We start from the raw sequence: 72,089 nt of genomic DNA on the forward strand, positions 1-72,089 counted from the left end.
AAAATGTCATAATATAATAAGGCATTAAAAGTCATAAAAATGTCATAGTATAGTAAGGCATGAGAACAACATAGTATAGTAAGGCTTAAAAATGACATAGTATAGTAAGTCATAAAAACAACATGGTATATTTAGGCATAAAAACGACATAGTATAGTAAGGCATAAAATGTCATTAAACAACATAGTATAGTAAGGCATAAAAACGACATTGTATAGTATGGCATAAAAAGTCAAAAAAATGTCATGGTATAAATGGCATAAAAAGTCATAAAAATGTCATAGTATAGTAAGGCATAAAAACGATATCGTATAATAAGGCATAAAATGTCATTAAACAACATAGTATAGTAAGGCATAAAAACGACATAGTATAGCATGGCACTAAAAGTCCAAAAAATGTCATAATATAATAAGGCATAAAAAGTCATAAAAATGTCATAGTATAGTAAGGCATGAGAACAACGTAGTATAGTAAAATGACGCATAACAAAGTCATAGTATAGTAAGGCATAAAATGTCATAGTATAGTAAGGCATAAAAAGTCATAAAAATGTGACAGTATTCTAAAGCATAAAAAGTCATAGTATAGTAATGCATAAAAACATCATAGTACTAATATATTAGGCAAAGAAAATCAAAGACAATATATCATAAACTGTGCGTATTTGTCATTACCATTTAATTTTTTTCTTTGTATTATGTTGAAATATGGCTCTCCTCATTGAAAAAGTGAGTATAGTTAGAATATGGGCGTGAGATAATCACAGAATGAGCTATAACCCACAATGTGCCAAAACTCCAGGGAGCGTAAAGTGATGCCAAAACATCACACATTTCTATAGTTCCAAGTCATCACAGAAATCATAAATACCTGTTGTGTGATGCCAAGTCAACACAGAAATGTATAGTGTCAATTTAGAAAGACAAATAGTTGTTGCATTAAAAAGAAACATTGAAATACATGTCGAAGTACAATAGAATAGAATAAAAATTCTACACCAGAAAGGTACAGTACAGTATGGTCAGATATATCCTATATATAGGACTCAAGTGTTACAATACATGTTGCTGTTTGGATCAGCAATGGGAAAAAACATTTTTTAACATGCCCTAGCATCTCATTGCTTTGTTCCTGCAACCAGACAAGCAGAACAAAGATGCAATGTGGTGGGTGGGCTGAGTCTGAAGTGATTGTTCTGACTTTGTGTATGACTATTCTGATGCATGAATACATTTATGTGAGATGTGGATGGGGCAAAAGGTTGGGTTCAGTTATATTCCACCATACAGTAGGTGGTGGTGAGATTGCACTCGTGTGTTAGCAGCTTAAGGAGAGTTCCATTAGACAAGCCTATGCAAGTCTACGTTATATAACAATGTCCAACAAGATATCTCTTCCACATATTTAGCAGCAACCTCACTACAGGTCATCAGGGGAAGTAAAGGCTGGTAGACCTTGAAATGGAGTGGACACAAAATCCCTTGCTTTTAATGTTAAGTTTTACCTTTCCTTACACCAGTAAGTTAAATGGGAAGTTGTTTAGGGTCTGCAGAAATGGGCTTCAGATGTCACTCTGTGTGGCCCTGGTGTTGGTGGTGACACTGTTGATGTGTCAGTCAATTGGTGAGGAAGTCATGAATCCTGTGAATGAGGTCAGACTGCACATTCAGGCTGTGGACTTTGGTGATCATTTACTGCTACAGGGCTGTGTTGAAGGCTGAGCTGAGATTGATGAAAGGTATGCTATAATTGTCCTGATGGTTCCATGTTTTGTAACACAGTGTGAAGGACACATTACTGCCCCTATGTGCCTTGGAGGCACGCTGTAAGGCATTTAATCTAGGAGCAGTTCCTTAAGGGGAGTTTGTGTCAAAGTCAGCACCCTGGGTTTTGAGCACAGGGTCTGTTATGGAGGTCCTCTATTGTGTAGTAACCTTTGCTCATTGTACAGATTTTATGAACAGATGATGTAAAATAGGCTGAACTTGAGTTGTCTGGGCCCTCTGTGTCTTGTTTGGCTTGCACCTACTGAGCATCAGACAAAAGTCATGTGGCAACGTTGAAATCTCAGAGATATGTATGAAAAGTAAAAAGTCTGTAGTATCAAAATGGATTCATCAAGTTTTGAGACACTCTATGAAAGTAACAGCTAGTTCTGTTTTAATCAATTGTACCATGCAAATCATACTAACAGTCTAATTATTTTACAGGAAGTCTTATGCCAATCACAATTTAAAAATTTGGCCAATGTCTTTTGCATATGTTTACTGAATAGTTTACAAAAGCACTTGCTTAACAAATCAAATGAAGGTACAATAAACTATGTGTAGGGATGACACAAGAATTAGTAACAAGGTAGAATTTTCTATATCAAACTCGACAGTACAGCCTTTACCCTCCAAAAAACATAGTTCTTCAACTGAGGAGGGAAAAGGGAAGGAGAGAGTTAAAACATGAGTCATTTGATCAAGATCCAATCTTGCCAATGCATTAGCCTACGACTACGGAGGTTTTAGTAGAAGCATGAAATGATACAAGCAAGGAAGTGGAGACAGGACTAAAGGATGCAATATAGACAGGGGGTTGTGGTATGGGTGAAGCACACAGCCTGTGTCCGACTCAGAGACCCTCTTGAGTAAGGCTGACTCAGCCTTACTGTTCTGGGTGCATATGTGTTTGTGCGTGCCATATGTGTTTGTGCGTGCATGTGACAGCAGTTATCGCCCCCCCACCCCCCACCCCATTCCATTCTATCTCCTCCTCTCACTCACTCTCCTCATCTCTACCTCTGCAGTACCTCTCTTGCTCATTCTTCCCTGTGCCGGCTGGGGAGACACGCGTTTTCTGCTTTTCTGCCTGGCTGCTGGCTCTCCTCCAGCAGCCCTGTGTGCCTCTTGTGTGCTCTCCTCCCCCCTCCAGCCTATGTCTCCCCCTGAGGGGTTTGTTGGCCAGCCTGCTTCCCTGGCTGTTGCTGCTGCTGCTGCTGCTGCTTCTGGAGCAGTGGAGCTGTCTGACACTACGCCGCTACGCCGCTCCTGCTCTGCCTCGCTTCTCCTCTCTGCCTTTCGCCTCACACTCTGCTTTGCTGGATAATCAGCCACTGAGTCTGCCAAAGACAGCGACAGAGGACAGGAAGGGAGGGAGGCAGAAAGACAGAGAGCCTGTACTCTTCATTCAGCTGCTGCATTCTTCTGTCTTTTCCTTCGTTTTCCTTGGCTGCCAGAGTGCAGTGCAGGGAACGACTGAACGGGAGAGGGCTCCCTGAAGGAATCTATCCTCCCCTCTTTGCACTTCCTCCCGCTGTTCATTCCTGGGACAGAGTGCAGAAGAGAAGAGGGAGGGACTGGGAGCGGGACTTCAGACTCTGCCTTCAGCTGCACAGCTCAGTGTCCCACCTTGCTCCAGAGACACATGAGACAAACACACAGAGACACACGCACATTCACATTAGATTAGACACGGCTCAAGCTGACCAGACTAGCAGAAAGGGGGACAGATTGACAAAGACACACAATATATAAATACAGAGACACAGACAAGACCACAGACAGACAGACAGACAGGGGGTGTCATGGCGTCAGTGGACAGCACCGGTTCGAGTGTCTCTGGTCGGCTGAGATCAGGGGATCTACTACATGCTGGTCTGGCAGTTGCACTGCTGCTCGGTGAGTTATACTTCTCTCTATAGCTTAAGCTGCCCTGTCATTCCTCACTCTTCCACTATATGTCTACATTACACCAGAATATTGTTCTTCTATGCCTCTGTTAAATGCTTTCATGTCAGCTCGTGGTTGGGTGAATCCTTTTAATTGTCTTCACATTTAAACTAGTTTCTGTGTCCTCTACACCTTCCTATTTTGCTCCCTTTATTTCAGTGTTTTTTTATGCCCATCTCAGTGGGTGGCTCATTGCTGTCATGGTAAATCCATAGCTTTATATTTTTTTATTGCTCCATACAAACATCTGCTGTTCTCTGCTTCAACTCTCCTGCCTCATCATTCGCTTTCCACACCTGAAGGCTAAAATGTGTGGTGATGTCACAGCTGATGTTTACTTGTTGCTGTACTGAGGGCATCAAGGTCAATAACATCCAACCCTCAGCCGATCTGAACTTGGACATGTTAGATATCTGGTTGCTGAGCTGGATTTCTCTTTATGGATGCACTTAATGAGGTGCCTCTTTCAAGGGGAAGACGAATAAAACTGAGAGAATATAATGCAGAAAAACTTTTGGTTTGAATGTACATAAAAATATATTTGTTGGAGCTACATTCCGCGTACATGTGTGTGCGTGCGTATGTGTGGTGGTACTATTACTGCTAGTGACGTAGTGGTGCAGTGGTGATCTGTGCTTTTGCTCATACACTCCCTGATTTTGTTGTAGTGCCCAATAGTGCCCCCACATCACAAAATTTCTTCCTTGAGCCCAGTTGTTTTAAAACTCAGCACAGTTCACAGTTGAGCTTTATGGCACAAAAACAAGATCAACGGGAGTATGTGAGGTACTTCATTTCAGTGCCACCCTTAGGTGAATTACATCATATTATGATATTTCAGTGATAGAATTAACCTCAAATGAAACAAAATAGCTTCTTTTTGAATTGTTCACTGCCACATTTTTCCACAAATATTTAGCCACAGCTACCAGTAAAATTCCCATTGTTTATGTTGTCCAAACAGGACATTAAGAAACCAGTTATGCCCCACATCAAAGCAATTAAGATGGATAAAAGTCCTTAGGGTTACACATTGGTCAAAGGAAGGTCTAGATAACAGATCACTGAGCATTTTCAGGAGTAACTCCCACCAAAGCAGCATTTGTCACAATGGCCTCCGGTAAGACCCGTCTGTCTGCAGCTTATCACACACTAAATGCTTGTACAACCCTCACATGAGGAAAAATCTGCTTGCTTTTTAAGGATTAAACATTAATGATGGGCATGTAAAATAAGACAAATGTTTACCATGAAATATTTATTCAGCAAAGACAGAAAAATACATAGGATGTGGGCACCAGGTCGTACACAGAGAAAAGTGCAGGAAAAGTGCAAAATCCAACACCATCTTGTCATTTTCTGTGCCATTTTGACATTATGCTTTATTTAGGATGGGTAAAACCATTATGTTGAAATGTCAGTAGCACTTATCTTGAAATGTCAGTTAATAAAATATCATACATACAAGAATATGAGGCATTATTTTTTAAACTATGAGAAAAATAGCTTTTCAGTCGATCGTGTTTTGCGATTGGCTGCAGAGCACGACTTTAGACTATGCTGACCTCATATTATAAGCAGTATGAGCGGTGTTTATTCAAAAGCTATTAAAAAGATGTGCATGACAGTACTTTTAAACCCTAATGTAAAATGCAACTTTAGTTCCTGTCAGTGTTTTTCTTCCCAAAGCATCTTACTACAGTTGCATGTTGAAAAAAATAGGCATTGATATTTATATTATTTATATATATTCCATTCCCAACAGCTATTAAAAAGTACAAAAATAATAAAAGTGATGATAAAAATTTACAATTACTGATGGATAAACGCAGCATGCACTCAAGGTGAGAAAAATGTAATGTAAGTCATACCAAGGGTCAGTTTTATGAAGCTTGTAATCCTGAGCAGGTCAATCTACATTGGTCCATGTTCCAGATTTTAGGGTTTACTGGATATTATTCAGCAAATTCTGCCACACCAAAATTTGTTTTTTGAAAATTATGTGTTAGTATACTGTCTAGTTGTCAATCTGTGTCTTTAGTTGTGTTGTTTGCCCCTTGGGATAGTTGCTGTTGTAATTAGTAGGTCACCATTTATTTTCGACTTAATTGCAGCAAGGTCTGGTAAATTCTGATGCATTCGATCCAGCTGAGGCAAGTTAATAAAATCTCATTTCAAAGGTAAAAAAACAAACACAAATCCAGAAAGTTAAAAGATGTCACAGTCCTGTATAGTAACAGGGGTTTATTTTAAGCTGGTCAAAGAAGGTATAACAAAGCTAAATTAATAAATAAGAGTTTAGTCACTGGTGTGAAAGTTACCAGTCTCCGGTGTCCTGATTGTGTTTTACAGGAACACACTCAGCACCAGATCCAAAAACAATCCAGGTCCCAGTGGCAGCACCTGTGGTGCCTTCCTTACTGTCAATCAGTTATCATCATTCCCTTGTTTTTGTGTTGATCTTCTTAAGACGGTTGACCAAACTAATACTGAACACCATCAAATATGCTATGGCAGCCATCTTGGGGCATCAATCAAATAACTATTCATTATCTCTGATTTGTTTTATGTACTGTCATTCCAGTCTTTGCAGTTCTTTTTTTGCAGTTTGTTACTTAATTATCATGTCCACTATGTTATGCTGTCATGATGAATTCCAATCACTATTCAAGACCTCCAGTTTATCACTGCTGTGGCACTCTCCAGTATTATAGCACTTAACATCACTCTCTGTTCTTCATATCCTATTCTGCAATGTCCTATATTCTATTTTAGACAGCATATGGTTATTTATCTGTATATACACATTACACATCTGTTGACATTTCATGCCTGCATAGAAATGCACAACTGATTCTCTTCTTGAATTATTTTCCTAGACTTCTATAATCTTTGCCAGAAACACTGCAGCAATCTCTCTCAACAGACCCTTTGGCAACAGAAATGAAGCCAGGAAAAAACACGAGTGAAACAAAGTCCCATTTAAAGCTAGATGTGGAATAAAAGGAAAATACACTGAAAATCGGCAATTTTTCATTTATTACTGAAAGTTCTGCCTTTTAAACTACTTAACAATAAACCCTTTCATTGCAGTAATTTACAGCTGCCACAACAATTAGAGATATGATACATGTATGTGAAAAATAACCATAACTTGCCACATCCAAAGACCAAGATTATGACCTTGGAACTATTGTTCATCCTCAAAGTATCACTCCTTATTTGCATTAGACATGTAGAGATGTCGATGACGTCACAAACCCTCATTATAACAGATCCCCCTCAGAAAACAAAGATCTGCAATCCAAAAAGATCTGAGACATGCAAACGCACAGAAAAACTGTCACTTCAACCCTGACATAAAACTACTGTAATATTCTCCACCTTCCCTAGCCTCACTCCTTGTTGCCATATGTTAATATAATGGCTTGTGCAGCAGAGAATAAACAACAAACAACAGATAAAGTAGGAGCTGTGGTACAAAGAGCAATGAGGCAAACAGTTGTAGAGCAGTCCAGGTTGTAACTCAGCAAATGCCAGTAATATTTTGCCAGTAGCTGGCATGTAGATGTGGTCATCATGTTGTTACCTGTTTATGTGGGGATCATATTACGTAAGTGTGTATCCGTATGTGTATGCGCAGTGTGAACGTGACCCCCACCCTCTCCACCAACACCCGCAGCTCTGTCGATTGAGTTACTCAGCTGCTGTTGTAATTCTCTGCCCTGCTGTCACTCATTCACCTTGGAGAGGACATCTCACTTCCTCTACCTCTCCCTATCCATCCCTGTGTTCTTCCCTAGTGACCCCCCTCCATCACTTCCTACACATTCTGCCTCCTCCGTTACACTTGCCCCCCCATTCATCTCTCTTCTATTCTCCTCCTCCCTTCTCCCCCAACCCTCCCATCACTTCTCCCTCCCTCTCTCTCTCTCTCTCTCTCTCTCTCTCTCTCTCTGCCTCCCTTTCTTCTCTCATAGAGGTAATAGTGTCCTCGTCAGTTCTCTATGGGTTCAACTCAGAAATACATTAACCCCTCAATCTCTGGCCTACTTATCAAAAAAAAAAGAAACACCTCACCTTGACAGTCAGCCAAGGACAAACAGGCACACACACACACACAGTCAGTTGCCTTTTCGCCCATCAGTGATTCAGATATTGATGTTTCCCAAATGGGACAAAGAGATATTTGATAGTTGAGCTAAAAATATCAGACATTCCAACCTATTCCTCATGTTAGACATACACAAACACACACACACACACACACACACACACACACACACACACACACACACACACACACACACACACACACACAAACACACACACACACACACAAGTACATGCACACACATACAAAGACAACCATGCATACACATTACTGGAGCATGTGAATCTGTGGGTTTTGTCAGGATAAACTGTAAAGATAGAAGAAGAGCAGAGAAGAGGAAGAGGAAGGGGGCGGAGAGAAAAGGGATAGTAGAGAGAAGAGGTGTGAAACGAGGGAGGTGTGAAATCTATTTCTAGGCATGGGGGGGGGTTCCTCTCAGATATGTAAAAGATCATCATGCACTTGGTCACTAACCTTGCTCACTGGCATTGTTCCACTAATTATGGACAGAGGGCAAAACATTCATTACTTTACTTTGCTCAGAGTTTAGAAGGCACTGAAAGGATTCCAGCAAGCAGCCAGCTACAGGAAACATCTCAACCCTCTGAGCTGTCACTGAAACAACCACTGTCCCACAGAAAATAAATAAATAAACACAAACATGCACAGTGGCTCCTCACATCTCTCCTCTTCTTATTTAGTTGTAGCGTCCCAGAGGAACAAGTTCTCAGAGCAAGAGAGACAGAAAAATTGAGTAGAAGGAGAGAGAGAGAGAGTGCCCAGTGCTGCGAAAAAAAAAAAAAAAGCATAGTAAGAGCCCATTAAAAGAGAGCAGAACCAGAAACAGAAAAGAACAAGCAGAACCCAAGTGGCCTCGGTTGATGCTGAAAGTAGAGGAGACAAGTCTAGATGACAACATAGGAGAGGTAAAAATATCAGATTTTAGAAGATGAGAGGAAGGGGTGAGACTGAGGAGACGCAGGAGACGCAGGACCAAATTCAGGAAAATGATGAAAAAGAAAAAGTACAGCCAAACACACTGATAGCCTTTTTACCATGTACTTTTAATAGAACATTTAGAGATTTAACACTTAAGTGCCACATCAAATTGTATTTACTGGAAAACTGTAAAATATCTACCAGGGATAAACAATGTACTGTATATACTCAGCATTTGGGCATTATAAAGTTGAGTGAGAATGAAAGTTACCGTAAATTGTTTTTGAGGCTGTATGTACAGTACAGGTAATCTCTGAGATCTGGTTGTCTTCGACCATTTCTCTGTTAATCACCAAATCCTCAAGGATTGATTTAGCAATGAACTTGATGACCAAGTCAGGGATGGCTGCACACACAAATTTGAATTTACAGATTTGCATGTGTGTGTGTGTTTGTGTATGTGTGTATTTGAAACATACCTGGTACTGTTATAACCTGAGATTATACAAAATTATAACAGCTGTGTTATAATGATACAATTTCTCTACCATTTGCTTGCTTCTAAGTGGTCAAACCATATTCATCACCCTTACCATAAGACATTTATTTTGATAGAACAACACCCCGAGTCTGCTACACACTGCAGTAAATTATAAATAACTACTTTTTGAGCTAGCTCAGTTAGCCCAGTTTTTGCTCCAACATACTGGTTCCTTGGTTTAGGTCCCAACTCGCAACCATCTTGACATTGGAAATGTTTTTTCAATTTTATATATATGCTTGAATGGGAAAGTGGTCTCAGACTTTTGGACCCCACTGTATATATATTTTAGTATCCACAGTTGCACTTGGCAATATGCCACATAATCACAGTAACTTCAATTTACCTATTTTAGAATGTCAAAAAAAAGGCTGAAAATGTCAATTTATCCCACTTTTAAAGTGAGTGACCCCAGCTGATTAGTGTGTCCAGAGCATTTAACACCTAACCTGCAACAGTAAACAGTGATTTCACCCAAAATGACCAGAGGGATTACACTGTTGTCTTCACACGCAGGTGGTGCGAAATTCTTATATAGTTGTAAGTCCTTCAGAAACACATAGGCATACATGTCCTCTAATGCTGTTTGCACCATGTCCAAGTGCAATGCGATCCTGAGCAGGTCAGTGTGGAGGAGAGCATTTATAAATAGGCCCCAAGTGTGTGAGCGACACCAGAGCAACAATCTGGGAATTACACCAGCTGGCATTGCAAAACCAACATAACCCGCCCAGCAAGACCCAAATACCAATACAAGACATGCTGTCACTCTTTTGGAAATTAAACACTTTCTATGTGTTTTCTGCTTTGCGTAACAATATCGCAGGAAACCGGTAATAGAAAGTGATAAACTTGATTTATGTTTTTGTTTTTTTGTTTTGATTTGGGGACATTTCTGTCTGGTTGTTTAAGGGTAACATTGCTTTAAAATAGATCAGTCAGTACTGGCTTGTTCGTCATGTTAGTCATTCTCAGTCATTCTCAGTCATTCTCAGTCGGTCAGCTGGTCAGTCGGTCAGTTATCTAAGTGTTACACACAGTCTGGTCACCTTGCTTGGTGTGCATACAGGAGCTGGATGCACTGAGATATATGAGGAATTCATGTGAAATCAAGTCAAATGGATTATAAAGACCAGTGTGAGGGCAGGTGCTCATGTTTCTAGTATTGAGTGTTTTAAATTTGTAGTTCGTGACTTATGAGTTATTGAATGCTGTAAATACTTACAAAGTTTATAAGTATATTGTAGCACATTTGTATCGTATCATATTTTAAAAGAAGTTTGAATCCCTCCCAAAATCCAGTGACATTTTCTCCTCAGTAACATGTTTTCCACATCTTCCCTCTTCTTGACTCAATCACTGCATTGTGTGATTATTTTTTATGGAACTGTGCAAAATGTCATGAGGAGACAGGAGGAAGTCAACTAGTCAAATAGAACTACTGTTTGGCTCTGAAGGAGTTTCCAGTTTTCTTGGAAACAGCATAAAAAATGAGGACATTATATTTTGCACAGAACTGCCATTTTGACGTAAAGCCTGAAAGACTTGATACCATAGTAGTCTCAAACAGAAGAAGCAGAGAGTAGAAGAGACGTAGCTGGTGCCAGCAGAGTCAGAGTCAGAGAGTGGGTTAAAGTGGGCATCGCAATAACAATTTCAGAAGAAGACAGAAGAATGAGACATTTCGACCAGTTTTTTTTTTTATATTTATAATTATAATGCCGCAGATATACCATAGTCATTGATCAGATGAATGTGTTTCATTATACAAACTTCATAACAAATTGCACAATTGTGTATCTAGCCAAAAAAACATAGTCTGGCATGAAATACATTTTTGTTTTTTTCTAATTTTGGACCCCACGGTTCATGCTTTGGAGAAGACTCCAAAGAGTTTCTTTCAAAAGCCTGCAACAGTGACAGTGAAAAAAATCCTCTGTTAAACTGGCCAAACAGTTAATGGCAATGTACCAAGACTTCTGTCTCTCTAAATGGATACAAATCTGGTAATGATGGCTGCATCATCAGTCATACACTGAATTTGAGTTTCAACTCAACTCAGAAAATCCAAAAAACTGATAACAGCATCTTTTATTTAGTTGATATCATAATTTAAAATGAAAATGAAGTAGTGGAGGAAAGAAAGTTGTCATTTCATGAGCTGCACTTCGAGCAACATAAGCTAACTTTGTAATTCCAACTCAGTTGCACTCATCTTTTACAGCAACCCTAGCTGGACAATAACCCAGAGTCCCAGCATAAAAACATTAATTTATCTTTTGTCATTTTTGTCCTAAAATGGTTTGAAATCAGTGTAGCCCGAACCATAATTGCTGACTTCTGTTTAGAGCGTGTTGTTTTGGGTCAGTGCTGTACTGTGATTTTTACTTTCTGTTTATTACTGTTCTGTTTATTTTCTTCACCGTTTACATTCTCTCTTGGTTCAGGTGTGTGGAGTGTTGGTGGGCTGGAGGTGTCAACAGGTAAAGTGTCTACAGTTGAAGCAATGAATGGCTCCACAGTTCTGCTGCCCTGCACCTACTCCTCCTGTATTGGCATCAAAAACCTCTACTTCAACTGGCACTATAATGACAATGGAACCATGCTCAAGGTACAATGCACATACACATGCATACACACACACACATACCTGTAATAGCAACATAGAGATGCTTTGGATACATTTAAGCATAGATAACTTATCTGTTTATATCTACGTATGTACAAACGTGTGTGTGTGTAGTTATGTGAAGCAGAGATCCCTATGGAGGGTGTGGAGCCCAAGGTCTTTGTGTTCCGTGAACGTGTGGAGTTTGTCGGCTCCTCAAAGAGCAACAACATCTCCATCCTGCTGTGGAACATCACCTTTGAAGACCAAGGAGAGTACATCTGTTTCGCCAGAAACCCAAAAGAGAAGAACCGCAACCACAGTGCTGTCTTCACTCTTATAGTGGTGGACCAAAGTATGTGACAGATACACACACTTGCATACACTTGGCACACAAAAATACAACTTTATATGACAGTGCTTATGCTCTTAGACAGATACAGAACCTAGGTCTTCTCAATCTTGTTAACTCTTTCTCCACATTGTTTACATCATCTCCCTCTCCTTGTCTTTCTCTCTCACAATGTGTTTCCCTTCTCTTTTCAGTGAAGGAGGTTGACAACACTTTGACAGTCATCATTGTCTCAGTGCTGGGTGGAGTCATTGGCTTAGTTATCATTGTCATGGTGATAAAGGCCTTGGTTGTTCACTTCCTGCTGAAAGATGATGAGAAGAAGTGAGTAAATTCCTGACTATGGTCATAAGGACAGTAATAGGCTAGTTACCAAATATATTCCTGCTGATACTTGCTACCTGTACATAGTAATCTTTGCTCTTTTACTTTTTCATTTCAAATATTGTGATAATTTTATGTCCTTGGCTGTGTTTCTATGTAAATTATCGGGGTTGACCAACTGAACTGATGACAGTAATAATGTTATAGTGACAAATGACAGTGTGAACTGCAGTAATGTGACTATTAATCTATAAAATGACTATTAATATTATTAGTAAAAAAGGTTTTTAACGCTGTTTACAAACAAGTCCACTCATTCCCAATTATGATCTACAGATCATTGCTGAAATAATGACAAAAATAGCACTTTTCACAATTTGTTACAACATCGGCTCCCTTCATTTATTCAACCTCAGCGTCTTCTTTCTGTCACATTGTGACAGTGGCTATTAACATACTCTTCAGAAACTTACTTTATACGAATGTGAGTGTAAACTCAGACAGCAGAGCTTGCATCATCACGCTGTGAAAACTCACAACGAGAGACACAGATCAGTAAGGAGTACAAAATGATCTTCAGTAATGTGACTAAAAATAGAATCATCCAAATGTCTTAATTTGATAATGCCTACTATGATTGCATTTGGATTGAAAAAAAAGTTTCATGGCCATTTCTAAATTAAAATGGCATCTTAATTTGGTTAATATGAGACTATTGTTGGCCATGTTGAAAAGGGACATTTGCTATAAATGTGAAAATTTTTAACTCACATAGCTGCAAATCCATCATAAAAATAATGTTTGACTACTCAGTGAAGATTGCAGCTAATAAAACAACAGCCAGAAAAAACAAGACTGTTTATACTGTTTATTTGTCTTTTCAAATCAATCACAGTTGTTATGTCAATAGTGAGCTGCAAATCATTCAGTACATCTATTAATGAAATATCATACATATCTATGATCCATATACAGTATACAAAATGTTATTAATAATGTGAGAATGGTAAGGCTTTCAATTAACTTCTTTGACATGTGTTGAAGTAAAATCTTAATTACATATTCCCAATTTGTGTCCAACACAAGATTATTATTTGAGGCTATGAGGGTCAGGCTATGCAAAATCCCTGCAGTATATATATAGAGCCCTTATCACTCTTTAGTTCCTCCCACTACAGGTGTACATCTTAACCTCTGGTTTCTCTGTGCCCTGCAGTAAAGAGTGCCTGGTGAGCTCCTCAGGGAATGACAACACAGAAAATGGACTTTCAGGAGCCAAAGCGGACAACAAAGGGACACCAAAGGCATGAGCAAAATGCAAAGTATGTCTGTATGTTTGTATATATGTTAGACAAATGTACACGCTCAGAGAAAATGCTGTTAACAGTGGACTGTTTTATCTTACTAGTGGCTAACTAATACAACATGTAAATGTCTCTTTTAAATCATGCTTGAGATTTGGGAAGTGTGAGATGTGCATAGGCCTGGATCACTCCCTCACTTACATAGCAGCCCATTTGTTACAGTGTACAGCCTCTGTTATCAAATTTTGCTTTTCATCTTACAGAAATTCACTTACTCTACAGATCAGCCTCATGTATTACATATATATATATATATATATATATATATATATATATATGTATGTATAAGGCTTAATTTGGAATGTATAGGGCTGGTGTTATTCACAACTTCAATTCAAACTTGAACCCAAACAATCCTGACCAGTGGCAACACGCACACTTTGATATCATGATGAATTGCCATAATCTATAAACTGCCATGTCAACTGGAAAACAGCACACAACTGCTGAAATGCTTTTTTGTAACCCTCAAATGACACTGACAAATGAAAACTAACAGATATACATTTACTTGCTCACTATTCTTGTGAGTAACTAGCTAAACTGCTGGCTTTCTGGAGGTCTTTAAAGCTATGTTTTCCGGATCTTTTTGATCTGATCTAACCATTGACCTTGATCTCTGCCATGCCAGCCTGAACTTTAACTTCATCAAGTTTACTGCTGGTTCCAGGTTTGACACACTGTCAGGATGTGCTTGGTTCATTAACGGCTAACAGCAGATTTTGATCAACTACTGGCAAGCTAAGGCTGACAACTGGGCTGCCTTCTTAGGTGACTAATAGTATCCAGTTCTGCACAGGATTTATTGTTTTGCTTTAGATGAAACACAGGTGCCTGTTCTGCTTCTGCTCCCTCTGCTGGTGGGAGGATAAAAACACAAAAAAATTATAAAAATATTACCAACCCTCACCCTCATCAAAGACAATCCCCAGACTACCCAGCTCCCTATAGAAAGGAATGAACTTAATCATGCTGCTTCTTACTAATAACCAATGCATTTTTAGCATGTGCCGCATTTTATATAATGTCATATAAGTATATGTTGTCAAGTACCACAGTACAGGAACCTTTATGTGTGTCTCTGTATGGCCCCATTTAACCCTTCACATCCACCTCAACTGACTGAAGCTCTGTCAATGCCGATAAGCACCTCCCAACACTGCTATAACTTTTCTTACCCCTTTAACCAGGTCAGGGTGATTGAAAGGTGACTCCTCTTTTAGAGTAATGGCCTGCAGGTGTTTGTGGGAAAAGAAGGGTGACATTTTACACTTACTAAACCGGAAGAACTTTTAAGTATCTTTAAATTTTAATCATCCAGTTGAAAAACTCTGCCAGAGAAGTTTATGAGGTTGGCACTTTGTTCGCATCAGCAGGATATACTGTAAGTGGGGAGAGCAACACACATATGCGGTTCTCCGGATAGCAATTCACTTTTACATTTCCACATTTGTATGCAGATTCTAACTGGCTCTGATAACCGAAAACTTTAACAATACAGTACACATACATGCATTTTTAATTATGTTAAAGAGTCCAAATACGTCCGCTGATACAGCCTCTGTAATACAGGTAGCACAGCATTGGGACAGATCACTGCAAAAGAATGTAAAGACTCTGTCAGGGAATATATGTTAAATATTGTCCAAAAAGTATATTTTAATTCATTACAAAAATAATAAACAATGTGTTAGTGTTATTATAAAATGAATGTGTGAATATCTTAATAGGCCAGTAGGTAATTTTTCTTTGCCAACAGTCTTGGTCTCTGCACCTCTACAACCAGCCAATACTTTCAGTGTTTCACTCAGTTCAGAGTTCAGATCAACCAACAACTACTTCCTGTGACTGTATTTAAAAACATAAGGCGCTGAAGATTATAAGATGTTTATTGTGAGTTTCTAAATAGTACTAGTGTCTTAGCACTAAAAACTTAACTATTCAAGAGTTTGGTGGGAGCTGAGAGTTGTTGGGAGTAAATTGACAAATATATATAGTATTATAGTATAGTACTATATATACTATATATAGAGTAAATTTAAACAGTAATCACATTTTGTTCAAGAAAAGAAAAAGTCAACAAAGTCTTTATAATATCACGTCTGTACTTAATCCTGTGATAAATCAACAGGGATGAACTTAGTGCTAAAATATCCACTGGAGACTAGAACCTTTCTATGTGACTCTCAGTATTAGAGGTCACTTCTGTGAAGCTGGCAGACATGATCTGCCACACCCGTATACATAGCTTGAATAGCTATGACAGCTGAAAGCTACTCACAAACATACGCACACACATATATGCCTACACGTGTAACTCAGATACCAAGAGTCACTTTGATACCAGAGAGTAGTATACTGGCCTTGCATACAAACAATACAGCACTTTACCACTGTTCAGAGTGGCTGCACAAAACAGCAAATCATGGGAAAGATTTCACAGTCATCGTTCTTTTATAATATATTACGAGAGTTAACAAAAAACAACATTTTCAAATTGTGTTTGTCATGTTCGACTGAGCACCTGACAAAAGCATTATGTCAAAATGGTTTTAGCATTGTCTGACTACATGTTATCTCACTGGAATAGAGCTCTATGGGAAGATTTTATCTTATTTTTCTAACTGTTCACTTCTGTCAGCCTGCTGCCCTCTAGTACTGGAGTGCATTTCCCTTCTTGCTTTCAATGGAAGCAATATGACAGACATCAGATTATGCAATAAACTGTTATAAGGCACTTTAGATGTGTCTGGACTGGCTGTGATGGCAACTCTGTCTGTCCAAGGCACTGTTCATTGTACGGTTGTATTTATCTACACTGGAGTAATGTATCTCAGTTGGATCGACATTAGGTTCATATATCTACATTAGACAGATTTAACGGCATTGGATCAATCTATATCAGATCCCATTTACACTTGGCATAAAATTCCCTGAGCAGATGGAAGATACATCAAGACGAGCTAGAGCTTCAGGCTACATTATAAAACACCTCTGACTCCCTTGTATTGACCGAGGACAACTCTACAGTCAATTTCTGATAACCTATGTCTGTAATGGAATGTTCATATTCATCCTAATACGAAAAAACCTAAATTATGTGACCAAATACACAAAAATCAAGTAGGCTAAAAGACCACTGACAAAACTCAAAACAGCTGCTCATGGGAAATTTATGAAAATAGTCCTAATGTTCTTGTGTCTATATTGGCCCATGTGCACCTAGTTGTTTCATGAAACTTATATCCAGAGTACATTCTGATATAGTATGTAACCATACTACATCACAGCACAGTAAATACAGTATGACTGCCACCTAGTGGTAAATGCATCAAATAATAATCTCTAGCAGAAGCTGATGAGACACCATGTGCTTATTGAATTTTTATAAAGACTATAAAGGGTTGCATAATGGAAAACAGTGTCAATTACAACTAAAATTATAATCTTATGCAACTGAGTGACAAAAATATTGCAACCCTTTTCACGTCTAAATTTCTGCTGGGTTCCAAAGAACCTGACTGAAATCTGACTGCTGTTTGCCACCTATAAAATGCCATTCAAGACAAACAATGTCCTGTGTCCCTCTCGGCACTTGTGATTTACAATTTCATGGTTTGCATTCTTATTTGATGGACTGATAGGACTTTTAGTTGCCATGAATGGCTTGGAGAGACATATGGATTTACTTGAAAACAATTTGAATAAAATGTGTCTCAGACAACATCCTGAATTGGTTCAGGTAATTAGATTTCATCAAGTATAGAGATAGAATGCAGATGCTTAAGAAGCATGAAACAACACAGGTTAAAATGGGCCACATGTTGGTGTCAAATGTTGCCCATTGGACAATTTAAGTGTATTTCAATTGGAATTTTATTGGTAGGTATAAATGGGATCAAGGCTGATCAATGTTCATAGAACTGAGGTAATATCTGATATGTGATGTACTACTGTGAGTGAAACCTGTAATAGCTACTAACATTGTAACTGTGCAGGGTTAGAAGTGATACAGTATCCTTGTTGTGTTGTAAAACTGTGAATGTTATGAATATGGAAGGAAGCACTACACACACACACACACACACACACACACACACACACACACACACACACACACACACACACATACACTTGCTTCCTCGTCTAACCAGTCATGTGCAAATCCCTCTGTAAAGAGGGTATATATGTACATCCAAAGTCTTCCTGTAGGGAAAAGCAATACTGTGGAGTTGATCTGTCTGTTACTGTACTTTTCTTCCTCCATACCTTTAACCCTGATATAGCATAGCAAATAGGTGGTTTCATGTAGGGATTGTGATGCATAACATGTATATTTGTGAGTTCCCATTCATTGGTCCCCATTTTTGTCTGTAATCCCTAACCAGATTTTTCTGTTTTTCTGGAGTGAGGCCCATTAACCCTGCCTTACAGTTTCAGGAGATTCTTTCTGATCTATGACTTGCTCTTACTGTATGGATTTATTTCCCTTAAGTAAAACTATTGACAAAGTGACAAAAAAAACACCATATCAAAAGGCATGTGAGGAGGGCATAAGAGTGATGTTCTGTTTTAATGAAGGCCAGGTACAGTATCTATGTGACAAATAGGATAATTTTACCTGAGTTCATGTATGAATGCAGTCTAGATCCAGTTGTGGAAGGGCTGCCTTCTTAACCCCATCAAATTGTACTGGGTTATGAAACCACCAAAAGCAATGGCTGTTTTAACTTTTAAAATATGATTTTTGTTTTCTCCCCACTACATTCTGACCTGCATGTCTTTCTCCAAGAAATCTTTGCCCTGAACCGAACATGAGTTTTGATGTCAGCCAACTGCTTGCAGTGATTGCTGCAGTACTGAGTCTGCCCTGAACAGTGTCGAATTTTCCTCTGCAGGGATGCAGTACAGCACAGTAATACAGAATGACTGCCACCCAGTGGTGAATGACAAACACATCAAATAATCTTACATCTAGCAGAAGCTGATGAGACATACAACATGTGCTTATTGCAGTTTAATTCAGACTTTAAGGGTTGCATAATGAAAAAAACAGTGTCAGTTACAACTAAAGCTAAAACTATAATTTTATGTAACTGAGTGATAAAATCATTGCAACAGTTTTCACACATCAATGTATGACTATAAATAGTATTGAAACTGATGCTGATCGCTTTACATATAACTACTAGTTTATAAATATGCATAATTTAATCCTTGTGCCCATTTGGTGTTTTAACTACATTTAATACGGGGTGAACCACAATGCATAAGTTTACACAGAATCTATTAGGAAAAGGATACATGAAACAATTTGTAGAAACATGGATTCTTCAAGAAATGGCTCCTAGTTGACAGCTATAGTGAGCTTAAAGAGTCACAGATAGTCGCATTTTTCACAAAAATAACAAAGTGTTGAGAGTTCTGACTGACCACTATGATTCCTTAGAGTTAGTATTGCTCTTACTGCCAGAGCGGCTGAAACTCATACTGCCAGTCCAAGAGTCTCATGTCTGCTGTTGTTATGACACTATTACAATGACACTCAACTCACTTTGTACACTTACACTATTAAAACATATTGTATTACGGTCTTCAGCTGTATTGATGGCATTTCAGTACTAAATTGTATATGATATTGCTCTATACTACTTATGTATTTCTAGCAGCTGAAACTCACACTGCCAAGCCAAGAGTCTGACGTCTGCTCTCTGCTTCCCACATTCCACACAGATCAAAAGATCAAACCACTGATCTAATGTTGGTTTAGTTGAGCAAAAAGGTTAATTTTACTACAATCCTGATGCAAGACAGTTATACATAAATGAGATTAAATAGGAGCAATATGTTCTTATTTTGGCTCAAATGCAATTGTTTCCATTGTGAGAATTTTGAGATAGCTAACAAAATGGTGAAAACAAATTATTGTTAGCAATGCCAAACTATGATGCATATTGTGACATATTGTGTGTCAATATTACATCACAAGCCTAGCAAACTGCCTCCTCTAACTCTTAAAAGAGATTATTTTACAGACCAAGGCTAGCTAGCTACAGATTTGAATTATAAGCACAGACTGACACTGACCTCTCCACCTTTTCTCACTGCAGTCCTGCATTTGAACAATTTCAACAATATTTTTTACGCATCTAGCATCTGAAAATGTAATTATATCTTAACCCAAATAACAAATTCATATCTACACATCTTATCTTACGCTATATAACTCCACTAATGGTACACAAATAATAGTACTTTATAGTAGGTTGAAATCTTGCAGCAAATTCCTATACTTTGCTTTCATCAGTACAGTCCATTCAACACACTCACACACACAAAACAAATCTGCAACCCCAGGTTTCCTGGATCAACTTTTCTCTGAATGTTCAGCTGTTTGTCTGTGTTGTGACCATGTTGCTCATGCTCCCTTCATGACTATGCACCTCAAACTTTTGACTTGTTAAAAAAATACATACTGAAAATAAAATGTTGATTCCCAGAGCGTTGCTGAGTCTCATTTGTTTCTTTATCCAACTTTAGAGAATGTTCCTTCATTCAGTCTCTTCAAGATAGATAGATAGATCGATAGATGGATATTTTATTTATCCCCTAGGGGAAATTCATGTGTCCATTAGCTCATTGTTGATAATAATAAAAACAGTTAATAATAGATAAACAATAATAATTAGATTAGTCCACTTCCTTTGGCTGAGGTGTTGTATAGCCTGATAGCAGTGGGAACAAAGGATCTCCAGAACCGCTCTGTTCTGCAGCGCAGTGAGATGAGATGTTTGTTGCACCTGTAGCTGCTTCTCTGTACGACCAGAATGTTGTGGAGAGGATGGTTGGTATTGTCTAAGATGGCCTCTATCTTACATTGCATGCATCTCTCCACAACAGTCCTGAGTGAGTCCAGACTCCTGCCAAGCACAGACCCAGCCTTTTTGACCAGCTTGTCCAGTCTCCTTGTGTTCATGTTGGACATGCTGCTGCCCCAGCAGACTGCAGCATAAAAAAGTACAATGGCCACCACTGACTGATAAAACATGTGCAGCATTTCACTGCAGACGTCAAAGGACCTGAGCTTCCTGAGGAAAAAGAGCTGACTCTGCCCTTTCCGGTAGATGATCCAGTTTACTGTACAGGTGAACACCTAGGTATTTATAAGTGCGCACCACCTTAATGTCCTTCTCTTAAATGTTGACTAGCTGAAGGGCGGGCCTAGACCTCCGAAAGTCGACGACCATCTCCTTGGCCTTGGAGGTGTTAAGAAGGAGGCAGTTCTTGTTGCTCCATTCACTGAAGGCTATCGTCAGATTCCTGTACTCCTCTTCCTGCCCGTTCCTGATACGCACCACAATAGCTGTGTCATCTGAGTATTTCTGGATGTGGCAAGACTCAGAGTTGTATTTAAAGTCCACCATACACAGAGTGAGCAGGAGTGCTAATCAATACTTGCACCATAATGATTCCTACAAAGACAATAAATCAAAAAATTTGAGTGAAATTCACAGATAGCTTTTAAAGTCTAGACTAAAGTTGGCTGGCATATTAATTGAATGGGAAATAAGATAGTGTTCTTTGATTCCTGAAAAAAAATTCACTGTGGTAGATTGGTGCAAATATCAAAATTAAAAACTATTTTACTACGGTTTGCAGTAGTTATGCTAGTTCCAACATCGTACTCACTCATCACTTACACCAAGCAAGATTCTCTCCACCTGCAGTTGTTCAGCCACATCTGTTCGTTTGGGATGGAGAAAAACAGCCATTCTCAATTCTCTCCAAATATCTCAATTTAATGCCAAAGAAGAAGTTACAACTGCACAACTGCACAACTGTTTTTGTTGCAAAGCATCTGCCCTGTTAGCCTTGGCTGTGTCTTATTCAAAAACACAATATGATAAGTAAGTGGGGTGACATAAAAAGCCAAACTTCCAACGCCAAAAATAACAAATTTTGTGCTCCTATTCACATATGTTATGTTGGTAATGGTCACATAAAATGTCCCAAATGCCATTTTCTGTGAGGCAGTCAGACATGTCGGGAAAAAAACAAAAAAATAACCGCAAACTGATTCTCATGTGCTATGGCAATAGCTAATTCATGCCTCTTTCCTGCTTAACCCGTTTAGAAAAGAAAGCCAAAGCCTGCTCATTAATTTTATCCTCTTAAGTTCTCACATCCCCATCTGTCATATTGTGTCATGTCACGCATGACGGATGGCATAAATGTGTATAATCAGATGGTATGTTAGATCTACTGAATTTGTATTAATGCGACTTGTAAAATAAAAAAATAAAAAACTAAAACAATGGAAGACCTAATCACTATCACTAACTGTCACCAATGCCCACTGCGGAACTTAATGACAGGTCAAAACATCATTTAACATAAACACAGGGCTTCCATATATGTTCACCTAACTTCTGGCACATTGTGTATTTGATAAGACAATTTGACCAGTTTCCATGATTGTCAGTGAATAGATGAGATAATATAAAATAAAAAGGATGTCCGGGTGGTTATTTTGGCAAATGATAAATCAACATCACCATTCCCTTAAATTGAGGAACATGTGATTATCAGCTAGCTCGATACAGCCACCTTGTGGAGGTTTCGTAGAAGTGCGCAATGTTAGTTCCTGCCATTGGAATCTGCTGCAGTCAACATAATTTCGGTCGACACATGTATTACAGTTTGCTTGGTATTTTTGTGATCATACTCTGAATTTCCTTCCTCAAATCTAATGAAACAGAGCTAGCTGATATTGCCATGAACAAACATAGGCAATCACGGAGAAAAAACGACCATACTTTTACAAAGGTGGCAAGCGATAACTGCGGCGTCAGTATGACGACATTTGAACCTTTTCAACCGAAAAAGAAAGAAAGAAAGAAAGGAAGGTATTAGTTGTTCCCGCCCGGTTTCGAACCGAGGACCTTTCGCGTGTTAGGCGAACGTGATAACCACTACACTACGGGAACTAGCTGCCACATTGTCGTGGTAGGCCCAATCAGCAGGATATTAACTGATGAATTTATAGGTTTATTTGACCTGAAAATTGTTAGTACGGCAAATTGTTTTAATTTAGAACCAGAAGTAAAGGTATCCTGCATTTAAATATGTTCTTTGTTAACAGGATAAGCAGAACTCTGGTGATTGTAAAAAGACGGTAAAGAGACTGCTCTTTAACATAACTGGACCATAGAGCCTCTGACTAGTGTGCACATTAAACACATGGATCCAAGAGCTGTTTAACCATTTATTTTGTTCAGGAAATTCAGCAAAGAACTGACGGTAGGACAATGGGTGGATGATTTCTTCTGTACAACAAACAAAAGTAAATACCTTGCATACCACAAAAATAATAAAGAAAGGGTAACTAAAACATCTTACATTCTTAATGCATCCAAAGGAAAAAACAAATCTCTCTGAAACATTCACCAGGGTCCTGCCTATCCTGTTGACAAAGGACATATTTAAATACAGGATACAACTTATCTACTTCTGGTTCTAAATTAAAACAATTTGCCTTACTAGCATTGTTAATTAAAATTAATTGAAGGTAAACACAATTTGAAAGAAATTAACAATGAATAATATCAAAAAAAGGATATTAGTTTCCAGCATCTTACTGGTGTGGGAGCATGGTCTCTAACAGATGGATTTCAATTGTACACACCCAGTGCTTTTTTAAACTCCCCTATGCAATCTCCACCCACCCAGTTTGACATGTCAGCTTGAGATTTTGGAACAATAATAGAGTACAACACAATATAATAGAATATATATACTTTTTCAGCTGTAGCATCTGTTTTCAGAGAAATAGCTGTAAAAAGCCACTGTCTACTATGTCCTCAGAAGCAAGCAGCAGACAGACAGTCAGAGAGTTGGTGAACGTAGTGGAGCATTTAGAAGCTTAAGAGACAGATTTCCCTCAGGGGGGACCACCAAGTCCTCATGGTCCCTCTGGACCACGTAGCCACTGGGTGAAGACAGCAGAGCTGGTTGCAAATGGCCTCCAACAGGCGGCTGGCACTGGGCCAGTTTGCTGGATGCGGAGAGAATCCAGCAACGGGACGTCCAGGGTGACATGGTGATCCAGACAAGGAGGGCCATCTCCTCTGCCCCATGTATCCTCCTCTGACAGTGGAGCCGCCACTCCTCCTACGAGATCCGCTGGATCACCTCAGAGTCAGTCAGGCCAAACATCCTGTGCTTCCCATACAGCTGGGACCGCTAGGCACCTCCAGGGTCCACCTTAAAGATGCGGCCTCATCAATCCAGCCACCATCCTGGAAAGGCCCTCAGAGCCCTTGGAGCAGGTGAGGACGCTGATAAACACCTGGCCCGTACTCGATACCAACATTGGTAAGCCAGGCAGCCGTGTCAGAAGCAGCACCAGCGAGATTCTTTTTTCACCTGGACAGAAAAAGTTTCAAATGTTAATATTTGTGTGTGAATTTAATACACACACAGCTGTGTTGTAAAAGCAGCTGTAACAACATAATAAACTCTGATAAACTTTACTTGCCTTCTTAACGCTTATGCTAATGCGCAAGCTAGCTGCCAAGGGAAGCGGCTAGCTTGCCCCCAGTGGGCCATGCACCCAGCCAGCAAGCTGCAGCTGGGGAGGTGGCTAACCATGCGCCCACTTAAACAAAGACACAGGGAAAGAAATGCTTTTGTGGATGTCTGTATTAGTGACAAGTATGAATTTTGATCCTTGTAACTTCAGTGTCACATACTGTGGTAACTTTTGACAAGAGTTTTACAGTTTTCTGCTCTGTATCAGGACAGATGTTAACAAAACCATTTCCTCTTTTTCAGTGTCTCAGTTTAACTTAAACACTGATCATTTGTTCAGTTTTGATTCAGACAAATACAAATCTCTTTGCCACAAGCACAATTTTTTCATGTGCACAAACTTGAATTTCGCATGCAGATTTATTTTACAGGTTTACAAAGGTTGATTTACAACTACAAACATTGGAATCATTTGTGAACATCACTTTACAAGCTCAAAATCATTTTGACCCTAATTTGAGCCTATATATGTATGGGTTGGAGTCATGCGCATGACTTACCATTTCTTGCTGGTTGTGGGAGACCATGAGGTGCAGTACCAGCCTAAGTTGGATTCTGGCATCCCATTGAAAACACAATGATAATCGTATTAAAATAAAATGACTTTCGGTTCCAAGGTGAACAAAGACATTTTAAGGAGCTCTTCTTTTGACTATGTTATGGTTTTGAAGAAATGTAAGGACATAAAAAATTTATCAATCATTCATTTAAACCTCATTTAGCATATACTACAAGTAGAAAAGTATGAAAATTTACTAGTATAAAATGTACTTATCAGTAGCTACAGCTAACAACAGCTTTTAAAAAGATCTGCTGCTAAACTAACATACATATGTTGACACCACATTTCTCAGCATAAACAGGTTATATTTAACCTTACATTACTTGGTTGTGGTTTAAATGGTAGTTTACAGTTTGTAGAGCTTTGGTCGGTGAAGTGTTAAACAGAGTTGTTACTGAGTAGTCTTCTGAGTCATCACTATATCACAAAAAGGTGCTTAACAACAAATCAAAGACAGCAAGTTTCCAAACAAGTATTTTAACCATAGTATTCAAACCACATATACATTTTTTTTAAGTAATATTCACATCCATGTTGTTTTCTGATGCATTAGTGATGATGATGATGATGATGATGACTTACAAAAATAAATGTAACAAACAGAATATCATTTTAACTCATTTTAAATATTAAACTATGATCTGTGTGAAAATGCAATTACACAAATTACATACTGCTTTTATTTTAGTAGATTTTCAAGATGGACAACAGCGTAGGCTTGAAAATCTACTACACCTTTCAGGATATGCTGTGGATATGAAGGCAACAGAACCACCTGCCTGCTGATTGGATTCTGCCTTGTGATTGGACTGTCATTGTCCAGTTAAATTCAGGTGTCACATACTGTGTGGGAACTTTGACCACGGAGTTTTACACAAAACACTGTCTGTGTGTTACCTCACCACTGGTCATTTGTTCGTCTTATTCACAAAGCCTGTTTTTCTTTTTATAAATGCAAAACTTGTTCGCAGTGTTTCATTGACAGTAATTTGCAACACATTACAGCAGAACTCTGATGTATCACTTTACTGACCGAAGCTATACAACTGTAAAAACAACCACAATATGCTGATGGATTTCACTCTAGTTTACAATACAGTTCTGTTGTAATGTGTTGCAAATTACTCTCAACGACCATAAAATACTGTGAACGAGTTTTGCATTTATAAGAAAAACAAGAGTTATAGAATAAATGACCAGTGGTGAGGTAACACGCAGACACTGTGAAAGACAAAGTGCTTTGTGTAAAACGTTGTGCTCAAAGTTCCGACACAGTGTGTGACATTGAAGTTACAAGTATAATTTTTTACACCTAAATCTAACTCGACAATGACAGACCAATCACAAAACAGACTCCAATTAGAGGGCAAGTGCTTTTTTTGCCTTCTACCGATGAAGGCACCTGCCCTCTGCTTGTACTTTCCTCATTGATTCTAATTTAGCTTCAATGTCACACTGTGTGGGACCTTTGAGCACTGGGTTTTCTGCTCTATATCTGTACGCAGATGTTGACAAAAGCACTTCTTTCACACTCAGTGTGTTACCTCACCACTGATATCATTCAACAAAAATATCACTTCAATGATTCAGCAACAACAAAAATTCAGTTAAATTTATTCAGCGTAGCGCTCTTCTCGAACAATCAATGTTTCACTTCTTTTCAATTCATTGTTTTTACCCTATGCTTTTACCATGCAAGTGAGCCATCTTCCCAATCAAAATAGATCTCTGTTTAGTCTAAAACTCCGACCTGTCGGACTTACCTGCGGTACCAGGTAGTTGATTTCTTCTTACAGGTTGAGAGGGTTCCTGGAGACTGGCGTGATGAAGAGGAGGAGATCCGAGTATATTCCTTATTAACCACGGCTTGTACACAGAGCCAGAGCCACGAGTTTGTCGTCCATATTTAAATCTGAAATGGCTGCCCAATCACCACCTGAGGGGAATGTATAGTGTTGCTCCCCGGTGCTCGGTTTCTTCCCCACCCTTTCCTGCTCTTTACAGGTGTTCGTTTGTTCCCCACCATGGATATATTACTTGAGCCTAATATGTCTTATAATAGGCCTACATCCATCCCACATCGATGGTTCCACAGTTTATTTTTTTATGCTGTTATTCATATGACTCGGCTGAGTCTTAGCTCAGAAATCCGGAGTTGTAACGATTTTTACCGCTTTGTCTCATTGATACGAAAGGAAAGAGTGAACCAGCAAACATGAAGTCCATCTGCAAGTGACATAAAATCCATAACGGAACGTTCAAAATTCATAAACTGCAGCTAAAATCCATGAACTGCAGAGGGAAAATTTATTCCCGACCAGTTGTGGGCTAGCAGAAAAAAACTAACAGCTATGAATAATGATCATTATTTAAACAGTTTGTTTCCGTTTGCTCAAAACGCGCACTTTGAAGACGAGCTATCTCTGTTTCCGGTTCTCGACTTCCTTGTTCAATTTTCATTGTACAACATGGATAATGGATTAAGCTAACGCTTTGGCGCGCTGAATTGAATTGCACGATTTCATTCATTGAGACAATAACACACGTAAAGCGCTAACGGCGTTTAGGCATCATTGGCTAATGACGAAGGAGCTCACACACTTCAACATATATTTGCACTAACACAAGTATGACGATGAAATTAGGCAATACCTCCTAAGCTGGCATTTTGATTATACAACGTAAACAACTGCAGAAGAATTATACACTCAGACCCTTTCAGTGGTTCCAGTTAACTTGAGTTACGAAATGGTTGCTAGCTAATAGCCTACGAATTAAGCTAACTCGTTATGCTATTTCACATAGACCTACTGTCACAAAGCCCGGACAGACCATAAATGACACACGAAAAGATTAAGAAATGGACCTCAATGAACGCAATTTCAGCAATGACGTATACAAAAAAAAAAAAAAAAAAATCATGTAGGTCAAGCGCGGTAGCCTTAAGCTAGCAAAGACTTCAAGGCCTCAGTGACCTCAGTCAAAGTTGTTTATGATTGGAGGAACTGAACAGGTGTGCCGGCGTTGTCGAAGTATGTATGTAGCTGTATCACAACAAGATGGATAATTTTACTGAGTGTAGACTTAACAGAGTAACAAATCTCGTTGCAGCTTACAAAGTTAGCTAAAAACATCTGCAGATTTGTTAGGAAATAATTGCGTTGTGTCCTGCCGTGAAGGAAACTGTTCCCTATACGTATACGGTATGTTTCTGGTGTGCTTTGTTTGGCTAGATATGCATAGGCTGGGCTGTGATTTTGTATATAATTATGTTTTGTCTTGTGTAAGCCATGACATTGTGACCAAGCACCAATATGCATAATGGCTATATAGATTTTTGTCTTGGGTGTGGAGCCCCATACAATATAATCCATGAAATAATTGAAGTATTTTTTCTTATTAGTGCTAACATGCATCAGAACAGGACATGACAACAACCAAATGTTGGGTTTAGTTTTTGGTAGACTATTGATTATTTTACTCTGCCTACATTCACAAAAATACAGCATCACTGGCCTCTGGAGAAAATGATGCTCGCTGCTGCATTCCCTCCTGTGGACACTTTGATTCTTCTGCTGACTTCTTGATGTTTCTACGGACAGGTAAATTAGACAAACTACCAATCTCTACCTCTACTATCTCCTCCACCTCCAACACACCTCACTAGCACTTACAGTGCGGTTTGGTGCACTAAGTGCTTTCTGTGCACTTCTTTACCTGATCTTGCACTTACTGAATAGATGTAGTACTTAGTATTTACACAAAGGTCTCCTACTAACCTAAAGCTTTAGTGTTGTCCCTTGTAAGTTGCTTTGGTTAAAGGGGTCTGCTAAATGTCCAACTATAACCTCATTGACTGTAGATATCTCTTAGAGCTTCAATTGTGGATGATGATAAAGATTATCTTACAACTTGGGAAACCTCTTAATTTATAAAGACAGTGTCTATACTGTACAGAGCAATTTATTGATTTTTATCTTGTCCGTTTCAAGTTCAGCTGAACTGTGTTGTAATCAGTCAGCTACAGGCACTGTCGTGGGTTATTGACCAGTTTTCTCTCTGTGTCCTAAGCATCCCATCTATCCGTATGTTCTTTTAATTGCCCTGCAACCGGGAACCTGACAAGGATCCCACTGTCTGCTGTTACTGGAAACAGTGATAAATAAACTTGATCGACTGTCCTATTGATTACTTGCCACATCTTTCTGTTGACGATACTGGTGCGAGGGGAACATCAGTTGAAATTGATGGGGATGAGTTTGTATATCTTGGGTTTGTGTGTGTGTATGTATGTATGTACGTGGGTAGGACCCTCTCATCAAGCAGTCTTCAGAGATAGATACGTCTATGGCCAACACCAGCCCTATCAATACTACTTTCACAAATTGTCTCAGGAGCGCATCGTAATCTGTCTCCCATGCTGGATACTGAGTCCACAAGCGGTTGTTAAAATGCACTTTACTTCAGTACAAGCCAGGCCAGCTCATCAATCTGTCACATGTTCCCTTCTGTGTTTAAATCTATTCACTTGATCCACACAAAGCCTTCAAATGATAAAACCCACAATTAGATGGACCTAATTTTCCTATTCCTCATAAAGTCAGGATATGGGCCTCTACAATATAGATCTCAGAAATAAATAAATATAGATATGCTAGCATAACATAGGCTATATGCTAATATATTATAATGGCATTTTGATAGGGCTGCAAGACCTGAACTTTGAATGTTGCATACAGACTTATCTATCAGTCACTCAACCACTTCATCACAGTATGTCAAACAGTACTAGATGGTATCCACTAGATGGCGGAAGAGTATAAGAATTTTTATTAACAAGCTCTGCCGTCTTTTCACATCGACTCTGCTTCATGCAATAAGTAGCACAAGCCCTAATGCAAAACCATATCGCAATATTTGGTCTTGGCGCTGCATGTTCAAGGATCTTTATGGTTTTCATAATTTCCAAACCTGCAAGTAAAATTAATTTAAATGTTTTTTTATTTTTTTATTTTAATTTAGTAAATTAGAGCCATCTTTGCGTCTTGTTATTTAACCGCCCACAAGTAACAGAAAAATATGTCGTCTTAGTACAGTCCGCATGGCCCTATTTTGGGGAAAATACAGTGATTTTATTTATTATCTTATTTTCATCCTGATATTGCATGAACATATTTATGCTAAACAAATGCATTGGTTTAAATGCAAATGGTCAAATTGATTATGTCTTCATTAAAAATATGTTTTTATATGATATTATAGAAATACAAGCCCTCATAGCATTATTCATCTAGAATAAATAGCTATAACATCACGTAAAATTCTCCCAAAACATCTTGCATAACAGGCGATTTTATCGGACGTGTGGGCGAGACCTGATTTTTCTTAGTTTATCTCAAGCTTTTATACATGGTCTATACATGGTCAAAATCTTGTGTATATAAAATCCATCTAACCTATGTGCTTTGATATAGGCCTGCAATGTCTTCTTTCGGTTTTCTTAGCACCCCCTCGCCTTGAAATTGACCAGGCGTTTAAAATATGATTTTTATCCACTATTCCCTTGATGTCGCCCTCATTTTTGATTCGTGTGCTGTCAAAAATACAACATAAAAATACATCTAATAAAAAACTTAAATTCGGATGTGGAATCAAATTGTCAGAGATAGCCTACCTCATCTTTTACAATTGCAGTGAAATGTATTTTAACTGGAATCATATCATTTGCCCAGTGAAGATGGATTATTTTCTCCACCAGAGAGATATTTTATTGCATTAGCTGCTCATTGGAAGCTACTGCGTTTGATTGGGTCGATAATTCTCCACACAGGGGCAGCATGCACTGGGTCAAATAGCTCGTTGCAGGTTCTCACAATACGCACAGAAAAATTTAAATGATAGGGAAATCATTACAATATTATAATTGACAAATAGGTGTGATAATAGATAGTAAAAATAAATACTTGACTGGACACATGATCCTAACATTTATCTAAAATGCAGAAGGCCCGTGATATGTAGAATAGCATAGTAATGGCCAAGATCAAATGTGGGCCTCCAGTGTTGATATTAGGGCTGATTTCTGATTCCTATTAGGCCTTGTAATTTTAGACCTGTCAGTTTTAGTTTATTTAGACCAGATTTTAAGAAGAGGAAAATATGCATTATTATCATTATTATTATTATTATTATTATTATTATTATTATTATTATTTACCTTACAAGAAAGGTTTAATTAAATTTACCTTTTTATGTTTATGATTTTATTTCTGGTGTTTTTAATATTTTTAAACTAATCAAGTTAATAGAATATCAGAATGTCCATAACCTAATTTTTCAGTTTTGTTCCTAGACACAGGTTTGGTTGGACAAAGCAGTGATAAATATCCCTGTTGATCACTTGATTGATTACCTTGCTCAAAGGTCACGCGGGCGCTGGTAATTTCCTTGTGCCGGAGGCTCCCTTTTCACTTTTAGTCTGCCTCGACAGCCCCAATACAGATCATGTTATTCTTTTAACCCCTGAACAGCTGAGTCCGCTACCACTGTAATACAGTAAAATCTAGTCTACCAAAACCTTTCTGTTTGAAGATCCCTCTGCTTTAAACATAAAGGCCTATAGAATCAGACTCATTTGTTAACTGGTGTGTGTTCGCGAATTTAACGCCAAGTGCAAAAGTGAGGCAGTCTTTTAGTTTATACTTGCAACCGTGGGGGTCTCGAACCCAATTAATTTCTAATAATTACAAGCCACGGGGCTGCGGGGATCCGCGCACCGCTCCGCCCTGCCACCGGGTTCAGCGCATCATAATAAAATATGTATTGAGAAAGTGCTTCAGAGGGGAGAAGAGACGAGGGAAGAGGAGAGTGAGTTATTGCGGTGAATGAAAACTGTTTCCATTTAGGCTAATTGAGCGCGCCGCCTGAAGCTCTCTCTCTCTCTCTCTCTCTCTCTCTCTCTCTCTTTCTCTCTCTCTCTCTCCCCCCGTGTTTGTGCGTGCGCGCGGCGCGCCACCCTCTCTAGTATAGGCCCAACTCACTTAATAGCACAATTTATGTCATTACAGTAGAGGTAGGGTGAGGTACAACCACAATAAAGTGTCATATTGACCTCTCTTAACTCGACCATTTAAATGAGGAATAGCGGTTCAAGGATGTCTCAGTTTTGGTAACTTTAGTTTAATTTAGTTTTTGAGCGTGGAACTTCATCTTTTAAAAAATGTAAGATTGAAAATGTGAATAAATCGAACGAAATACTTTTTGGAGCGTTATTTGCCCAGTTGTGCATAGATCAGACATACAAATATTTTTATTTACAATTCTGCACTGAAAGTGTCTTTTTCCTCAGAGGACCTTGAAATCATACAAAAATACATTGTGGCCTGCTTGGTTTCCTAATTGCTCACAGTGCACAGAGAGAGAGAGAGAGAGAGAGAGAGAGAGAAATTGTCTGCGCTGAAACTGGCTCTGCCACATTACCTTATGGCATGCTTTGGTTTTGGTCAGCCCTTATAGTTGATTTTTTTTCATGACATTGCATGATGTCACGACTTCAATCAGTTTCAACACACTTTGGAATCGATAACTCGAGTTCACAACCCATTAAAGAGTTCATCTGCAAGGTCACGATGATGTCATGCGGATCTAATTAATTGCCAATTACTTTAATTATACGGTGTCACTATTTAGGGACGTATAAGCTACGCCTTTATGATGTCAGTGTGTGGACTGATGTGTGGATAAAATTTCACCGTTTGTTGTTTCATACATTTTAGCAATAAAATGAATATTAACAAATCATGAATTGCTGGTTCTGTACCTGACTGGTACTCTATTTTGCTGCTATATGACTCAGTATCTAAATATGCCTCTATAAAATGTTTATGTGATAACAGCAGACATGCAGTGATTTTATTGACTTTTAGTGCCTGGATGGCATGCATTTATGAGTGTGGCCTTTTTTCTTAGAATCCAGAGCGGAAAAAAAAGTTGTTTCAAACATTGTTTCACCGGCTGAGATGAAGGTTTAGTCAGAAGTCATTTCTTTCTCTCTTTTGATAGAGCCCTTTCTCCTTCCAAGTTAAATCAAGTAAAAACATCTTTATCGAGCCTTCAGCAATTACCAAGTGATGGAATTTACACACTGCAACAGAGAAGTCTCAAACAGGCATTAATACTAAGCACTTAACATATTAATAATTGTCAGCACAAAGACAGAGAGAGAGAAAAAAAACTCTCATGTTAGAGCTGTCAGTCGGGTGCCCAAGCGGGAGAGGGAGGGGGGGAAGTTTTTCATTCATTTTCTAGTGCTCGGTGTAATGGTCAAAACACAATTAAAATATATAAAATCTTTAATGACTATATTCAGCATTGGTAATTTAAGTGAACATTGATTAATGTGACTTCATTTCAAGAGAAAAGGTGCGCAGCAAGGATTGAGAATAAGGATCGTTATAATTAATGTCGTCTGCACTCTGTAGATCCGGGGTGCTGGCTGCACTGCAAAAAATATCCATCTTGACAAAGCTTTTCATTTAGTGCTCAGACTCAAAAACTTTTTTTTAATCTTTCAAAAAAAAAAAGCCTGCCTGCCTGCCTGCTGCATAAGGAAAGCTCATTTGATTTAAGTTGTAAAATATTGTTTTTGCAGTTTCACTCATTTTGTTTCTTTATTTTTGGATAAATGGCTTTTGTTATGAGATGAGCCATGAAACAAGTCAAAGCTGCAGTGGAGGCATCTCAATTACAAAGTTTTCTCACGCGTTAAGTAAACAAGAACACGCAGGACTTGAAACTGACGCTGCAACATCGTTGGGACATTTTTTGCAGTGTGCCCCGCTTTCTCCTTCAGCGACCCTTTGAAAAGTTGACACGAAAGGAGATGTCGGCGATTCACCCATCTTGACCGGATCAGGTTAATATCAAAGTGATAAATCGTCCCAAACTTTTTCTGGCACTTGCTGCCGGCAGATTTCGAGCTGTGCGCATGTGCGAAGGTGTCCAGACTGACAATGCTGGAGAGATAGCGCGTTTGGATTGAGAAACCCAGAGAAAAAGGACAGAGAAAAAACAAAAAGGAGGAAAAAAGATCCAAGAAAAAATCCAAACAAACCCACGCCGAGAGACTGGCACCATGAGGTCCAAAGGCAGGGCACGGAAACTGGCCACGAGTAGGTGCAACATCCCTTTCTTTTTCCTTTTGAAACATGCCATCTTATATACCTATATACTGTCGCTGTTATCACTGCGTCTACTCATGGTTTCTGTTACGATTTCGTTGCCACCAGAAAACCATAATCGTCACTTTGACCCCGTTAGAAGCGACAGAATGGTGACATCGTCGCGAAGAAAAAAAAAACGCTGTCACAAGAGTAGTGTAAACTTTAAAGTTGAGGGAGCGATGGAGGAACTTTCTGCAGGGCGTCCGCTCCTGTATTGGAATTGCTCGTTGCATGTAGTGGGCGCTGTAGTGTAATGTAGTGTATTGTAGGTTAAAATCCCATGTCCCGTGCATCGGCAGTTGTATTGCTATTGCTGCACACTGCTGCAGTGTGCTGCTGGTCTCTTCAGTTTGCGGGGAGCAACTTGGGGAAAAAAACAGGTTGATGGAGAGAAAAAAGGAGAAAACGAGGATTTAGGCAGGCATGGTAAATGTTTGAGTGACGGGGATCTTGTTTGTAACTCTGTTTGTGTATGTTAGTCATGTAGTGCGTTCCGAGCTCTTATTAATGTATAATGTGTGTTGATTGTTAGAGTATACGCCATTCTGAAAAAAACAAATTCAGACATTGATGTTTTTAATTCTTTTTATTCTCCAATGTTACGGTTTACATACTTTCGACTTCATGTCAGGACGCAGCTTCTTCACTGTTAGCAAAATTCATTTAGGATAAAATTATAACTTCAAATATTCAATGGCTTTGATTAAATTAAGTATAATATCGAAACACTCTCGTCATTAAATCGATTTAATTACTTGAACGCAATCAACTAGAAGAATTTATGCAAGCAGATGATTGATATGGCTATTCATCCATTGATTTGCTGCAATAAATTATCAAGAATTATATTCTGTTTTTCTAAAGCTGTTTCAATCAAGCTCCAGTCCGCATGATGTAGATATATTTTTCATGAGTGGTGCGAACATTTCTGTGTTTTCATTTGAGTTTTGACTCTGAAGGCTGACTTTTAACTGTTGAGGTTCTGACTGCAGAATTCAAACCATGAATCCGATTGTATTGCAGTTTTTTTTTTCCTTTGCAAGAAATTATGCAGAGGTCAAACCCATACAGGCAACAGTGTAATGACCCTGCCTGCGATATTTTAGTCTTTGTAGAAATGTTAAAGGAGGTTATGATTTTCATGAGTTCATAGAGTTTCAGTCAGTTCAGCGTTTACATCCCATGGCATGTAGACCTGTATTTTTGCATAAAAATAAAGCTAAATAAACAGAATAAAACAATATGCTGCGACATATGCCAGTTAACGCCAGTAAGCAGCAGGTTATGAAGACGTTGTTTCATGTGGTCAGTTAAAAATAAGTTACTGTTTAATTAGTTTACATAACAGAAAAGTAGAAGCTATAACACAGACATCGTGATGAAGTTTAATAAACATATCAAGTATGAATGCACAACTACTTTATTGTGATTCTATTGAGTGTTTAGAAAATATTGTGGCATGAAATAAGAGAATAGGTGCAGAAACAAACACACACACACACACACACACAGAGTCAAAATCATCATCATCTGCAGCAGCAGCAGCAGCAGCAACAACAACAACAGGAAAAACACTTGTTTTTCTGTGCAGCGGCCCTCCAGGTCTCTGTACAGTGAAACACAACACTTTGTTTTAGAGTAGAGTTTTTATTAGCGTGTAGGAACGCACACAAAGAAGAGCAAGCAGCAACTGCACCAACTTTTCTACATATTTTCGAACCATTAAAGTCATTGAGAGAATATAGAAGGTAGTCTATTATTCACCGTGTATTTAAAGATTATTATTCTTGAGATGGAGGAGGAAGATTTCTACCTCTTCAGTCAGAATAGGGGAGTGTTCTGGGTCCCCGGAGGAGCGGGCCCGCTCTGGCCCTCAGCCAGGTCTGCACAGTGTCAACAGTGAATATTTAAATTCCCAGATCCCTCATAAGGGCTCTGCTGGTAAATGCGTTCAGTGTGTGCCTCCCGCCTGTCCGGAGAAGTCGTGTTAAAACGGGCATGTTCGGGGCCTCCTTGCAGAACAGTCGTGTGATTAAAAAAGGGGGGGATGTAATAGAGGAGGTGATGGAGAGGTGGTAAACGTAAGAGTGATTGATGGAGGCTAACTGATTAGCCCGCACGTCCAGATGTAATGCGGTGCGCCACAAAACTCGCTTTAGCTTCCCAACTAAGTCCAGCCAAGGCGTGCAGGCTGCACCCCGTGGTGGATTGTGGGCTCCGGAAAGATGGAGGAGGAGGGCTTTGATGATCCAAACTTTGGTGCAGGCCTAATTAAAGATCCACTTAGCATATTTGTGTCTCAATAAAAACCTTTCTGATTATAATGTGTTCGGGGGCTTTGATAATTTGCTAGGAATAATTTCAATAACGATTAATCTGACACAACCCACTTAGAGTAGTAATACTGTGATTTACAGACCTCTAGCATGTAAATCTTAATTTAGGGAAAATATAGACTTAAAGGAGAAGTTCCATGAAAAATATCTGGAAGCTTAACAAGTGGCTATGGAGCGTTCAAATCCAGTTTGTGTCCCAAGGCCCGGACTTGTGCATTTGATAATAATTTTTCACATTCACCACAGTATTTTGTCAGTCATCACTCACTGATCCGCCTGTCTCCAGAAATGTGGAGTTATAGGCTGTCACGTTTTAGATGCATTATCTTTCAAATTGACACCCCTGATTGGCGCGCGAGAAGCTGTGCGTGCGTGCGTGCGTGCGTGCGTGAGTGGGCGCGCGCGCGTGTGTTTGAGGGAGAGAGAGGGAGAGAGGGAGGCCTCGCGCGCCTCGGGGTTTCGCTGTCTGTCAGCGCCTCTCCTCTCCTCTCCGGAGCTGAGAAGTGCGTCGTCCTCCCCACATTGTGCAATGGGCCATGCATCTCGCGTTTGTCTGGCGGAGCTCATTAAAACGGTTAATAGATCGGCCCATTTAAAAGGTGAGAAGGAGCGGGCCGGCGCGAGGAAAGTGAAATAGAGACCCCATTAAACAGCCCTTGTTGTCCCGGAGCGGAGCTCTTTGCCTGCGCTCTGCTTGGTGCCAAGCCCTGTATACAAATGTCCCATATCTCCCTCAGTAATGGAGTGGGTCAGGAATCATTGAGGCCCACGACAGAGGTTACTCCTCTCTGTTCTCTTGGTTTGGTTGCTTTGCATTTGTTTTCTGATGCAAAGAAATAACAATATAGCCAAATAATCTTTTTTTTTTCTTTCATCAAATGTTTCCAAAATGAGTTGTTTTGAATTTGAAACACAGTTAATTGTTACACATCACTGGCAAGATAACAAGCTATTTAAAAGATTTTTGTTATTTATTTTTAAGGCCTCAGTGCAAAATTCAATGACTTGCTCCTGACTTTTTTGAGTTTATGTGTTTGTTTTAGGTGAAATGCTCACTTAAACTTAAAGAAGTAGCACGTGTGGTGTGACACAAAAGCTTGTGTGAATAGGTGTAAAAGGGTTTCTGTCAGTACCTGTAGAACAGTTACATTTTTCCACTTCAGTGTCATGGCCACAAGTATGTGGTCTGTCTGCAAAGGGGTAACAGTGACGAAGCATATTTATAAACATGCAGTGCAGCATTTCTGCTTGTTATAGTAGCTTATGATAGGAAGGCTGCAGAATGCTTGTCAAACCAGGTGTGAAGCATATCGCAGAGACATATGCTCTCAGATGCACATGCAGCCTTTGTTTGGTGTGTTAGCTGTGTTCTGAGGTACGTGTGTGTGTGTGTGTGTGTGTGTGTGTGTGTGTGTGTGTGTGTGTGTGTGTGTGTGTGTGTGTGTGTTAGTGGGTTTTGGGTGGCGGGGGCAGGTTGACTATGACCTAGGCCCTCTCATCTATCAACGCCCCCATCTGTCTGACATGTCGTCCACTCTCCTCCTCTCTTACGATGGGAGAAGCGTTTCTCTCTCCCTCCCTCTCTCAGAAAATGGCTCTTTTGGAAGGTCTCTGATGTTAATGAGTCGTCCAGGACTCGGTCTCAGGGCTGTAAACACAGAGCTGACGAGGTTAGTGGTTTGTTTATGCACTGTTGTCACCCGCTTGAAGGATGGCCCCTGTCCCAAGCAACTAGGGAGCTACCAGGCCTCGTCGTGAGTCCCCTCTCAGGCCCTGACACAGCGGCCCTGCCCCAGGGGCTTCTCTCTCGTCTCTACTCCCTCTTGTCCAACTGCACTCCCTGCTCTCCTCCATCTCAGTCCATCATGTATGTCAGGAATTTCATAATGCAAAAGAGCACCCAGGCAAGCATTAGTTTTTGAATGCTACTCAGGTGGCAGGTGAAAAAGTGAGAGTGTGTAGTTGTGCTGTCATTGCATGTTACACTTACGGACAACGGCATAGTGTTTGTGTGTTGATGGTGCTGTGTGAGTGTGTGTGTGTGTGTGTTGTGGGGGGGTGGGGGGGGTATGGTGCAGCGACCCAGACAGGGCAGTGTGGGAACACCAAGGGATGGATGGAGGGAAGGGAGGGTGGGAGGGAGGGTGTGCAGCAACATGTCAAGCCTGGGAACCGCTGTGTGTTTACCACAGGGAAACCGTACCAACACAGAACAATGAGAGAGCCTTACCCCTTCTAAATAAAAAAGGCATTTCTGCTTTCTTCCCCCCCCCTAAAGGTCATGGAGTTAGAGATAGGGAGTCCACACAAAAGCCTCCTGTCTGTCGGCAGTCTGGTCTGGCCCAGTCCGGTGCCAAGGCTGAGGTCATTATCAACAGAGCAGTCCCAAGCTAAGCATATTTTTATAGATTGTGCTTGTGTGTGTGTGCTTGTGTGTGTGTGTGTGTGTGTGTGCGTGTGTGTGTGTGTGCGTGTGTGTGTGTGCGTGTGTGTGTGTGCGTGTGTGTGTGTGTGTGTGTGTGTGTGTGTGTGTGTGTGTGTGTGTGTGTGTGTGTGTGTGTGTGTGGGCGTGTGTGTGTTTTTGCTAGAAAGGGAGGTGAGCGTGTGTATGTGCTTATTTGGTCGGGCTGAGTGTGTATGTGTGAGTTTCAGTGCATGTGCACAAAACAAAGGCGCTCTGCAGAGTATACAAGTACGGCATAGTTGTCAAATGTGTGACACGCCGCCATTTTCTCATCACAAATTGGTCTGAGATAAATGGCATTTTGCTGAGTTGAAAAGTTTACCCAGACATCAAACTGATTTGTGTGTCGTTATGATGTCTGAGGAGTTATAATGTCAACAGATTGCTGATGGTGCGGTTCGCCCGGGCTATTAATGAGGCAGTGTGAAGTTAGTACTCCTTGGCATGCTTTGAGAAGAGATGTCTGTTAGCTAATTAAAGAAACTCAATCATTTTATACACCAATCAATTACCTGGAGCAGGTGGTAGAAACAGGGCCCGACACTCTGGCCCCATGTCTCACATCAGCTAACTGCCCGAAGTCACTTTACTACATTGTTGAGTGCTTTTATGGGGAGGAAGACTAAACAAGAGGCTTGATGTGACTTTATGCCGGCTGCCAATCTTTGTGTGCTACACTTTACTCTGGGCTGCAGATAATGATGTTATTTTTTGCATGTCAGTGTACAGGTGGAAGTGGGACCATTGAACTTTTTAAATATCTATCCCCCAGTAACCCCAGAATGGGATTAAGTGGGCACAGCAAATGAAACAATTCCATCAATTAATGATAAATATCTTTATACTGGCAGGTATGCTAAAGTTGCATGTGTTTGCTTGTGAACCTTGCTTTGTAATCACTCTCCTGGAGGGTTGACAGTGAGAACACTGTTTTTTTCACTCTTACACACTGGAGGGAGCACATTGCTATAAACAGGAATTACCCAACAATTGCTTTGTGAATGTGGTGATAACAGCGTGTTCCAGCACTGCTCGGGGATCTCCCTGGGTGGAGCAGCCTGGCCCAAGGGATGGAAGGAGTGAGGGAGGGAGGCACGGTCATTTCTGATTAACAGGGGCAAAACAGGGCATCAGGTAATGCCCATCTGTAGCACATGAGGTTGGACAGGACAGGACAGGGCAAATTTAGCCACAGGTACATTCATGTTTTTATGTGCTGTGTGTATTCCCCCCACTCTCCAGCCCGAAGCTCATTAAGTGGTGACCTCTCACCCCCACAAGGCGGGAGAGATGAGGGGAGGAGGTGTGATCAAAACCGGGGCCTTCCTGATGAAGTTTGTGCTATACCTCATTCACCTGATTGGATCTGATAGCAGCTGTCGTGCCTCTGTTGAAGTTTGGCAATGGGACACAGACATGAAAATTCATGAAAGTCAATTCTTTACCAAAGGCAAGATATTCATAAAGAGTAAGGCTGAAGTTTAAAGATTCAGATAAATCCATATGTTGCATTTTTTGGGAGGGGGTTATCACAGTACTTTTATGTTTTGTGGAACAACTTTTACACCGATGACTCCCTAATAAGAAATAATGTAGATTTTATTTTTTATGCTTTATGAACCAAATTTTCTTATTGTGTTGCCAGTTTCCTGGACTCCGTTTTGAGGAGTTAGTTCATCTTTTCACCATTTGGGAGACATGTACCATCAATATTCACCTCACTGTTCCACTCCCAATCCCAATGTCTGAGAAAAGGAAACACCACGTCCCTGTCCTCAGAGATCTGTCTTGATGACTTCCCCTTTGTGTATGTGTGTGACTGTATAAGCCGTGCAGCTTCTGTGTGTGCGCGTGTGTTGTTGGTCAGTCAGGGTCGCAGCAGAGGAAAGAATGCGGCCATGGAAAGGAATGCTGGGCTGATTAGCGCTGCTTACCTGTAAGTGAACTGGACGTGCCGGCGTGTGATGAGACCGAGGAAACAAGGGAACAATAGGACAGTAGAGATTCCTTTCCACGCTGCATTCCAGCGATCCTGAAGCCGGGGCCCCCCGCTCGGAGCTTTGATGAACCCTTCTCGCGGCTTCCTGGGATTGTCGCTCCTCCACAAACACAAAAACATAAAGCGGTCGGTGAGCGGGGTCCAGGGAAGAGAGAGCACGGCCCTCCTCAGGATGTCCTGTTTTGATTAGCGTTAGCATCCTAAAAGCACCATAGAAATATTATTCTAACACGGAGAAGAGCTTAGTGGTGACACATCCACTTCTTTCCACTCTGTGACCTCCAGGGTCAGATACACTACAATGAGCCAGGAATCAAAGAGGTGCTCCTCACCCAGTGATATGACTGAGGAAATCATGTGAGGAAACCAAGGCGATGAAACGATAGGGAGAGATTTCAGGGCCTGCCAACAGGTGGAAGTTTGTCCGGACAGTGCTTTTAGAATTTTCCAAGAAATACATGACAATTTCTGGACATATTATTTAAATAACATATTGATGGCATCTCTAAAAACTGTTGTGTTTTTATTTGGATGACAAGAAGTAGTGAGTGGTGAAGGTAGTTTGAAGAAAATGCTTCCCTATAATAGGTTGGAAATTAAACTTCTGTTTTTGCATTTTGTTCCACCTTAATAACTACTGACAGCAAACAGTCTTGACTAAATTTTTACTTGATTCATTCTTTCATAAGACATAGTGTTAGAGAACTAATAGAGCTAGTGTTTATAACGATATAAGAGCCAAATGACTCGATTAGCTTTTATTCTCATAAAACTTTTCCTTTGAGTGAGCACTGTAGTTCTGTGTGTCGAGCACCAGCTCTTCCAACCAGTGTCCTCTTTCAGCAGCCCACACTACATCTTTTCTGTCTCCTGTGGAATCAGGGAGCAGTGAAGCATTGCAGCATAGTTTGTTGTTCTGCTGTTGCTTGAGGGCTTTAGTTTGACAGGAGGGCACCACTTTGTTCACCTCAGTGTCCAGAAGGGACCCCTAGGGACCCCTGGGCCTGGACGTCTCTGTCAGGGCTGTGGCAGGACTATGGCAATGGGGGGCCCCGCTGCTCAATGGGTCAGTGGACAAGCTAATCGATTTTATCTCCGTTTCACACACCACGCCAAACCCCTACTGGCCTGATATTCACATGTTCACTGTTCAGAAGATTATGCTCCTTCCATCTTCTGTCTGTCTTCTGTTTTTTTTTCTCTTTCAGTTTCTTTTTCTTTCTCTCCCACCACATTTCTTGTGTTTCTGGTTTGTCTTTTTTCTGTTCTGTTTTGTCTACCATTTCTCTTGTGTTTTATCTCCCTCCCTCTCTCCTTCCCTCACTCCATCTCTCTTTCCCCCTCTTTTGGAGGGAGTGTTTTAAATTTAGCCTCCGTGCCCGTCTCCATGTTGGCGCTCCCCTTTTGGGAGGCTGGTGGGCAGGCGGAGGAGACCATGTTTTCTCGGCCATTCCTCTGGATGAAGCGTTGGAACAAGGGAATGAAAGCTTTGGGAAAGGTCTGGAAACTTCCCATTCATCAGTGTAAGGAGATACTGCGCTGACAGTTAGCAAACGGCCAGCCAAGTACAACACGGGACAGCCGCGTGGGCCTGCAGCGCTCAGCTCAACAGACAGACAGAGCGAGACCAGACCAAACACCCCACTCATCTCTGATCGGGGGAAATAACATATGTTAGCATTTTAGGCACTTATTCTGATTCTCTTGCGTGGAGTGACTCAAGTGCGAACAGTAGAATAAGTGAATGATTATGGGTGCAATCATAACTAATATAGTAATAAAGAAGAGCAGGGGGCAACAAAGTTATGGCACTGCAGACAAATAATGATCATATGCTGTCATTTAAGTAGTGGAGCAAGTTGTGGTAGGTTCAGTTATTTTCTGATTTGGCAAAATTGGCAACTTTTTGTACTTTGGTGCTAAAAGTGCATTGTGAGTTCTGTACTTGACTTTTTTTTTTTCTTGTCCTTTCTCCAGTCCCACTGAGCCTCTCACCATATACTTCCCATCAGCCACTGCAGCAGGGCAGAATGCATTTATGAAATTATATGCAACATAAACTCATGCATGTTTGAATATTTATCCATCTTAACAAGAAATTTGGACACAGCATACTCAGATACAAATGCAGACACGTACCTGTATAGGGTGAGCTGAGATGGGACAGAGGATTGGCAGGGCCGTGCAGGGTGGGACATTGCAGGTGTGAGCCTGTGTCTCTCTGCCCAGCCATTAATCGCTGCCATCTGACAGTTCAATCTACGAGGGGCTGAGCAGAGCAGCCGGCTGGTTACTAGGGCAGGTCATTACTGAGCATGGAGGCAGCCAATCGCATCAGCGATCAATGACAAAGGCAGTAGAGGAGGAGAGAGCAAAAAGTGAGAAGAGAAGTGGAGGGAGCTAGGGTTGAAAGAGATAGGGGGTGAGAGAGGCAATGGAGATGTGAGGATGAAGGGAGTGGAGAGGAGAGGTATGGCAGGATAAAGGCAGTAATGCTGCTGAAGGTCAGTTCTTGGTTGTGGAGTGGATGACAAACAGGCTGTCAGCTGCCAAGAAATGGAGATATTCATCCGATGCTGCACAACAAAAAATATGGCCCCTTGCACGTGCGCACATAAATGCGCACAGACACAGTCATTGCCATAGAAGCTTGATTGAGAATGCAGCAGGGGAATTTAGTGTGAGCCATTGTTTTATGAATTCCATATACAAGGTGTTGGCAGTCTGCGCCGCCCTTTTAGTGGTCAGTTCGGGCTGCGCTGTGGTAAAAGTAATGACTGGCTGTGAATAAAAAAAATCAGTTCATGAAAACGCCACAACTCCCCTGTGGCTCCGCCTCCGCTGCCCACCACGTTACCACGGGAACAGCTGCCATGGCAAGGTCCGTCCAGTGGTGTTTACCCAGCTCCAAGAAGTCAAACACAGGCTCCCTCTAACAGAAAGAATTCCATACGCTTTACGACATTTATCATATTTCATTACCCAGCGAATGTCATTTTCACCTCCTCCCATATTTTTTTCTCCGACCTTTTTATAAAAATGTTGACGAGGGAATTAATTGACATTGTGGGTGACATTATTTGGCCAGGGCTCTGATAAAACAACAGGGAGATCTCTCTTTTCTCCCCAGAGGCCTAGAATAGCAGAGCTGGTCGGTCGTTTATCCTGCACTATCTCTCAGCAAATCCACTGGCCCTCTCTCCCAGACACAGATTCTCACACACACACACACACATACACACACACACACACACACACACACACACACACACACACACGCACAAACAAATACATAGTGAGAGAGAGAGAGACCATCCCGGCGTGGACACCACTGAGTGATGATGAGTCATTATAGAGAGGGTGCCCTTTGACCTCCTCCAGTCTTTATGGATCACTCTCTGGCAGAATCATATTCCCTAATGCCAAGTTCCTGTCCATCTGCCTGCCTGTCTGTCAGACAGTCAGGCCCCTTAGTCTCTCTCTGTCTCTCTCTCCCATACTCTTTCACTTTCCCGCTCTCTCCCCTGAGTTTCACACACCAGTTCATCCCAGACATCTCTGTCTCTGTTTATTTTAATAACAAACAGGAAAAATATCTCCTTTTCCCATTACCAAATGTTTGAATTTGATAGTTTTCATGTATTCCATAGTGAGAATAATGGACATAAGTGTTGATTTGGTCTAAGGTCATTTTTAGATGAACTTGAGAAAGGCTTCAAAAGTTGTCTGTTATCCAAGGGTGTGGTAATTTAGAAGATTAATTGTATCTACTCATTCTAACTTACCATGTACTTCAATGTTGAGATTGGCATGCAGCATCACTTCAGCTGAATTCACAGTAATCCAATACATCTCTTAGCATGTAAGTGTTTTCCCCACATCTATTTCCTCACTTGCATGCGATCATGGTAATTCGTGCGCAGAGGAGCAGAGCAGCAAGGGAACGCAGAGGAAAGGAGTCAGTTTGGATTTCTACACATCCTCTTCTCTTATTCGATGTTACTTTGTTAATCCAATACTACCACTATGCCAAGGGTATTTGGTGTGGATCAGGCTGCTAATATGTTTGTTGTGGGCGCTAGCCATTTGATCCTTCTCTCGACAAATGCAATTTGCTTGGCTTGATTTGATCAGTTGCAGCAGCATATTTCCGTGCAGGCGGGAGCATGTAAACCTTCCATACAAAAGGAGTTAAAATGTTTTTGTGTCTGTGAAAGGGGAAACTCTATTACAGGTGTCCTGGACCACGGGGCCCTGCTGTCTCTGATGAAATGCTCTTTGGGTGTTAATGTAATTCTGATTTCGCCTAGCCTGGAGACTAGCCACCTCTTGGGTTTTAAAACTGGCTCAGAAAGGCAGAAAACAAAGTCTGGATCTAAACCGTACAATTACAGTGGTGGAAACTTCGAAGGGCACTTCCTGATGTAACGTAGTAATCTCCCTCAGGAGAGACACCAGAGAATGATGCTGTATAATTTTGGTAATGTTTTTGTGGACTAAGCATTGTTGTATGTATGCAAAGTGCATGCAACTTAAGTGGCACTGTCCACAGCCAATGACATTGTATGCCCTTGACATGGAATATACTGTGTAAAACATAAGCAGGCTGGCATGAACACTGGTAAGATCACAGCCAATGAAAACAGGAAAACATTGTTGCTTGACTGAGGCTTTCTGGTAAAAGTATAGTCAGGAATCCATAAGGCCAGCAGGATTCTGTGTCTTTATAACAATAACGTCTGATTTGACAACTACTTGAAACTGTTGCAGTGGATGCAAAATCCACCACTGGCAAAGCTAGGTTTTCATCCCACAGCGTACACCAGAGTTGTTAGGTCTGTGCACTGTAACAGAGTAGCACCAGCAAAACAGGAAAAACAACACCTTGCTCACAAGCAAAGTTGAGCCAGTTACTAAGGTAATATGTGTTTTAATGTATACTTTCTGTGATTAACAGCCACTGTATAATCACCTGTGAATGGCAGATGCCGTACTGAGACATAACTAGAAACATCATGTTTACTTTCAACATACAGTATATATATTATGAACATACAGTATTGAATTATTGAATAATTTTAGTGGTGACTGTTCACTCATTAGTTAGTGTTAAAACTGAAATTCTATAGCACCGTCTTGCTGTCAATAGGACGTGGTTGACTTAAGTTTGAATTGTCTCTCCTATACTTTCAGCTTTCATTAGACAATTGCATAAACTTGGTTTGATTTTTAGATTTTTTTCAAACTCACATTAAAAGCAAACCTCACTACAGTTGTGCCCAGATTTATATATCACTGAAAATACAACTGCTCTGTAAAACAAGTGACCCATTTCAGCCCCCTAGGGGTTCAGAGACATGGGGTACATGCTAGCTGTCACATCGTCAGCTCGCCCAGGGCCCCACAGATCAAATACAGGTATGATTTATGTCTGCTGTCTCAGCCTTCACACTGCATGTTCTCCTGCATTGGAGCTGTTGGTCAAACCCAACTGCAGTAGTAATTTGTCTCCTTACATGTGTAGGAGGTTAAGGGCGAAGGTCAGTGAAATGAAAATGACCAGACCTGGCTTAATTGTTGTATCTATTTGCAGTTCGAGACAGGATGTCTGTCTGAATGTCTATCTGTCTATTTGTCCATCTGTCTCGCTTCTCTCTTGGCGCCATGTTTTGTGTCAGTGGGTCGAGACCCTCTGGCTGCAGTCAGCCATTATAGGCACTGATCTGATCCAGCAGGAGTACAGAGTTCACTGAAGAGATCTATTCGCGCCAGATAGCATCATTATCACAACACAGCCTGATGGAAAAGTTTTCTCTGGTTTCTCAGGCCTTTAACTGTTCTCCTGTTTACCCAAACAAAAAACGTCCCATGCAAAAAATTACCTACAAAATAGATTTTTTTGTAATAATTATTATTCTCGTGTAAATTCTGTGAAGTCTACCGAATGTACTTTTTCATATATGAAGTTTCAACACCATTATGCCTCCAATTTCCTTGCCAGCTTGGCACATCTGACAGGGTTAAGCCAGTAAATTGTGGAGAGAAATGCTTCCTGTGTGTAATTACATTTATCATCTATAATTAGGAAGTTCTGCTCTGTCTACACATGATGACCCTTGACCTTGAATGTGACAGTTTTAGGCTGGTGTTGCCAGACACCCAAATGTGTTGTCCAGGTCGTGCTACTCCACAAAGTCTGGTTTCCGTTGCGGGATTGAGTATCTCAGCTCGGCTTTCTCTCTAAGCCTTTTGATTCAACAAACTTCTCTGTGATTCCTATGTTCGCAGAGAAGATGCGTGAATTTGGACCAGAATTTTAGATAAACTAGCAAAATCTAAAATTGTATTTTATTCATATATAGATTGGTTTTGTTTGTAAATTTGTTTTGTTTGACATAGTTATGGAATAGTTATGTTTGCTGCTCTCTTTACTCTGGAGATGAATGTTGGATGGTGACTGAGGAATAAAAGGATTTGGTTCTAGCAACAGTTTCCAAGCGTACAATGGAGAAATGTATTACTGCTAAAGGTTGTGTGTCTCCACCAATATTTACGAGAGTTAGAGTACGTTTACTACAGTAAATAGCCCTTCAGTGAGTCTAAAGTTAATTTGGTTTCACCCTTTAAGCAAAGCAGTGTCAGCAGTGTAAAACCCTGGCCCTCAACAGTCTTTCTCCATTTGTTGATTCGGTGTGAAACACAGCTCTACGGCTATACTTTGCTAATTATTTAAGCCCTTCTCTAAATCTTAGGCTTTCTTTCTTCCTTTGTTTCCTTCCCTTTATCTTTCCCTCCTCCTGTCCATTGCTCTGTCATTTGTTCTTCCTTTTCCTCTGCGCTTGTACCCTTTTTGTGTTATAATTCCCACCTATTATTTCTGTCCCAGGCCCTCATTAGTCATGTCGCTGTCAGCCGCCAGCTGCAGACACACACACACACACACACAACGGCATGTATTCTTGCACATGCACAGGTATGGAAGTCATCAAGGCAAGGTCAAAGGTCTGTCTCATTACCCAGCTCCAGTGAAAACTTTTGGTGTGTTTTATGCACTGGTATCAGAGAGCAGGAGGAGGGAAATGAGGGGGGGGGGCGGTTTAGAAAAAGCAAGATAATGAAGAGGACTGATGTGATTTTAGGAGGACATAAGGGAAGTATCTGCATCATACCTGTTAACCAGATCAATATGTCCCAGTTACAAGATGGGAAATTGGGGTTGGGTGGAGGGTTTGGGGGGTTGAATTGAGCTCTGAGGATGAAGGCCTACTAGTCTCACACTGCCATCACCACAGACGCTGCTGGCAGCATACATGACTGGTGTTTCCTGACGTTAAACACAACATCTCTAAATAAAGTCATTAGGAGCAGTCCAACAGAAGCCCATTCATTCACTCATTCATTCACTCATTCGTTCATTCTCTTCTGCTCACACACACACACACACACACACACAGACAGACACACACACCCTCTCTGTCTTTCTCTCTCTCAGACATACACACACACTCATATACAGTACAGAGACTTCAAGTCTGCTTGGGACATGATACGCTGACATGTGACAGAAAGCAAAGCAGGAGTGTGTGTGCATGTTCAAGTTCAGCCTGGGAGGTCATAGATGTGTGTGTGTGTGTGTGTGTGTGTGTGTGTGTGTGTGTGTGTGTGTGTGTGTGTGTGTGTGTGTGTGTGTGTGTGTGTGTGTGTGTGTGTGCTGGGGGCGTCAGCTGGGAGCAGTCAGGGGGGACACTGGTGATGCAGACTGACGGGGGACATAAACACTCAGTAGTATGCTGAAGGGGCCCATTGTCTCAATCGCCGCCATGCCAGGCTTTCTGTGTAATGGAATGATCTGTCTCTGTATGTTTGTCTAATTGCCCAATCTGTCTCTCTGTCTGTCTGTCTTCTGACATGTCTATCTTACTGTTAGACTGTGCCTTTCTATCTCCACTTCACATTGCTTCTTTTCTGTCTATACTTACGCTCACATTTGAGGTATGAAGTAGATCTTCTAATCCCAAATGTCTGCTGGATGATCTGCCAATTTCATGACGGCTGTGTCAGTTTCTTTTATGTGTGTGTTGTTAACATGTGTTTTCCGCATCTCATGTCAGTTTTTCTAGGATGCACAGTCACACATCTGGTGTCTCAGCACACCTTACATTAAAAGAGAATTATACATGTGCAAATAATAAGAAAACATACAAAGAAATACAACAGTAGGCATACATGAGAGAATGACAGTAACAAAACTTTGGATTTTTGATTACGAGAAGTCCCATAGTTAGTAGTTAGTGGCAGAAGGGACCGTTAACAAGGCCAGTGGTACAGAACATGCAAGGGAGTTATTAGTTGTGGGATTTCAGAGCTGTGGCTGAGCCCAGAAAGGAGGTAAAGGTGTGTGGAGGATATGAGATCTTTGGGGTTGAGGTGCCGGGACTGTGATGAGGTGTGCGAGATTAATGTGAGTAAAGTTGTAAGAGAGTGGGAGGCAAGTAAGGGTGAGGTGCTGAGGACATGCCGAATGGCTGTTAGGGATTTACGTCCCCATTTCTGTGTGTGTAGGTTTGCGTTTCTGTACACGTGTATAAGCCGACACACACATTCACACTGGCTCGCTGTTGATTGGAAGACAATCGTAATTCAAATTTTTAGTGGTGTTCTCACCTGAATTCAGGCTTGAGATCCTTAACCCAACGCCCTGTAACATCAACTCAAAATCCCACCGTGTAATATGAAAAATGTACAGTTGTCAAATCCGAAACCAGGCTGTTTTATTCATTCCTCAGTAAGATTTCATTCAGCAGCAGAAACATGTGTTTAAAAAAAAAAAAAAAAAAGAGAGAAAGTATTAGGATGTCTGAATTGAGGGGTTTACAGGCAAGTATGGAGGTGTTTAGGGAAGGCCAAAGTTCACCCATGTCTCTGGGCTGTTTTATGTGTTTGCTGCCACTCTCCATCTCAAGCTAGCACCGTCTTTCTTTTGCCAGTTAAATACTGTTACTGTTTGTTTTGTTTTTTTTTTAAAAAGAAATTCAGCTTACCACATTTTAATAAACAAACATTTAAAACATATGGGCTGTTTATAATTTACATTTTTAGACAATTAAATAGTTTTAAAAGTGACCACATCCCTTAAAAAAATTATATAGCACAGTTTATGTTTTATACTCTTTAAAGTACTTCCAGGTGCTATTTCAGAAACTCATACACTTTTACTAACACTCCTTTTTCTTTCTGCTTTCATTTTCTTTCCTCACACAGTTACCAGCTAGAGTTACTGGCACTACCATGTTTAGAAACAGAGAGGCTAAACTGTAGTAATAATCCAATTAGAATAATAAGTAGCCCATTGATTGACACTTCAGTCAAACACTGAAGGGGTTTTACGGCCATGTCTCTTGAAGGACATGTTTCCGTATGTTGGCCTCCTGTTCTCACGCACACACACACACACACACACACACACACACACACACACACACACACACACACACACAGATGTCCAGTTGAGTGGCTTCAGCTTAGCTTCTCTCTCTCAGTAGTTCGCAGTGTCTGTTTATTGTAGATGAGGTGTGGATGTTTATACTTTCTATGGAGCAAAACAAACTAGTCTGAAGTGTGAGTGAGGTGATTCTAAAATAATCCTCCCACTTCTTTGGCAAATTGACACCATGTCGTCCCTACTTGTATTATTTGTTCATTTTGTTCCTATAAATTCACTTACTCATTCACTTCCTCTGAGAGAAATGGCTAAAAGAAACAGCTTATACATACATATACTGGCTACCTGACCCGATAATAATGTTAGTACCTTGTGTCTCTAAAGTCCATTGTTTTGTGACAGATGATTTTTTTTTTCCTGTTAAAACATAACAAATTTGTTGAAGATATACAGTAAATTATCTGTAGATATATAGTGTGACAACTTCACTACTACATTGTCTGTATATCTTGCCTTTAAAATAAATGCATAAGGGAAGCTGACATTGTTTTAAAGTCGTGAGATTAAAAAACACTTGATTATAATACCTGTTGTTGTTTGGAACTATATATTTTTTTATATACGAATCGTAACATAATGTGTTTGGTTGTAGCAGCTGATACACATCATCGCATCATCACGCTGAACAAATCAAATGAATAATTTAATTATCGTGGTATTCACATTTAACTAGGAAATAAGAATCAGTTGTTCTCAATGTCATAAAGGGTTGATATTGATTTTACAGTGCTTTGTGTCATCAAAGCACATTAAGGCTCAGAAGGTCACAGAGGCTACAATGTATCATGAAATCAAAACAAATGATTTTGTGTGGATATCTTTTCACACTGTCTAGCTTCTTTTCCCCCAGTTGCCCGTGCATTAACGTTTGTATAAATACATCATAGAAACACACACAATGGCCGAGGAGGGGTGGATGTCAGTGGTCAGAGCAGATAAGAATGACAAAGCTCTACACTAAGCCACGTCACCACCAGGCCTCTCACCTGCCTGTCTGTCACACAGAGGCACTCAACCATCACCGAGTGATTGTTTGTGCCCATGCATGTGTGTGTGTATGTGTGTGATTGATGCGCTTTGCCTTCCATCAACTTTACCGCCCCCCCCCCGCTCCCTCTTGTCCCACCTCAGTCTGGACTGTCAAGGAAACATGAGGCCTTGGGAGATAGCAGCGCGCTCTCCTGGCCGGCCCTCGGCCCGCTCTGTCTCTTTTTCTCTTCCTTGTGCCAGTCACCTACTGCTGTGGGAAAAGCAGAGGAGATGAGGCCTTAAAAAACAGATCATTGTCCGCCTTCTAGATTAAAGCCAGAGAATGTGAGCATTGTCCACTGAATGGCTAAACCTTCCTGCTGTCACTCAAACGCTGCTCTGAGCGCTACTTCATGTCTAAGAGGCTTATCTGCACTGAAAGGCCCCTAGCTGCTCTGGGGAGAGAGGACGTAATGAAGCGTGTTTTTTTTTTTTTTTTTTTTTTCCTCTGTAGGGAGAAACCTGCTGCTGGGGGGGTGGGGGTGGTGGTGGTGGTGGTGGGTGTTTAGGGGATTCAGGGGGTGGACGTGGCCAGTGGGACAGCTGCAGAACCAAGCCCCTCTACCCCACCCCTCGCCCCAACCGCTCCCACTCCTTCTAACTGCCCCTCTCGAGAGAATTGTCATTTATCTAGTCTCACATGAGAGGGAGCGCCGTATACATGGCATACTGGCCTAACCCAGTGTGAGCAGGATGGGGGGACATGGGGACATTATGTGGGGACGTGCCTAGGGACCTGCCTGTTGTCCGCGCTCAGCCGTCTGTGGGGATGATCAGCAGGCCACTGATGTGGTCCTCTCTTTGTGCTACCCTGTTTGAAAAGGGGAAAGTTTAAGTGCTGCTTGCATTCAGGGCTGAGGGCCGGCCAGGCTTGGAGGGTTAGCTAAGCCCTGAGGCCTCTCTGTGTGTGTGTGTGCTCACATTATCATAGCCTGTATAAGAAAAACTGTACTTTTCTGTATCAGCATATGTGTAATATGTGCAATTTCATGGTTATACATATGGTTTTATGCCATCACATTCTCATACCTGAGCTTTTTAAATTTTGTAACATCAATTTGTAATTTGTGAAATCGGCCCTTTGATGATTTCTAGCAAGTGTTCCCAAAACGCAAAACTTGTAAATCACCCAAAAAAATTTTGAATTTATTTTTAACATAGAAAATCTGTTTTGCTTTATCAATGTAAAGAAGAGGCCTTTGCTTATTGAAATGCTCCTTGTTTAGATAGTTTCTCTAATGCACTTTACCTCACAGGCCATATTTAGTTGATTCTGCTCAGTCTGTTGTTGGACGCTTAACTTTGTCAGTGGTGGGACCACTGACCCTACTTGCCGAGTTATGAAACATCTGCCGTGATCTCTGCCACGGCTGTGACATGCCACGTGTGGTTTTCCCACAGTGGGTCCACATACATACTAGTTTCTGGATGATTTACAGAAGCCATTAGATTGTGTCTGTGTCACAACGGACACACCTGTGTCCTCCGCAACCTCCTCTAACCTAACCTCCTCTAACCTAGCTATAAGCTCTGTCTTCTTCCTGTCTGCTGAAGTGCTACGCCATTGACACAGGCCCTATAACATACAGGAATAGAGCTGGCATATACAGTACACAGTGTGTTTGAATTTTGTTCTATTATTAAATCCTCAAACTAAATTCTTTATCTGTAATCTACATCTGAAACTAGGTTCTCACTCTTCTTCTGTTTTTTTATCGCCTTTTAAAAATGTGACTTTTTTCTGTCGTGTTGTATGGGTAAGAGAAGGGATGACAGATTGATTCAGTTTATGATCACAGAGATGATGTTTGCTCACTCTTCTCCCCATCACACCACGAGCCATGCATGCACTCTCCTAACGCGACCCCTGACCCAGGCATCTTGTGGGGTTAGTGCTGCCTCTGCCTATTCTGCGCTGTGTCGGGAGGTCGAGTGGGCTGGAAAGCCTCGGAGTAGACCAGAGGGGTTGTCGGCTGGAGGAGGATGGGAGGGGGATGTTAAGTGGTGTGGCCCAGCTGTGGAGGGTGGCCCAGTGGTCCATTTAGAGCTCCAACACCATGCTGGGAGATGGTACATCCTGACAAGCTGAGGGGACTCTATGGTACCAGCATGTTCTTGGCTCTGTCAAAATGTCAAAATATGAATGTCAAATTGTAGGAACATCACTTGTGCAGCATGTTAAAATGGGAGCTGCAGGTGTCCTGTGGTGCTCTGTCATTTATTTGTGGCTTCAAGAGCTTCAGACTAAGAAGAGGCACAACAACTAAGAAGCAAAGGTTTAATTTTAAAGAGCATTTGGACTATACTGATGACTCAGCTGCAGATATCTCCTTGTAAATAAAATTCAGTCTGTTGTGTAACAAAATAACAATATTCAAATGACGTTTATCTCACAAAATGTTTTTGTTTATCTCAAGAGGATGAGAATCGGATTCCTGAGAATTTGAATGTTAAATAGAAAATGATTCATGGGAATGATCGCTACATATCAATGATTCACATAACACAATGTGTCCATGCACCCAAGAGTGATAGGTGCCACATTGTGCAGGAGCTGGAGAGTGGATTTGAAGGTTCTTTTTCAGTAAACATTTAAAAGAGTGGAGAAGTGAACAAAAGCGTTAAGAAGGAGCTGTTTTGTTGCCCCTTTTTTAACCTAAATAGGCGGTCTGTCCGACCGAGGCCTTGGCTTCAAAGTATTATCCCACACATGCAATTACCATTTCTATCAACTGGGGAGAAAGATTATGCTTTTTGGGTGTTCTTCTGCGTTTCTTCCAGTGGATTCACTTGGTGAATGTGACACGTTTTGTGTCTCACCCCTATTGAATTTAAAAGTTCTCTATTCTCCGAGTGAGCTGAGGAGAGTCCTACACGCGGGCTGAATAGACACTAAATCTTTCAAGGTTAGGACTTAACCTTCTCCCACTCTAATTCATCTTCAAACTTTAGTCTGAAACCAATCAATATCAGATGATTGGTAAACAATGTGCAGTGTCTGATAGGCAGGTACCAAGGGCCCTCAATGGGATTGCAAATGCTTTGTGCGTCCCGAGTCGCTTTTGCTCTAAAGCACTGTCACAAAAAGTGAAATTACCATTCGCTTGGAATGATGCCATTCATCTTTGTCAGAGCGCCAAGCTCAGCACGCAAGCCGCTCCCCTCAAATTAATTCCTTGTTTTGCATCAGCTGAATTTGCCCAAATCCAGGAGGATGGCTCCGGCTACACCTCAGCTGCATTCTTTAATGTTGCAATTCCAGCTGATTTCAATATGCACAGGGCCCCATGGCTTTATTTACTGCCTAATTCACAAAGAAAAGGAAATAGATATGAAAATAAGTTGGGAAAATAAGATAAATCTGGTTGAGAAATTTCAGAGGCTGTGCATGTTCCAACCAGCAGAGTTAGAGTAGCATAATACACATAGCTGGCCCCTGAGAGCCCAGTGTGATGCTATTGTCAATTTGTCATTTCATGTTGCAAGAGCTCCTGTACAAAGGTAATGTCTTCCCAGAGGCTCTTACCCATGTAATATAAAGGGAAAACATTGTAGAATGAATGTCTGAGGGATTCATTTGTTATCCAGCATAAGATATTCTTCAATATGTCAGGACAGTTAAAGTATAATTTAGAAAGAAAACATAGTAAACAAAACACGGGGATTTATTTTCCTTTTTTATCAACACTTTGATGTGCAACCTCAAGTAAAATGTGCATCACAGCAAGTCAGTCTGCATTTGAAAGAAAAGACTAAATTGTCTCTACTAACACGTTTAACATGAAACTCTTTGATGAGACAAGTCTCTTACAATAGTGGAATTCCATTTTTTTTTTTTTTAATGTGTTAGAAACAGAACTAGTTGAGACATTTCCACTAGGGGGCTGTGACTTGATTTGTTCTTTCTTTCCCTCTCTTCTGCACTTCACTGAAGTCACTCTTGTCTGCCGGGTAACCCAGCCCTGCCCTCATAGGCCCGCCAGCATTTTAGTGGTTACATCTTTGTTGTTCTCTCCCTCCAGCTCATGTAGATGTTATCCCAGTGTCATTTCATGGTGCAGAGCCCATAGTGACAGCAGTGATGAGATTTTAAAGAGCGGGTTGTCCTCTCTTTTCACTGTCCTCTCCCTGTTGGACTTAAATGCTAAAAATGGTTCTGAGACTAATTTATGGTTGTGGTGACTGTGACCGCTGATTTGTGATCCCCTATGTTTGTGTTTATGGAACATGGCTTATTTTCTTCATCTTATCTGCCGGCAGATGGACAACATGGTTTGACAGGGTTTATTTAGATGTTTGCTTTTTCCGGCACAAAGTATGATGGAGTGCAATTGCCAGGAATGTAGAATGAAGCCCTGGGGTCAAAGGCCTTTTCCTGTCTCCCTCCCTGGCATGAGTGGACCAATGTCTCTGTACCCAATTCCATGTTTAGGTTCCAGAGACATCTGTGCATCATCACAGCATTTCTCAGCATAGTAAAGTGAGGTGTATGCAGTGTTTACTCTAGGATTTTTCTCAGCAGCAGGGGCATCGGCGAAAAATATAAAAATACAGTAGTAAAAATACAGTCTATAACTTCAGCTTAGATTACTGAGAAGAAGACATCTCACTCTGTTTGTATGAACTAAAGAAACGCTCACATTTCTGGTTGTACAGTGGTGTTACAGAGTGGAGCTTCTTCCCTCACAAACTATCTTCGACACAGTGGCGTGCAGAGGTCACACAAACCGACAACAACCAAGTTTAAATTAGGCCTGACATCAAGTTGCTCACTAAATTAACATTAGTGACAACTGATTTGTCATTTTAACCACCAAGACCGACGCTCAGCTACTATGGATAGTATGGAAAGCCGATTGAACCAACAGCGGCCCACCACTGCAAAATGTATATAGAGGAAACATTGGTATGGCCATTTTACATGTACTTTTTAAGAACCTGAAGAAGGTCTTGTTTGGAGGAATGTGATCAGGGACAGTAACATGAGAAGAGAAGAGGAGGAGGAGAAGAAGAAGAAGAAGAAGAAGAAGAAGAAGAAGAAGAAGAAGAAGAAGAAGAAGAGAAGCTCCTTCGGATAAGTGGGTCATGCCTGAGAGACTGTTCTTCACCTCAGACACCTGCACCTCTCCACAGAGCCCCCATCAAGGACTCACTTTGTCCCCAGGCTGCACCATTGTCAGCTGAAGGGCCCTCCAGACTTTGCTCTGAATACCTCCCTGTGCTACTCCAAGTGGACTGAGCCCAGCTTTTTCCCCAAGAGACAGACAAAACAGCGGATTCCAAAGCGCTGGCCCCTTGGCATTCCCCTGCCTTTGGGAGATAAAGAGGGGAACTTCGGCCTGATTCACTCCTCCACTCTTCATCCCTCTCCACAGTCCCCCAAAAACTTGGAGATGAGGAGGAGGAGCAGAAGAGGAGACTTGTGAGGGGTAGCAGAGGGGTGGTCTCGGAGGGTCACGGAGTTAGCAGTGAAGGGCAGATTGACGCTCCTTTTCCCCTTTGGTCCTCCTCCTCTGTGGTCACTGAGAAATGACTTCCACTGGGCTTACTGGGGAGTGTGGGTGGAGAGGGAAGTGGAGGAATTATTCCCTTCTGTCCGTCTGTCTGGACTATATTTAACCTGCCTGACAAGATTGATGTTTCCAGCGGAATGCTCCCCTCAGCATAAATGAAGCCATTATACTCGGCTCTGTTGTCCTCTCCTAAGCTTTTCATTAGAAACTGAGAGTTTATGATGAAATGTCAGGAGGACATTCAGAGTCAGGCTGAAATACAACCTGAGCACAAACGCAGACAAGCTGGGTCACCGCAGGCTCTGGTATGAATGTGTACGTTAATATTGCTAATTTTACTGCTTATTTTACATGAGACAAATCTATATCTGCACACTTTACGCATGTATAGTAGTAGGCCACAAAGTTTTTTTCATATAGCACAACAGCACACGCATACAGCTGGGCTCACACGCAGTTAAACACACACTGGCATTTATACATGCACACAGACTCCCGCTGTAGTCCTGGTGTGGCCAGCCGGTGCAGGCCGTACGTAGGACTGGTGTGGAGGAGTTGGAAGTGATTAGGGAGAAATATGCCTGTCTCCCTGTAATGTCAGTAATAGGCAGCAGCACATCAAAGTCCAGCCCTGTCAGAATGATCCGGATCAAACCGGCCCCCATCTGGAAGCCATAACTGACTTTTCACTCATTTAAACACTCTTAAAACACACTGAACAGACATGGAGCTCCCGTCTCTGCTCACCACTCACCACCACTCATATCAGCACCCTCTGCCCTCTGCATCTGTGTGTGTGTGTGTGTGTGTGTGTGTGTGTGTGTGTGTGTGTGTGTGTGTGTGTGTGTGTGTGTGTGCGCTTGTGTGTCTCAGTACTCTCTCACTCCCTGCATATTGTCCACCTCTGTATGTATTTTCACTTTTAATGGTAAGCCCATATGTTTCACATTTGTATATTAGGCTACTAATTTCTGATGATGAATGTTTTCAGTCACACTCTCAGCCTCGTTTTTATAGAATGTAGGAGAAATACCTCCATCTACAGTGCGCCACTGATCCTGTTTTGACAGTTAAAATGATATCTATACATTGCTTAATGTGCAGGCAGATATTTTTAAAGCAGTATAAACATCTGCTGAACCATGAAATCAAAGATAATATTATTCTTTCTGGAGGGGATAAAAATTGGAATCAAGTGCAGGCCTGTTTTTCCGCTTTAGCTTAGAGTCAAGATAAGTATCTTGTCTGTGCATTAATGACGCTGTGCGTTCTGAGACAATGATGCAGAGTGCTTCCCTCTTGCCTGCTTGCTCACACCGTGTTGACTGGACTCCTGGACATATATTATCTTTCCAAACACAAGTCGGACATGGCTCTAAGTGTATTTTAATTGGCTTTGAGCCGCCTTCCTAAAGCAAACAGCTCGTGGTGTAGCTGGTGGTGCGGTGTGCGTGGTGACTGACGGGTGGCCCGCAGTCAGAGTAGGGTGGAGTCCAATTGCCTGTCTGTCCACTCCACTGACAATCAGGGCAATACAGGACTCCATTGTGTTTGTGTGTGTGTTTGTTTAATCTGACAACATGTCTGCGTACATGCACACATCTCACTTTCTGTGTGGGTGAGGCTGAATATCTTTCTGTCACTCCAGGATGTTTCACATTTTTGTAGCGCACACTCGCTACTGTTAAAGATCTTAACGCCTGGCAGATAGCATCTGCAGTTAAAGTGCAAGTGATTTAATACTAACAATTAAAGTAGGCATGTCAGTGGGCAGCCCAGGCCCCTGCTGCGGCCGGACAGGGAGTAAGCCCTCTCTCATATCTCCACCAGACAGGGAGACAGGGGGGCCCCTGGCTCCAGACATCACTGATGCTGCTAACGCACGCTACTTTTGAGAAATAGTCTTCTTGCTTTCTTTGTTTTTTATGCTTTGTAAAAATACATCATCCATGGACCAGAAATACCAGTTCCCATTGTCAAAAGATGTAATACTTCTTTTGTTTTCTTTTCTTTTTAAACATATATTTTATTTTGATTGACACAGGGGTACACAGTTGCTGGCCAACACTGTTAAGCAATTATGTATGTTGATGTTGATGTTGGATGTAGAGTCAAAAACAAGACTTCTGTTGGATTCATGAACTGGGGGGCCGGTAGAAAATGGAGCGGAGTGGTTTGGAGAAAAGGAAGACAGGATGGCAAGCAGAAGAAAACATTTTCAGAGCCTGAGCTCAGCATATGGAAAAAAGCCCTAAAAAACGATTCGTTTTACAAGAACCAAGGATCTCACTCCTAACATGGCCAACTCCACTCTCATAAAATCTATAGACATCCATTATAAAACACACAGGCCCTTATGAGTTGCTTTGCCCGAACCCAGCAACGGGGCTGTCTGCCTCCAAATCCCCTCTGGAAGTGTTTGAAAAACAAAGCGAGGCTTCACTTCAACCTCATTAACTAGTTATAATAAACAAAACAATGTGTTTTTAATGGATGGCAACTCCTGTCTCCCCCTACCCCTTCCAACTCTCGTCCAGAGTGACTGGCCAGTGGTGGGTTTCCCATGACTGCAGCTTGTGGTGTCATGATGATGGATGGGTAAGGTTGGTGGGGGCTGCCTCTTAACCTTCTCCTCTGGGACGTCCAATGGACTGACAGGCACATTGTGGCATACGACCCGTGCTGACGTACTGCTCCGCCCGCTGGCACAACCACAGACAGCCCCAGAAAATGCCCGCTTTTTCACTTTCACACTCACCACTGAGCAATGCACGCAGAAGCATAAGAAAGACACAAACATGGTGTAGAGGAGTCAGTGGATACACAATGCAACATTGTTCCACTATATGAGGTAATTATGCAGAAAATGACACTGTATTAACCAAGAATCATGGTGGGTTGATTTTAAAAGTTTTGATTCTGTGATAATGTTGAATATTTAGCTTTGGGGTTTGCGTGCGGAGCGATCACCTGAGCACCTGAGGACCCCTGCTGGCCCTCTGCGGGGGAGACATTAGCTTCCTGATGAGTAAACATCAACAGAAGCTCACCAGCCACAAGACGCACTCCTAATGCTGTTACACAAGCTTATGAGTAGCACACATGTGCAGATACACTTTTCTCTCTCCTTCTCTTTCCCTCTGACTCAGTCAAACACACTCAACACCACACAGAGTGCCTCTGGAATAAAATTCTCCCGGCTAGTGTAAAACAATCCAATAACAGCCAGCACCTCTCAAAATAAAACAATAGCTCAGCTCATGCTGGTGTTGTAAAACAGCTCAGCCTATTACATGCACGTACATGTAACTTTACTGTAAATTTGCCCTTTGGGTAATAGCATATTTTTCCTTCATTTGGTGATTTTGGGATTATAATAATAGCGATGCTTGTGTGTGTGTGTGTGTGTGTGTGTGTGTGTTTGTGTGTGTGTGTGTGTGTGTGATTGTTGTGTGGCTGTGTGTGTGTGTGTGTGTGTGTGTGTGTGTGTGTGTGTGTGTGTGTGTGTGTGTGGCAAGGTTAGTTCAGGTGTGTGTGCAAGTGTTTTTCACACTTATTCTTTCATTGTTTTATGCACGTACATGCCTCTGGTTCAGTTTGTTGCTGCAGAGTGATGCCAAGCCAGCTACATCCTTTTTGAGTGTTCATATTTTTTTCCCAGGGGTAGTGATGTTGAATGCTTCATTAGGCCAAAGGTCATTTGAATAGAGGGATAAGATATAAGACTCAGACAGACAGAGTGTGAGGGTGTGAGTGACCATGACCCCTGCGACACTGCTCAACATGTTTGTAAACAGGATGTCATTAACACTGGGAACCGGCCAGGCTCACAATGACTTTTGTCTCCTTCAGTGTGTGTGTGTGTGTGTGTGTGTGTGTGTGTGTGTTTCTAGAGAGGGGTGAGGAGGGAGGGTGGAGGCCAGAGGAAGAGAGAGAGAGAGAGAGGGTGGGTGGAGGTGAGGTTGATAAAATTTCAAATAAAACACTTCACATACTTCCACTGATAAATCAGCACCCTCACAGTTTTCTCAGAACTGCCCTTGTACTTCTCTGTCTAAACAACATCCAGGTTAACTTTGTCACATCAGATAAGCACTGGCTAATGTGATGAAATTTATGGCTTGGCGTGGCTGCTGTACTAATACAGTGGTGGATTGTGTGAAGCTGGACTAAGTGCACTCAACTGTCAGCTCTTATTGTGGTGTCAGTCCTTCCTTCTAATTAGTGTCCTCAGCAGGCAGGAAGTGGGCCTGGGCTGGACTAATCTGTCAGTGAGGCCAGACCATCCTCGCCCCAGCGACTGTTTCCTTAGATAAACCCAGAGCCCTTTATCTAAAAGAGTTGCGACACTCAGGGGGTCTGGGAAGCCCCTAGCGATTCTGTTATTACTTCTTGGATCAAAATTTTGAGGAATTTGATGTATAGCATATTTCAGTTTTTAATCTAAGAGGCAATAACAAAGGTGGGATTTCTGTGAGTTAATCAGCACACCACTTTGAGATGTGCATGCAGCCACTTCAGGCACTGGGTTCACGTCATGGTACTGATCACCGTGGTGACAGGTGTTGATTGAGCATGAGAGGGAGGAAGTGTAGCGAAGGACACTTCCTGGCAGACAGTTTTATCAGTAAGGGAGCGGAGGGGTCAGAGAAAGGGTGGGTGAGGTTATCACACTCTGGTAGTCATGTACTGTATGCGGTGCACCGAGAGTTTTTGGAGGCCTGGCAGCAGCCCAGAGTTGCTGACCAACGTAACTGTCGCTTTCATATAAACATTGTGTGAGTTATAGCCACATGTTGGGACTATCAAGTACATAAGTCGTTTTTTTCTACTTGGTTTATACTGTGCTGCCATGATTCAACAGGTCATGAAATAGGTGCTTGTTCATGTATTGTCTAAGGGCACTGACACATCCTGGAGAGATATCTCATGCTTGTACAGCAAGGCCGTCTTTCAGTGACTAATGTGTGAACAAAACAGGCAGTTTGAGAAGCAAAACAAGCAGTTTGAGAAGCAAAACATGTATTTTAAAGTTTTTGACTCATTGTGACACTAGTCACAAAATAAAGTCAGTTAACAGGCTAAGGCAGGAAAAGAGAGAAAAGAAAGTGAGAGAGGAAGAGAAGGAGAGTGATGGGGGTGCTTTTCCCCACTCTCTCATTTGCACCCACCCTCCCTCCATCCTTCTTTCCCTCCTTTTCTCCTTTCCTACTCTCACCACCAGCAGGGTCCAATTCCTCCACTTGAGCGCTCAGGGCCAGCAGTGGACTGATTAGACCCACACCCCCAGCCGCGCTTCGCTGAGGACTCTGCAGCGGGACGACTTCAAATGCACCTCGCTCCTGCCACCCCAAATAAAACCTGACTGGTCCTAATGGACACGTTTTAATCTCCCTGGGTTATTTGAAGATTTCTCCAGCCCGCTGCTGGCCACAGCAGAAACAAATTCCTCTCGCTTTGTTGATTAAACCGCTGCCTCTCCACCATTGCTTATCGTCCAGCAACGAGCCGCTCTTTTTAATTAAAAGTGAGACACCACAAGTGTGCAATTAACAGCTGGTAATTATAGAGCTCTTCAGAAGTGCAACACTCCACCTTCATTTCAATTATATAATGGACAAGTGGCTTTTTGATCTCCAAATTAGTGAACTCTTGTAATATTTGTTTTGTGGCAGATTTGGAGGGTTAATAGTGGCCTATGGTGGCCTCCCTCCTCCATGATTGATGTAAGAGCAGAAAGAGGGATATTAAAAACTGGAACAGTCCATCAGGAAATGCAAATCACACCTTCATGTTAATGAGCAGGCAATGGGCCGGGCTGGCCAGCCGTGGCGTTTCATGTGGGAAAAACAAGCGCCCACTCTGCTGCAAACTGATTAGTACATTTGAATTTGAAAGTTTAATTAAGTGCTTCTAATACAGATCGTTTTGGAGAGTGACACATAACATTAAATTGTTTGATACTTAATTTAGCTGCCTTTTGATTGCAAAGCAAGCACGGGAAAATTTGCAACGCAAGTGTGGAGGCATTGAGTGCTATCCCAAAGGAGGCAGAAGCTATGGACTTCATTTAAAACCTTTAACTGATAACTGATGAAAATGTATTTAATGACCAATGCACTCTTTGAGTGTATAAAGCGGAACACTTGTTCAGTTTTAATTACAATTGATTTCCATCTATGTACATGGTTGTGGCATTGTTAGTTTAGAGTTAGCGTTCTTTCACTCTACACAGTCCATCAATATGAAAAAAGTGGACCTTGATTGATTTTTGGCTGCATGAGTGCATGCAGCAGGTTAAAATGAGGCGATTATTAATTGGCTGCAACACTTTAATGTCTTTGGGGGATGCTTTCCATTCTGGCCCGTTTTACTGGATTGTCGATGTATCAAGTGGCTCAAAAGAAGTTTAATCTTTGTGCTGTTGTGATTTGTAATTGCTTTATTTCCCTAGTCAATGCAGTTCTTATAAAAATGCTTTTCTACTATGGGGGAGGTATAAAGGCACCTGCATTGCACTTGGCCATGTACCTATCGCGTCTTTAAGATTTGATGTCAGATTTTTGAAATGTATTCATTTGTGTTGAAACTTCATGCATTTTCATACATGATCACTCTAAAATTAAGTCAGCATTTCTTTACACAAATCTAATAAGATGTTAGACATAATTAAATATAATTAATTTGCCTTTAGTCAATGAAGCTGTCAAATATAAAGAAATACAGTTTCAGGAATATAAGAACCATATTTTGGTGAAATTTAAGTCCAGTATACCAAGGATTAGAACCCACTTGTAGAAATAACACCAAATCAAATTCATGAGCGTAAGAGATCGCCTGATAATCTGTTTTACTTTATGCTTAACATGTTCATGTTCAGGCAATCTGTCATTAATTCCACAGTCATGCCACTCCAAATATGTACAAAACAGGAAAACCAAAGAGAGAGAAAAAGTATGAAGTCAACAGTCTCAAGTCACTCAAGCACTTTGGAATTTTGCATTGGTGAATATTGGCAGCTCATTGCGAAATAAACACCAAGTTTTTAAATTCAAACCAGGTCATTATGGATAGTTCTTAAACAAAATGTCAGTCATTAGGGGAAGCCATGTGGCTCTGCTTAGAGACCCTGTTTGTTTGAATTAGGAAGAAGAAACGGGGGATTTCTGTGATCCTTCTCATCTGTCTGAATGACACACTGAGCACTGGTTACAGGACCGCATTTCCCATCTACCCCACTGAGCGCAGAGTAGGATTGTGATGTTCTTTGGAGTGTGTGTGTGTGTGTGTGTGTGTGTGTGTGTGTGTGTGTGTCTCTCTGTGTCTGTCTGTGTGTGCGCACGCGCGCACTCGTGTATGTGATCTCAGTCTAATCTGAGTTGCTGTTACTGTCATGTTCCTCTCTGTCCCTCATTGTCCTTCTGCATTCCCACCTCAATCTCACTGTCATTTGGCAGCTGTCACTCTCCATTTATGTCTAGCCCCTACCCTCCTTCAAGCACACACACACACACACACACACACACACACACACACACACACACACACTCACATACTTCCATTCCTTTGCAGGCATAAAATGCAAATAAGAATAAAACAGCCTGCTGGTTTTCACTGTGTCCAATTCTAAAGATGAATTTGAATAATACAAAATACAAGAAAATGAATGCAAGTTTTTTTGTAATGCACATTTGTCATCCAATTAATGCATTAATTGACTGGTCTACATACTTTTACTATCTCTTAGCAAATTCAGATATGCATTTCATATATTACCACAGAAATTATTATGGAATTTGATAATATTCAAATCACAGTATAGTCTTGAATCACCAGGTCTGAACATTTAGATGTTAAAGTAATACAACTTTAAACACAACTCACAAAACTCACTGTAGTGACAGGTTTTCCTGCAGTCTTGACAATGACCCACACTGTTTATGTCCAGTGTCATGCAGAGTTGTGCGGCGTTCTACACAGGGAGACAACAATCCCCACACAAGAGCGCAATCCTACTGTATTGTCCAGTTAAATCACCTCCTAAATAGAGGGAAATTGACATCCATAACAAATAACATAAACAGCTTCAGTGCTCCGAGGGGGATTTTGTTGCTCGGGGCGCAGGACTGAATGTTAGCCTTCCAACAATCATTAAACAAACATCCTCCCCAGGACCTTTCCATGCCCGGGTCTATTCCACATGTCGCACTGTGGTTTGGAAAGTCTCTGTAGCCGTGGACATTATTGTATGTAACAAGTTCGGTAACAAAGTTAAGGTGGAATTGGCCTGCTGCTGCGGTAGTGCTCGAGGCAGGCAGACCCTGAGAGTGGAAAAGCAACCCTCAGACAAAGTCTATTCGTATCTGAAAATATTAAATGGAAGATGTCAGGTTGGTAGTAGGTGGTCAGCTTGTCACATTAAAAATACTCCCACTTTCCAATACTGTTTCTTTCTTTGCCATACACCAGCCCTTGCTTCTGATTGAATTCAGCTTGTTAAATGAGTATCAGGCCTGCTGTCTTGAATCTGTATCAGACATTTTTCTCAGAGTCTGTATTTGCTCATGCATCCGAATACTCGTAGAGGGGGGGGGTTTCTGAATTCATGTAGCCCATTGTGCATGTGAAACAATGCCTGTATTGATAACCTCTGACTTGCCACTGTAGTGCCACAACAGCAAAATTAAGGGCCCTTTTTCAACAGTTTCGAGAGGCTGCCAGAGGTGAGAGAAAAGACTCATTAAATGTAGCTGAGCAAAGAAATGGGAAGCGAGGCTTTTTAAAGGTCTAGAGGTTCATTCACAAGAAGAAGCTTGTTAAAAGAGATGGAAGAGCTATGCAGGTTCAGCACCACTATGACTGCACAGTGTAGATAATTACATTGTCACATGCTCTGTTGCTTTATGGAGTATCTGTGTGTGTTTGGGTTGTGTCTGTCTGTTGTTGCCTGTGTGTGTTTAAGGTGTCCAAGTGATGAGTTTGAGTTTGTCAGATGCCTCAGCCCTGAGTTGAGGGCCATTTGTCATTGGTGGGATTCATTATACATGTCCCTAACCCCCCCTCAGCTGGGCAGTGTGATCACCACTGACCCCCTGTGACAACCACAGCACCTTCATTATGTCACCGCAACCACCCTGTCACTACAGCAACTCTCTAACTGTCTGGGTGACACCCCTGGGTGGGACTCCAATCTCTCATCTAGGGGCCTGTCTGTCTCTGAGCTTGTCACTGTGTGTGTGTGTGTGTGTGTGTGTGTGTGTGTGTGTGTGTGTGTGTGTGTGTGTGTGTGTGTGTGTGTGTGTGTGTGTGTGTGTGTGTGTGTGTGTGTGTCTTTAGGCATTACTCTTTGGTTTGTGTATTTTATTTTATTTCTTTTTTATTATTTCTCAATAAATTTCTCACTTGGATGGTTTTGTTGGTCGGTTCAGTTTAGTTTCCTGTGACTAACAGATTGCCTGGCTGAATTATCTTAATATGGTCGTCCACCTGGTTCCCCAAACAGGTATAAACAACTCTTTTCTTTTCCAGATTTTGCACCATCTCATCTATTATCCCTTAACAATAATTTCAAGCATAAAGTGACCCTTAAATTAATGAAATCATTTCCCAGTAGGTGTTAGGTGTATGTAGATTTAAATTTTTTGTTATCCCTTCCTCTGCTATATTATCATATTCTTCTTCCCAATGGGATAATTTCAGATAACACACTGGACACTGCTTTACTATTACCTCTCCCCCTATTTTCTAATCAGCAATTATTCAATTATGTCCCATTAGTTGGAGGGTGTTACCAATGTCGCCACCCTGGGCGTTTAGCCCCTGCTCTCTGTCAGGGGGAGAACCCGAGGGCCCCGCAGAACGCCTGTGATTAGTGTTGCGTCTGCAGAGAGGTGACAGAATCCCTCTTCAAATATTTTGTCTTCATTTTACGGCTCTGAGATGCAATTATGGAGCAGCAGTTCATTACGGCAGCACGCGGCGCTTCATGTTTTATGCATGCTGCCTCATTTAGGGCCTTTATTAACGAGCCAGGTCTGACCAGGCTGCTTTACTGCAGGCTGCGCTATGGCCACCACCGCTTGTGTTTGTGTAGGTGTGTGTGTGTGTGTGTGTGTGTGTTTGTGTGTGTGTGTGTGCTGGCAATATGAGTAAGCAAGAGTGAGGGAGTGAGTAAGAATGAAGTCTAGATGGAAAATAAGAAAAAGAAAGAAAAATGTGATTGAGAGAAAAGTGAATGAAGCAGAGTGTGTGTGTGGTCAGTGTAGTGGTCACTTCACCGCTGTGCCCTCTTTGTCCCAGCAGCCGGCCTCATAACGTGGCTCTATAGTGTGGAGAGTGGCGCGGGCTGGCTTGGCTTTAAGGCAGTAGATTGAAGAGGTGGGGGCAGCAGGGGTGACTAACTGCACCTCCCTCAGCAGAAGAAACTCCATCTGCATCCAACATTGAGACAGATGAGGCCAATTTGGCTCCTTAAATTTCTGGGCTGTGATGGATGTGGGGTGGCTGTGCACACTGAGAGGTTGGTAGAAGGGGGCGAAAGGAGTGGGGGAGAGAGGGGAGACAGGTGAGAAAAGGGAGACAGAGTGAGATATCCCATGTAAGAAAGAAAGAGAGAATGAGAGTGAAGGAGACTCACCTCTGAGAATGAGCGATTTGAATTTATTACTTAAGCTGATTTATTTATTTATTTATTTAATGTACAAAACAGATACAGAAAGTTGGGGAAGAGCGACAAGGTAGAAAAGTTTAGAGCTGGACTTTGATACTGTATAATAACTTGTGAGTGTGTTGAACTCACATATGAGTTATGTAGGTCATATGAGGTAGATATTGTACAGTATCCTATGTGATCCAACCCTCTGACCGGACAAATTAAGCTACAGGTCTAACAACAAACAGCAGTATATAATTTTGCCTGTGCCAATATACAGTATGTGTTGACACTGGCTTTCCAGGTTTCAACTGAGGCATATCTAAAGCTAATGTGCCGTAGCCGGAAATTTGTGTAGCCAAAAATTGTCTTTGATGGAAAATTTTCAGTTGGGAGGGTGGCCAACGGCATAATGTGCTCAATGCCCACCAGGCTTTTCTCTTCTGTAGCGTTCAGTGTTTGTATAGTGCACAATGCAAACATGTGGGGACAAGGTTATTGAGTCACTGATATACAGTACGGCTTCATGCATTTGATTCCAATCAGGTGTGCCTGATTATTCATGTCAAACACTTGAATGTGCTCAAGCTTGGTTGCATGACTTACAAAATAACATTTTTTATGTTACCAATACAAATTTCAAGTAGTCAGGTTGTATTTGCCTGCAGTTTTGCCCAGCTTTAACTGACTGATGGCCTTCTCACTGCAGACCGGCCAGAGCTGCCATCTGCACTGCAGATCCGCCCCCTTTTGATTAGAACTACCATCCTCAGGCCTACATAAATATTTTATCAAGTATAATGGAAATTGTCAAATCAATCTAATTGTGTAATGCATTATGAAGACATCAAACTTAAACAAAGCACATATGCTATCATTTCTTTTAACGACTGGGCCAGGCTGGGCCAGGTTGAGCTGGCGGTTTGGTACCCAGGGGGCCCTCCATAGGGCTGGGGGGAGGGGGGAGGGGGGGAGGCGGCTGGCAGCAACCACTCTGGATATACGTCTCTCTCTGCTCTGCCCAGACCTGCCTCGCTCACATTTCATCAAAGGAATCAATTTCTCAAATGTGCACAACTGTGAGCCATAATTATATTAGGGCCCAATGGCAGTTAGCCATGACATGAAAGAGGGAGAGAGGAAAGAGGGAGAGAGAGAATGCTCATCTATGCATGTTTGCATTGACATGTATTGTTACTAGTATAGCTTTGCAATAAACATTTGGTTTTACTTTTACCTTTAAATGCAGCTTTCCACAAAGTGTCTTTTTTCTGATGATTGTCAAATTTATTTTCCAGATTGGTGTGTCACCTTTCTGTGGTGTTCGGCATTGAGTTGTTGTTTTCTTTTTTCTTTGGTGGGGGAGGGATATTGCTGTTGTTGCTGTCTAAAAAGATAGAGGGATGGGGATGGAGGAACACGAAGAGCGATGGAAGGAATGGCACAGGTAACCAGAACAAACAAATCAAAAAGCTTAGGATGTGTGACATGTAGCAGGGTGCTGAGTTGGGATTGAATCAGAGGCAAAGACAGAAGAGACGATGGGATTAATGACCTTTGTCAACATGTTCTCTGTACGTCATGTTAAAGAAGAAACCAAATCAATGCTTTCAAAGACGTGTGTATATGCAGATGATACACACTCCTACATCACTGACTCACGCACACAATAAGCACATGCAACAACTAAGATTTTTCTGCTCAACACACACATTTACAGCATATTGAGAGGCACAAACATGCATGGTCACAAGGACATTATTTTCCCTAATTTTAAATAGTTACTATAATCAAAATACCAAATCGCTACACCTCCACTTCACACTTAAAGTATAATCCTATTCCCTCAGCTTTCTCCTCTTCTTCCCCCTCTCATCCTCTATCCCCCCTCTTTGTGATTTCTCCCACTCTTTCCTCTCATCTTCTCTATCCTGGGGTCAGTGTGTGATTCGGAGGGCCCTCCCTCTAAGCCCCCGGCTGATGTATGGCTTGTGGAAACAATGTGAGCGCTGGGTTGTTATTCTGTTTGCTTTACATTTGACAGGCTTGAGTTAGCGTCCGACTGGGATCCTATCTCATTAGGCCAAATGCGGGGCTAAACCAATCATAAAAATCGTTTGGCAACTGGCATCTCACTTAGGAACACCTGTCAACATACAGGCAGGAGATAAACTCTGCAAATTAGAGTCAGGACTGAGATTGAATCAGGAAGAGGGGCAGAGATGGAGGGAGGAGGGAGAGAGAGACATGCCCATATGCTCCATGTTGTTAGAGAGTTAATGATATGAAGTGGTTGGGCTGATGTGGAGGCTTCCTCGTTGATGATATTGATTGTGGTTTTAGGACGTAAACTGTGTATGTGTGTGTTTGTGTGTTGCACATCCATCTCTGTGTTCATCAGGACTTCATTCATTTGCATTTCATTAAAAATAAATGTAGTTTGTTAATCCGTCATATTGATTATCCCAAACAACCACAGAAGTAGAAGCAAAGCAATTTGTCTTTAAATACAAATGTATCAAGTAGAGACAAATTTTTCAATAAAGTGTGTGTGTGTGTGTCACTCGGTAGCTTACAATTGCATGAATCAGTGCAAGTCTCCACTAACTCTAACATACTTATTTTTCTTCTTTTATGCAAACACACACTCTCTCTCTCTCTCTCTCTCTCTCTCTCTCTCTCTCTCTCTCTCTCTCTCTCTCTCTCTCTCCCTCTCCCTCCCTCCCGTGCACACACTTCTCTCTTTTCCTCTGCAGTATCTTCCCCTCCTCACCCTGTCCAAACATACATCTTTATCAAGCGGCTGTTGTCAGACAACATTAGATAATTAATAGGCCATTTGTCAGGCCTGTGAGAAACATGTTAAAATCCCCGAGCAGCTCCCCAGATAAATCCTGCTGCGCACACAGACGCCTTTGTTGTGTCAGCCTGCCATCGGAGCTGCAGATTTACCATTAAAGGACCCTCATTATTAATCACAACTAATGCTAATTAATTAGGTGTCTGTGTGGGTGTGTATGTGTGTGTGTGTGTCCGCGCACATAGAGGGACCAGCTCTAAGTTTCAGTTTGTTGTGCAGTGTTAATTGGTTACTCGGCCCAGGGCCCTTAATGGAGTGTTTTCCATTTGGAATGGGGAGTAGTTGACTAACACAGGGGTGAAAAAACATGGACAATGCTCTCATTAATTAAGACTGCTCAGCTCATGTTACTCTGTGGTCTGTGTGTGTGCTTAAACAGTCTGTGCATTGTGAGCGCCTGTTTGTGAGCATGTGCATGTGAAGACTTGTAAATAAAACTGCCTGTATGGCATTTCATTCTGACATACAGTACCTGTAATATTACCTGTTTTTTCCCTTAATTCTAGGAGTAGTTGCAGTTTTTCAGTGCTGCAAAATTACATCAAAGGCTAAAGTGTAAAGTTTTCCAGGGTTTGATAAGCAACAGGCAAATATTAACATGAAAGTAAACTTACTAGAACTACTTTTATCTTTTAAAAATAAGGTTAATTTAGGTAGCAAGGGTCATTTATCCATGACTTTGCTTTTCTGTTAAGGTTTTTTTTTTTTTTTTTTACCATTTCTGCTTTAATGGATATTTTATAGTATTAGAAGGACAAAATGGGAAAAACAACAACACTGACAAAAGTCCAATTTTATTTGAAAATTTCACTTTTTACGATATCATTCTTTTTGGTTGAAGAAACACTTTCAGAGATAAATTATGGACGACTGGCCAAAATGTTGTGTATACAGCTACCTAAGGCTATGAATCTTTGTGGTGTGTATCAGTCAGTTCCACAGTCACCCCAGTGGACCCACGCACCAAAAGACTCCCCAAAAGCAGCGCTAAGGCCTCCATTAAGCACAAAGACAGAGTTAATTAGGAAGCTTATTGCCTCTCCTGGGGGCATGGGGCTCCAAACACTCTCCTATACACCCTGCTGAGGGAATCTAGGCACAAAATGATGCACTGTAATTAACAGTGCTTAGCAAATCAACAGCAGCCATTTTCTGATTGGCAGTAGCTGTGAGAGTGTTGAAATTAACCAAATGAAAGATAATGATTTTTTATTTTCTTTTGAATAGAGTCACAATGAGTTGTCTCTCCCAGATGTCTAGGCCTACGTCTCCCTGAGGGCATCCTCGTTTTTCAGGCAAATTACTCAATATACAATAACAGTAATTATGCCCCCCCCCCATTCAATCCCTCCCACATATTTTGAATTCTCTAAATAATACCTGCATTGGTTTAACAACAGT

At 41.2% G+C, this 72,089-nt stretch overlaps 1 protein-coding gene and 1 non-coding gene across 2 annotated transcripts; one reads left to right on the forward strand and one right to left on the reverse strand.

Annotated features, from left to right (window-relative positions):
- The first annotated feature begins 2,999 nt into the window (after positions 1-2,999).
- LOC111224061 (sodium channel subunit beta-4-like) lies at positions 3,000-20,460 on the forward strand. Its single transcript, XM_022748440.1, has 5 exons — positions 3,000-3,668; positions 11,761-11,924; positions 12,057-12,276; positions 12,468-12,597; positions 13,814-20,460. The coding sequence occupies exons 1-5, from the start codon at positions 3,575-3,577 to the stop codon at positions 13,905-13,907; spliced, it is 702 nt and encodes a 233-aa protein (XP_022604161.1). The 5' UTR covers positions 3,000-3,574; the 3' UTR covers positions 13,908-20,460.
- A 2,415-nt stretch (positions 20,461-22,875) lies between these two features.
- Positions 22,876-22,948, reverse strand: trnav-aac. The gene has a single exon. It is a non-coding gene; the product is annotated as a tRNA-Val (tRNA).
- Positions 22,949-72,089: the final 49,141 nt, after the last annotated feature.

Source organism: Seriola dumerili, unplaced genomic scaffold (assembly GCF_002260705.1).
Source record: "Seriola dumerili isolate Sdu_G_001 unplaced genomic scaffold, Sdu_1.0 BDQW01000122.1, whole genome shotgun sequence".
Taxonomy (NCBI): Eukaryota; Metazoa; Chordata; class Actinopteri; order Carangiformes; family Carangidae; genus Seriola; species Seriola dumerili.

Bases quoted from the DNA above. Each gene is read 5' to 3' on its own strand.
- LOC111224061 (XM_022748440.1), top strand. From the start codon at position 3,575: ATGGCGTCAGTGGACAGCACCGGTTCGAGTGTCTCTGGTCGGCTGAGA. The intron at 3,669-11,760 runs GTGAGTTATACT...CTCTTGGTTCAG, and splicing joins GGCAGTTGCACTGCTGCTCG to GTGTGTGGAGTGTTGGTGGG. The intron at 11,925-12,056 runs GTACAATGCACA...GTGTGTGTGTAG, and splicing joins ACAATGGAACCATGCTCAAG to TTATGTGAAGCAGAGATCCC.